The 60,948-nt window shown below is 37.1% G+C and overlaps 2 protein-coding genes across 3 annotated transcripts; one reads left to right on the plus strand and one right to left on the minus strand.

The window, feature by feature from the left end:
• Positions 1-18,795: 18,795 nt before the first annotated feature.
• On the minus strand, positions 18,796-32,092 carry MZT1 (mitotic spindle organizing protein 1). The gene is made up of 3 exons (XM_054586418.1): positions 31,961-32,092; positions 23,242-23,387; positions 18,796-19,425 (listed from the first exon to the last, which is right to left on the minus strand). Exons 1-3 carry the CDS (start codon positions 32,034-32,036, stop codon positions 19,402-19,404), a joined length of 246 nt encoding a protein of 81 aa, XP_054442393.1. The 5' UTR covers positions 32,037-32,092; the 3' UTR covers positions 18,796-19,401.
• A 340-nt stretch (positions 32,093-32,432) lies between these two features.
• BORA (BORA aurora kinase A activator) lies at positions 32,433-59,093 on the plus strand. Of its 2 annotated transcripts, XM_054586416.1 has the most exons (12): positions 32,433-32,445; positions 33,356-33,521; positions 35,143-35,249; positions 38,299-38,344; positions 41,639-41,720; positions 45,038-45,103; positions 45,649-45,705; positions 46,132-46,358; positions 46,951-47,083; positions 50,567-51,177; positions 57,626-57,757; positions 58,899-59,093. In XM_054586416.1, exons 2-12 carry the CDS (start codon positions 33,372-33,374, stop codon positions 58,992-58,994), a joined length of 1,707 nt encoding a protein of 568 aa, XP_054442391.1. In that variant the 5' UTR covers positions 32,433-32,445; positions 33,356-33,371; the 3' UTR covers positions 58,995-59,093. The 2 variants fall into 2 exon arrangements, with proteins under 2 accessions (XP_054442391.1, XP_054442392.1); XM_054586417.1 differs by lacking the exons at positions 32,433-32,445; positions 35,143-35,249 and having other exon boundaries at positions 33,408-33,521.
• The last annotated feature ends 1,855 nt before the right edge of the window (positions 59,094-60,948 follow it).

The following is a 60,948-nucleotide window of genomic DNA, read 5'->3' on the forward strand; positions in this document are numbered from 1 at the left end:
TGAGAGAGGAGCCGAGACTAGAGATGCCCTTTGAAGATGGAGGAAGAGGCCACAGCCTGGGAATACAAGAGGCCTCTAGAAACTTCGCCCTCTCTGGCATAGGGCCCCAGCTTTAATGTGTATGAGAAAAATGTTGAGAGCTTGTTAAAAAAAAAAAAATACAGAGTCCTTGGCACGTTCTCACTCCCTAGAGCACACCTACTTGAATCTTCTTCACTAGAATACTTGGCTCTCTCTCTCCTAAGCTTTTGCTTCTGTAACTTGTTTCCTGAGTCCATTTCTTCTCTAGCTCACTTCTTCTATCTCTGTGACTTTCTAGAAAAATTTTCTCATATAGTTTTAAAAAACACAGAGCGCTTAGTATTATCCCCCAATTCTGGTTATGTATGTGTGAACAGGTCTGAGAATCTGTATTTTTCAAGACGCCATTTCCTGCCATGGCCCTCAGGCCTCAACTCCGACTCAGAGAAATACTCTTCTATCTCATCTGTATCCCTGGCCTCGACTTCTATTAGGATGAATCCTAATTCCATGTTTCTTGGTTTGTATGTTCTTTAGAGGTCTAAAAGTGCATCTCCAACCAATTGCTTACTGCTCTCTCTGTAATTGCAAAGCTGATTCCTCACACTGACATAGTCTCAGGAACAAACCCAGCGGTTTCCCCTCAAACCTGTGTCTACTCCTGTCTGCCTTAACTTTACTAACTCCCAGTTTTCCAATTGCGTGGGCTCTAGGACCTCCGAAAACCTCCATCAAGCACTTACTGACCCAAGCGGACTTCCATGCCCATTGTCTCCTTTGCATTCCCAGAGGAGGCAGATGCTACCTTTCACCTAACGCTCAGCATCCTAACTTGCCCACATCAACCTTCCTGAGGAACAATTCTGTTTCTAGAAAGCTTTGATGACTCTTCCTTTTTTAATCAAATTTGACTCAAATACTTTAGTTTGCAATCAGCATGCTCCTCTGAGGCTCTGGAGTTTCTGTCCAGCCTTTTTATATGTATACACCCTCCTCTCAATTGTCCTCAGTAGAAGATATTAATTCTTTTTCAACAAAAGTTGTGCCAAGTATTTTTTCCTGTTTTTTTTTTTTTTTTGTCTATGCATTTTATGGTATTTTTTGTGTGTGTCCAAAAGTTTGAAACTGCTTATTGTCAGCCTTTACTTTTTTTTTTTTTTTTTTTTTTCGTGCTCAAGGTTTTCGTGAGTCACTCTGGGGCGCCCTCTATCTTAATTTATGTTATTCCTGTACATGTCTTCTGTTAGATCGTAAGCTATAAATCCCTTATTGGTAATAATGTTATCATCTTTATAGATGTAATAAACATATTAATGAACACTTACTATGAGCTATTATTATTTTCAACAGCTTATAAATATTAACACATTTCATTCTAATTTCAACCTTATGAGGTAGGTATTACTATTAAAGCCCTTATACAGATGTGGAAATTAAAATAACTTGTCCAAGGTAACACAATTATCACACAACTAGTAATGGGGTGGAGTCAGGATTAGAATCAAGGCAGTTTGACCCTAGAACTAGAATGTTTCAGAACAACTATCCTATGCCACCTTCTCATGTGTGGAAAAGTAACGGCAAAAGTAAGAGCAAGTACTTGTTGAGGCAATAAAACTTCATATAGAGGCAAAGCGGGTTGGTATTTCTGGGCTGTACACAGTTTCTTAGAAGTCCTCATAAGAGTTTAAAGGTCACGACAAATAGTTGAGCTGCCATAATGTGAAATGCCACAAAATCCAAAGCCAAGACTAAGTTAGGAAGCTTTTGCAGCACACATCTTCACGCACCTGGTTGGCTAAAAGGGAAAGCTTGGATGATGAATGGGAGGGAGCCCCCAAAAACGTGGAATTCAAAGCAATGGGCAGTTTTCCACATCATTATAGCAGTATTTTGTAACAATTTCTTTGGCAACTGACAGCAGGCATTTAAATCAGCTATTTCCTCCTCAGAATTCCTCTCCAAAGAATAATAATGGTCTCTGCAACTTTGAAGGAAATGTAGCCCCTACTCGGATACAATCTTATCTGGGAAATTGCCATGGTATTCGTCACAGCTGTCACTGCGCTGAGCCCATTAGAGATGTGCTGAGTGTCGATCTACAGGGTTGCACGCTCTGAGAGCTCCCACACTACACATTCTTCCTGGGCTTGAGTCGGAAAACAAAAACCGCTCCACGTTTTGGGGGGCAAAGTCTCCTCATAGCCAGGTTAGCAAAAGAGATCCATTCACACAGCCCTGAAGTTACTCCGTGGCTCACGACATAGATTTATAAAGACATTTTCAGTGGCAGCATCGGAAAGAGCAAAACACAAGAAAGAGCGTATACAGAGAGCCCAGGTTTCTAGTCCTTTCACTGGAGAGCATGAGGGCAGCTGAAGACTGAAAAAGCTGGGGGAGAAGGGTGGCGTTGGGACCTTGGGCCAGAGATCTGTCCTGTTTGTTTCCATTAACAGTAAGCTATTACCATATCTAACCCTCTCATTCAGAGAATGTTAGAGCTGGAAATCTAACTCCCAAATGATATCATTTGAGAAACCGGGGCCGGAGATTTAAAATGACTGACCAGGGCCCAGCATGTGGCTGGACCCAGGGTGCCTGGATATTAGGATCAATGGGACTTTTAAAAATTTGGTTCTGCAAGGGAATGCTCCCACAAATCTAATGTGAGGTTTCTTGATTTTTAAATGAGTGCCCCAAATCGCATTCTTTTTTAGTTTAAACTTACTTGTTTTTAACCCACAGTTGCCTTTACAAAGAAACAGACATAATACTCTTCCTCTCAATATACCAGGGGAGACATTTACTCTGATTAACATTGTCTGTCCTAGAAACAAATTTATTGCATCATGTGAGTTGCTAGTTCTCCTATCATTTATCCACTTTGATTCAAAACAAGAGCAGGTATCTTTGCCATTCACGGCACAGCACAGTGCTTTCTAAGCTAAAGACTCTGGGACTGGGTATAACTTACTTTATAACAAGTTGCCTGGGGCCATTGCAGATGTGATTCTCACCTCTGCCCCTCTCAAGCCATCAGAAGACTCCCCAGTTTCCTGAGGTCCGTGAGCATCGCCAGCATGCTCCAGAGTTTGCCTCTTTTTGTTGTTTTGCGGGGCAAGAGGCAGTTGGCAAAAGCTGTGAGGAGAGCTGAGAAAATGCAATAATGCCGTGGTGACTATTATGTAATCTCATCAAATCTTTTACTTCTTCCCATTTGCTCGCCTAACAGCTCCCTCCTCTCTCTTTTACACTCTTATTACGAGAGAAGAAACAAGTCTCCCTTCCTACCCCAGTGCCTGACCCAGAACAAGCATTCTTCAGATGTTTGTGGGCAGCAACTTTTCATCACTCCTTTTCATCGCCTCTGATTTTTCATCCTTTTTTTTTTTCTCCTCTTATGCTGATGGTCTACTCTTCAACTGTTTAAAAATCAATTTTAAGGTAAACAGTAGCAAAAGTAACGACTGACGTCGGAACAGGATACTTCATTTCTTTGAAGTTTTTATTTGAGGTTTGATGTTACCAAATTATATCTGTTTCCTAAAACATTCTCTTTTGTACAGTTCACTTTATTAACCATTTTGCTCTTTGTAGACCCATAAAATAATTTTCTGTTTGATGGTAAATGAACCAGAGCAAGGGTACAACTGCCTGTGAAACACTTCTCAATTGCCTAGTAAATTGTTCTAATTACAAATGCCTCTGAAGAATAATTGTTGATAAATGGCAACATGAAACATAAATGTATGGCAAAAAACAAAGTCACATTAGAATTATTAGCATAGGAAAAAAGGCATATACCATATTTAACTTTTACATTATATTTACTTAGCTCACATGGTTTTTATTCTTTCTTTATAAAACAAACATATTTTGAGTTTATAACCACAAAAGTACCATGAATCTTTTTACTTATATTATTATCTATAATATACATAAATATATCATAATTAAGTAGATCTCAATCATATACATATTTTAATTATGTTTAACATAAAATAATTTCAAAACCACTTTTTATTTAAAATTTTATATTAAAAGAGAGTTTGGTAGTGTTATAGGGTGAATGAAATTTCATCATATGCCTCTTAACTGAGATGTATGGACAATATATGTACATATATAAATACAAACTAATTTTAAAGTTTTTCATTTTAAGCTTAACATGATTAAATTAGTTATAAAATAATTGGATGCCTTATAATCATATTCTACTATTCAAACTAAAATGAAATATGCCTCCCTTTATTAAAAAAGTCTACAGCATTGATTAAATATATGACAATGTAATTTCCATTACAAGTGCTTTTTCTGCCATCTAGTGGAAAAATGAAATCTATGAGGATTTACAATTTACATTTTTAATTCTTTTTTCTTAGAATATTTAGCGAAGGCTTATTTGAAGTTACAAGAAAAAAATAACTTATTCTCTTCCTGCTTTTGATATGATGTGTAGGCAGACCAGATGTGGACCATGTTGCTAAAAGGACTACAAATAGAAAAATGTAGAGGGTGCTTTGGGCTCTCTAGAAAAATCCCAGAAGTCAGACTAGAAACTAGTTCCATTGTTTCACACCATTGGATTGTCATTCATTGTCAAAGTGATGAAAGATGCCTCAAGCTCCTACCTCCCTTTCTGATGCTGTCGATACTCTAATCCTCTAAACTGCAGGAGGAGGGTTTAGACAGAAATGGCTTGTTGGCCATTACCTAGATCAGTGGCTTTCAAACTTTCTAAACTACGATTCACACTAAGACATGTAGCTGACTTCGCAACCCAGTGTGTGCACGTAAAACAGAAGGCACAGTTCCACCTTTTTATGAGTGATCACTTTATTTTATATTCTGATCTGCTTTATTTTATTTTTTGACGATATTATAATGTTTTTAATTGATTTCATGATCCACTAATGGTCCTGAAGTGTGAAAAACACTGGTCAGAGTGTTTCCTGAGAACTCGCTTTAAAAACATACAATACTAAGGCTGTAGTTCTAACAAAATGAAAAGTTAAACAAAAAAGATACGAAACAGATTGGTTAATGAATACAAAGACCTTTGAGATCTTCCCAGTTCAGGATCTTTTGTCTAATGAATGTTCCCTACAATTACTGGTGTCTTGCTCGCTATCTCCCAAAATTGAAGACTTGGATTCATCTTCATTACTCTCTCTCATTGAATTGATCATCAAGTTCTGTGGCTTCTAACCTCACCACGAGTCTTGTATCTTTGTTCTATTTTCATCTTCACCTAGCTTAGACCTTCCCATTTCTCCCCTGCATGATCACAGGAGGTTCCGCAATGCCCTCTCTGACTCTCTCACCCCTCTGAACTGCCCTACTCACAGACGTAACCTCCTCCTCACAGGTCAGATGACATCATTCACTACAACCTCTGCCTAATGAATATCACCTGAGCACTTAAGGGTGCCATTCAAGACCCTCCCTGCTTAGTTCCCCCGGCAGGTGCTTACTAAATATTTGTAGAAGTCACTCAACAAAACTTCCTTTCTGACCTTCCATTCTCTACGTGCCCTACATTTCAAATGCTGTTCTAATAACCAGTTCCTGAACTCTCCTTTTATTGATGAATTAACTCTCCTTTTATCGATGAATTAAGTTATTTTGAAGATTGTGCATTTGCTTGAGCTTTTTCCTGGGCTGCCTTCAGAAATCCTTTCCACCCTTTAAAAACAGGCTCAAATGCAGGAAGCTCCCTCAGCCCTCCACAAAGTGAACTCCCACAGCTTGTTAATAGTAACCTCAGTTTCTCTTCAGTGCTTATGCTCTCCTGTCCAGCTTTAGGTTATGTTCTTCTGTGTCTGTCTCACTTGATTGTGATCATCATGAGGGCAGGGAACAGGCCTTATGTATCTTTCTAGTCCTTAGTGCTGTTCTAGGTGTTGAAAGTGTATTTGTTTACTTCAGTGCACTTTCATACATCTTTTTAAGTAGGTAGAACTGGCACCTGCTGGGTGACAGCCAAGTCTTAGGTGGACTATTTGGAGTGTGTACATAAGTTTCAGAAAAGGGATTTGACCAAATTTTCTAGTTTGAATTATCAGTCCACCCATGAGAACTTTTCTTTGTGTCTACTGAGCACTGTATGCTGCTGGAAATAGCAACAAGTGAAAAAGCCAGCTGCACCCCTCATACAACAAAGGCCTTGTTGGGTAGTCCTTCTCCATGTTCCTTTAATAATCTGGACTTTCCTCAGTCACTGAACTTCCTCTATGTACCATGTGTATCTGTTTCCATGAGCTCCTTAAAAGTAAGGAGTCTCTCTTATCATTTGTATACGGAGCAGCTAAAATATCACCTGCACATAGCAGGTGCTCAATAAATATTTCTTGAATGAGAAAATGAGAGACATGAGGAATTATAATGGATAAAAAAGAAGTATTAGGTATTATGTTCATTTCAAGGAGGTTATGTGCCAGTTACGGATATAATTACTTAAATATTTTGATCATAATTGCCTACATTTAATAGATATTCAATACATCTTAATGAATTATAATTAATAAAATGAGAGCCAATTTCTATGTGTAGAAAAATGTTAAATACTTATCAAGAAGTGTAAGTGGTTGTCTCTATCCTCTAGAAGAGCAATCAAGTGTGAGGTAATAAAAATATTCACAAATACATTACTCTGCAGGCTGGGTTTCCTGCCAAATGTGTCTTAGAGCTATCACTGTAAGCTGCAGCGCTTGGATAAGGCTTCCCAAAGGGCAAAGGTCTCTGTCAAGAACTGCAAAAAGTGAGATTTTACCCTGCTTGCAAACTGAAAAGCTAGCCCGCACATTTTCAGATGCTGGCAGAGGACACAGAGCTCCTGGGTCCGAGGCCTGGACTTGAGTTCTCACAGAGCAGCATGCAACGGAGCTTTGTGTCCACAGGGCTTCTCCTTGTCCTCTGAGACCCACAGGGATGCTAAAGACAGCCCAGAGGGTGCTGTGCAGACTGTGGGTTTACACCTCAGCTGGGGAACCCCAACCTAAGGAAACCCCAACCCTCTGACGGGACTGCCAACAAACCTGTCCAACCTTTGCCCTGGAGGGAGGCATTATCTGATTATGCTGCTCAGAAAACAAACCTCTCCTCTCCCAGAACATCCTTAAAAAGATAACCCAGAACAAAAGCTGTCAATGCCCTTCCTCAGAAGATGAACAGAAGCACAAGAGACTCATGGAGAATGTTCTTCCAACAGTCTGAATTTGGCTCTTGGAGGTTGGGTTTGATTTGGTCAAGCAATTGGAAGAGAACAGAAATTCTAGGAGAAAGAAGAATTTCATGTACACATTTCATGACAGACTTCTCTGGACCTCAGCTTCTTTACTTCTACAATCAGCATAATACCTACTTCACAAGGTTGCTGTAAAAATTATGTAAGGTAATATATGTCTGGCATCCAGCCTGGTGACTGACACATATTGCAGGTGCCAGACTATTAGTTCTTTTCCATTCTCCCCAGAATGTATAAGATGTGTCTCTGTAGACTGTTCTGGCATTAAGAAAGTGGGAGAGAAACCAGTCCATTTGTCAACTTTTTATTGAGCATCTACTATGTTCCAGGTGCCAGGCTAGACACCATGCCTGTCCTCTGTAAGCTTACAGTCTGCTTCATGGGGAAAATAGACAGAAGGGAGTAAACTATCTTGCTTCTACCAAATAAGCTCATAGAAGTTACACCTCCAAAGCTTTTTGGGCAATGCCATCTGACCAGGGAGCCAGGAAATTATTAAGACATAGGGAGACCAAAAACCTAAAATAAGAGCAGAGAAATGTCAAAATTCACATACATCAGACAACAATGTGTCTTTTCAGGATCATGTTGAAAAAACAGATACTAATATTCACAGCAGGAAGACTTCATGTGAACATTAATAATCACGCCACCTATGCATGACTGTGAACATTAACAACCATGCCACCTATGCATGATTGTTAAATCAGTTATTTGATAAATATTTATTGAGCGTTTATTACATAGTATGTATGGAGATAGGTGCTGGGATTCGAGGATCAAGGGCGGGAATTTCCTGGAGGATGAGATGGCCCCCAAGAGTCAAGGGTGTGATTTTCCCACAAGTGGGTGTCAACATTCAGCTATGAATCCGATGGAGAGAAGTGTGAGAAACTGGGAGATACTATGAACAAGGTATTCAATTTAAAGATAATTAGGTTATTGATTCATTGACTAATCCTTAATTAGAACTTGAATAGAGAGAAGGAAGTTGTTTAAAAGTCTTTCTTTTTAATCTGTGGAGAAGGTACACAATTATTTGTGATATAAACTATATGTCTGAAATATTTCATAGTAATAAAACATTTTTATTCTGAGAGAAGAGAGAGTTATAAAAACCCATCCTTATTTTAGGGGTTGGGGTTCGATAATTTAACCACTATGTTAAGCCTTTTTGATGCATTATTAGCATGGTACATGAAAAGCCACCTCCAGCTGGTTTTTCTGGAAGAATTATGGTAATAGTACTTTGTTCCAACCTCCTTTCCAGTGCAATGCAGACTGGATTCTACTTATTTTTGTAGAATCTACCTACTGGGCTTGATTATGGAAAATGGCACAGGACAGCTGACTGATGCGGGCTAACCATGAAGAGAAAGAAATGAATTGCGTTGGAAGTGGGCAGCCGAGGACATGGGTACGCAAGTTAGGCTGAGGGGAGCAGCACTCCATCTTCAGTTTTATTGCTCATGGGTCCTGAGGTGGGCTTCAGCCAATGCTGAGAGCTGGTCTTACACTGGATGGCTTAGGGAAATGTTGCGTTCAGCAGTCCATGAATAATTCGAAGGTGAGAGACCTTAAAAACACTCCAGTTGCCAAACCCCATCTAGTCGCCACCCCCACTGCCCTGTGCTGCCTAACTGGCTGCATTCCTTCAAGTTAACCATACCCCTAGCACTTAGCTTTCCCCCATGGAGGGGAGACACATTATTAGTAACAGCTTAGTATGGTTGCTTTGTTCTGACCTGAGTTTGTGAGAGAAAAAAGAAAACTCAGCAGAAAATGCTGAAGGTGGAAGAAGATAAGAGCAGAGAGATTCCAGGTGAGAAAGCACCTTCTCTCTTCCACACAGTTTCCCTTAGGGGCCCCCTTGTTAGCTGGATTTACTGCTAAATCCCAACATAGATTCTAAAACCTTCCTGAACTGATGGAAGTGACAGGGTGGGAGTCATAACAATCCATCACAACAACACTCTTCCCATCTAAGTCGTGCTAGTGGCTGCTGCCTAGAAAGGTCAGAGCGACACCAGTTTTTCCTGAGACTGCCAGGCTGAAGTCCTTGTGCAGGAGCATTGCAACGTAAGGACAACTCGGTATAGACAGTGCCGTTTTTGTGAAATCAAAACACTTTGTCTTTGCTCCTCACTAAATGCTTTTTTTCCTCTCTGAACTTGGCCCTGACTGATAAAGTCCTTTCCATTTCTTTTAGGTATAGACATGTGGAAGCCGGTACAGTGTTTACTCATGGCTGAAAAATCAAACCTCTCGCTCCTTGGCTGTCCCTCTTCCACACAATTTTCTGTCAGTAGATTTCCAGTTTTTAGCCAGCTGTTTGCTTCTGTTCCACATGATCGTTCTCAGCGTTTTCAACAGGAACAAAATCACTGATATTCCCATTAAGTTTATCAGAAGCAAATGAAAAAAAGCTCTTTTTATGTTGAAATAAAGATTTAAAAATTATTCATGATATTTACTTCTTCTTCCAACGCATTCTCATCCTCGTGAGCTCCTTTCACTAATTAGCCATGAAAGAAAGGGTTTATACTAAAATTTAACTATGTATTAATCGTTTGGTTTTATCATTCTTGATCTTTGTCTCTAAACAAATACAGGATATACTTATATTTAAATACATTTTGTCTATGTTTTCAAAATGAGAATATAAAAATAAGTTTATGAAAACATGAGGTCTAATCCCATTGGTGAGGAGAAACTGCATTTTGAATTTGTCTATTCAGAATCACTGGGCCGCTCCTGATATTAAGTTGCTAGGTAAGTCCAATTAAAACAAAATATAAAGTGAAAATTAACATTTATGAATCTCCTGTTATGTACTAGGTAGTATGCTCTGAATTTTACATATCTCCATTTAATCTTGATAACACTGTGAGCTATAAACGAGGTTTGTCCGGAAAGTATCCAGCCATCTACTGTGAAACATAGAGATATTTATTGAAGAAGGTACAAGATATAAGAAACATTGTACATAGGACCATGATTTCTCAGCTCCCGTCAAAGTAGACACCTTGGGACCTCACACAGTTCCCCCAATCACCATCAGCTGCCCTATCACATTTTCCTGAATCTCATCAATGGTCTGAAATCTCTTCCCTTTCAAAGGTGATTTTATTTTGGGGGAAAGCCATTAGTCACAGGGCACCAAATCTGGGCTGTAGCAGGGCTGAGTCACCTGGGTGATTTGATGTTTTGCCAAAAAACTGCATGAGACGTGATGCATGAGTGGGAGCATTGTTGTGATGAGGCTGCCAATCACAGCTGTAGCCATTTTCATCATATTGCATCTCTCAGCCAGCAAAGACCACTGAGGTTGTACTCCTTGCTAAATGTTTGGTCTGGAGGGGTGTACTCATGATGGGCAATACCTTCCCAATCAAAAATCTCAGTTAACGTGGTCTTGATCTTGGTGCAACTTTGCTGCACCTTTTTTGGGCATGGAGAACCAGGTGACTTCCATTGGGATGACTGAGCCTTCGTTTCCAGATCATAGCAGTAGTCCCATGATTCGCCACCAGTTATGACCTTCTTAAAAATTTCCGGTTCATTGGTAGCAGTTTGAATCAAGTCATTAGCAACTGCAACATGATGTTCCTCCTATTCTGGTAAAAGAAGCCACAGAATGAATTTTGCCATGACACGTTTCATGCCAAGATCCTGTGTCAAAATCTCAGACACAGTAGTTTCTGGAATCCCCAGATAAGCTTCTAGTTCTCACACACTCAGTCGCCAATCTTTGTTGATTGTAACCTGTACAAGTTCAACATTCTCTGGTGTTCTGCTTGTTACAGGCCTTCCAGAATGTGGATCGCTTTCAAAAGATTCTTGACCATTATTGAAGCATTTGTGCTACACTTTTATTTGCGCTGCACTTACTGCATCATCCCTGAAAGCCTTCTGAATCATCCAAATAGTTTCTGCAGAGGAATGTTCAAGCTTAACACAAAACCTGATGCAGATTCTTTGCTCTACTCAGTCATTTTGAATGTGATGGCCACATGGTACACATGTTCACTCAACAGTGCCTACTGCCCCCACTGACTAGTACAGTGAAGTCATCATTGTTCACACATGCACATTCCAGTCCACTCTCCTTGGATGCCAGGTTACAGTGATGTCACACAAACTATTCTCGTTACATTAACAATGGCTAGACTTTTTCTGGACAGACATCATATTATCCCCATGCTACAGAGAAGAAAACTGAGACTTGGAGAGGACACATGGATTAAGACTAAACCCAAAGCCTGAGCATTCTACTAAACTAGGTGTTAGAGCTAAAGGAATCTTAAGCATGATCTAGAAAAGTGGTTTTCCAAAAGGTAAGATGGGTACCAAAAGCAGTGGTACATAGGACGTTACATTCAAAAGGCAATACATGCCATAATGAAGTTTATCTCTTTTCAATAATTTTTAATCCTTCTGATAACTCAGTTATATCATATGTCTCTAACATTGTTCATCTTCTTTTCCATCAAAGAAAGAAGTCTTAGAATTACAGGTTTTAAATACAATATCTAGATAAGCTATAACTTTATTTTTCATTCTAATTATTTTTATAGCTACTTTCTAGCTATGACTAATGCTAGGTTTCCATTTTAGTAGTGCCATTTTTTATGGCATGTAAATTATTATTTTGAAAATAAGTTTACTGGGAGATTTAAAATATGAGCCTACTTAAAGAAAAGGTTTATAAATAATAGTTCAGTCATATATGTGTGGTAAAAATCATGAAGATGCCATAGGCAATACAGTCTTTGGGGCATGGATCTAGATATTCTAGGCTAAAACTCACATACTGCAATGGAAGAAACAGAGGTCTAGAGAGGTGTAGTTAAGTGCCCACGATATACAAGTTTTCTGAATTGCCAAAGGATGATCATTTATTTTTAAAACATTCAATGATCTTCCCACAAGCATGCCAATTTCCACTGTTCTTGTTTTTCCTGGTGGTGCATCGGACATTTAAAAAAAAATTTTTTTTAATTTCTTAGAGAGAGTGAGAGGGAGAGAAACATCGATGTGAGAGAGAGACATCAATCAGTTGCCTCCCATACACACTCCGACCTGGGATGGCACCTGCAACCCAGGCATGTGCCCTGACCTGGAATCGAACCAACAACCTTTTGCTTTGCAGTGTCACGCCCAACAAACTGAGCCACACTGGTCAGGGCACATCAGATATCTTTTGACTTGCAAACACAGATTAGAATTAAGGAAACTAGAATTTCTGTTTTCTTCCAAAGTAATCAAGTAGATCGTTTTCGTCTGTGCTGAATGATATGAAAGAGAAATAAGTGGTATTTTAGAGTAGTTTGACAAACTGGATATTCAGATTAAAATCAGAAGTCAATTATTTGATATTGTGTTTATAAACTCTGTATTAGTTTATTTAGACATTTCAATGTATAGCAGTCAGTAAATTCAAGTATAAAATAGTTGTTACAATAAAAAGACCATTTGTTGGTAGGAAGCAGGTGTAATCTCTGAAAAATTTAACAAATGAAACAGTTTTCCAACATTATCTCTTACAAGCATAATTATCCCAACCACCTCTTTAAACACTTTTGATATAACTCTTCTGGTATACATCTGAGGATTCATTACTTTCAAAAGCTACCAGTGGTAATGTGGGCTGCTTCCAATATAATATTTCTGCATTTCTATCCAGCTGTTGTGAACCTACAAGGTACCCCAGCATTCTGCTCTATTCTAATAGACAGAGTAGCATTTATTAAGACTTCCTGGGCCGGTCAGGTGTACCCTATTTTTGATAACACTTAAAATATTTCAGTGTGGTGTATATGAACCAACATTGAATTTCATAAAAGAATAGTATAGATCTGCAGAGGGCCCACAAAAATTCATTAGCTTTAGCAAGAGCATGCAGGTTAGGAAAAGAATGGAGCAAGTCTGGGAAAGATAAGCATCCATCATTGCATCTTGTGTTATATTCCCAGAATCTACTTCCAGAATTTCAATTACTATTTTTGGACATGATTCCCAAAATCTTGAACACTTATTATGTGCTATACACTATTCAAGATGGTTAAAACACATCAATGAATAAACCAATAGAAATCCTTGCCCTTGTAGAGCTTGTTTTCAGGTATATTGATACAGATCATAGGTAATAAATATAATAACTGAGTAAATTGTATTAGAGAATGATAAATACTGAGAAAAAAATCAAGTTGGGTAAGACGATTGGGAGGGTAGGCAAGGGTGATATTTAACATATACATTCAATATATTATTCCTAAAATAAAACTCACATTTCCAGGAAATTTAGATTCCTTTTTAATGGTAACTATTCTTCGTTTCCCAGGTTAAAAACTCAGCCACCTTAGTTTCCTCTCTATCCCCATAACCTGCCATTAAATCCTGTGTGTGTCTGCGTGTGCGTGTGCGTGTGCGTGTGTCGGACCTACCAATATGAGCATTTTAGGCCTGGGTTGCTGCCATAGCCTCCTAACTAGTCTCTGTTTCTAGTCTCTCCGCGCTCCAGTTCATGCTGCACTTCCAGGCAAAGCAATTTCCACACAGAGCTTGATCGTGAGACTTCCTTTCTCTGATACCTATGGAGGAATCAAGGTCAGACTTGTTGAGGAATGTTCATAATGTGACTTCAACCTGTCTTTCCAGTCCTCTCCGACTCTCCCCTAAATATACTTTTTATTTCAACCAGAATTATCTACTTTTGTGGATTCTCCCTCTGTGCCTGTACACACAATGCATTAGGTTCTTTCCTAACAAACATTCTATTGCTAGAAAATTAAAGCTTTTTCTGTAGAAGCTTTAGAAGTTTCAAACTGGAAATCCCATGTGGAATTATATATAATTTGACTTTCTGAAAGACTCACAGGTGAGACATCCTCACGAGGGAAATGGTGTAACCTGATCTCAGCTGATGGCAGGACTCGTCCGGTTTCCTGGAGAATCCGTTCACAACTAAAATTGTTTTGGGACCCTTACCCAGTTTACTCAAGAACAGAATTCTAGGTAATTAGTTTACCACCAGAAATGTGCAAGACCACATTTCCTAGACCACCTGTCTTTTCTCCCTTGCTTAGTTCAAGGACCTCCTATCATGAGAGCAATTTGTGTAAAAAAAAGTTTTCTGAAATAGGCACAGAAACTATTTCCTATTTATATTTAAAAATGTTGTTTTAATGACTTGAAAGTCATTAGAAAAATGTTTTCTATTTTTATTATGTAAAAAAAAAAAAAAAAAAAAACCTGTTCACTTAATGGAGTTTGTGTAAAAATATCCTTGTCCTTGGTATCAAAGCATTTTTATATTAACCCATTTTCTTCTGTGAGGTCCTAATCCACAGAGGGCTACCATCTTGATTTCTCAGTGATACAGCTCATTTCACTCTTCAAACTGCCTGCATATAAATGATTCAACCAATTTCTACTGAGCTTCTATAGAGAGACACACATTTCTGCCATATAAAAGGTAGACTTTCCCCAAGATTTCTATTAACTTAAATGGTAACCTTCAGTTGTGTCAGTCTTCATAACCACAAGGCCATATACCTCATAAATAAATAATTTCACAACACCAAACAGTACTTACTCTTTCAGATTTCAGGTTTCCCAAGTGGTTGTATGGTCCCTGGTTTGCTTTCAGTTGAGCTCCTGAGTAGAACTAGACACAGTGTGTCTTGTTCATCATTGTGGGTTAAGGCAGACCATCAAGGTTTTTTGTTTTTGAAAAAGCCTTTTTCATCTCCCCAATTTGTTCAGCTCTTGCTCACTATTCCCTGTGCACTATCAAGATTTGTCTATTATAGGCACTTTATAAATATTTGTTTCTGTATTTGTGCTAGAGTTGCCGTATTACAGACTGGGTGGCTAAACCAACAGATAACTCAGCATCGGAGTTACGGAAGTGAGAAGTCCAAGATCAAGGTGTTGGGAGGCTTTTCTTGTAAAGCCCCTTTGCTTGGCTTGTTGATTCTGGTCACCTCAGTGTGTCCTCATATACTGCATGCATCCCTGGAGTCTGTGTCAACACTTCCTCTTCTTATAATGATGGTAGTCAGTTCAGATTAGAACTCATCCTGACGGCCTCATTTTAACTCAATCTCTTTGAAGATCCTTTCTCCAAGCATAATCACATTCTGAAGTACTAGGGGTTAGGACTTCAATGCATGAATTTTGGGGAAACACCATCCAGCGCATAAGTTTCCTAACAAAGAAATCTAAACTGTCACTTACAGGTCTTAAAAGATTTTGGCTCTTTCTTTGGGCCAAAGTGTTAGTGTCAAAAGAAAATAAAACTTAAGTAGGCCACACAGGGCGGAAAAGAATCAAAGTGCAGGTTGCCTGGAGACCAGACATTTGATCACACCTACTTTGTTACACTATCCCAGTTTCATGTGTAATTCTTAAACAGCCCTCTCCTCTTGACCAAAGGAGTATTTATTTGAGGGCCAGAGATGTTAGTGTGTATGTGTAAAAATAAGCATTTAATGTATTTCAGGTATCTAGCAAAGTATTTTAACACACCATATCTGAATTCATCCTCCTAAGTCTGAGGTAGGGATGATTTTCCCCATTTTTTAGATGAGGAAACTGAATTTCAGAAGTAACTTGCGCAAGTCACTGGGCCAAAACTGAAAGGAGACTCCAAAGGCCAACAGCTCTGTGGTGTGGTTTCCTGGCTCCCCTCCTTTTTTCAGGTGAGACTGAGGGAGCTGCAAAGCTCTTGCCACGACTGGTTCTACATCAAGCTGTGGCTGCCAGCACAGCACTTCTGCTAATACCAACAGCACAGGCAACAAAATAAAAAAGCAGATGACTTTACCAAAATTTTTAAAATGTGTGCATCAAACAACACTATCAAGAAAATAAAAACATCAACTCACAAAATCAAATATTTGCAAATCAAATATCCAATAAGCAATTTATATCCCAGAATAAAGATCAACTAGAACTAAACGACAACAAAAATAATTAAAACTTGAACAGACATTTCTCCAAAGATACACAAATAGCCAATAAATACTTGAAAAGATGCTCATCACTAATCATTAGGGAAATACAAATTAAAACAAAATTAGATACCACTTCACACTTATTAGGATGGCTATTATTTAGACAAATAAAAAGTTCCTTAAAAAATTAGTTCTTTAAAAAAATTAAAGAGAATTACAATATGATTCAGTGATTCCACGTCTGGGTATATAGTAAGAACTGAAAGCAGGGGCTTAACCAGATAATTACACACCAGTGTTGACAGCAGCATTATTCACCACAGCCAAAAGACAGAAACAATTCAAATATCCGTCACCAGATAAATGGACTAACATAATGCAGTAAATATATAAAATAGGGTATTATTCAGCCTTAAAAACTCATGAAATCCTGATCGATACAATATGGATGAAACTTGAAGACATCATGCTAAGTGAAATGAGACACAAAAAGACAAAATATTCCATGATTCCACTTATATGAGGTACCTATAATAGTCAAAATCATAAAGAAAAATGTTGGGGCTGGGAGAATGGGGAGTTATTGCTTAATGGGTATCATTTCTGTTTGGATGATGAAAAAGTTCTGGGTAGTAGTGATTATATAATAATGTAAATGCTCCTAATATCATTATACTATACAACTTAAAATGTTAAATTTTATGTTGTATATTTTTTTCTCATCCGATTAGCTACAATAAGAAATGTAGCTAATGTGAAGAATTTTTAACTTCAATTAATTTAAATAACTTAAAAAACTGATCCTTGACCCTGGCCAGTATGGCTCAGTTGGTTGGGGCGTTGTCCTTTAAACTGAAAGGTCGTGGGTCTGATTCCTTGTCAGGGCATATACAAGAGGCAACAGATGATGTTTCTCCCTCACATCAATGTTTCCCTCCTTACCCCTCTCTAAAATGAATGGTCAAGACCTTGAGTGAGGAGTAAAAAAATGTAAAATTTATAATATCTATTTTGTAAAGAAGCTCTCTTTAGAAGTATAGAAAAATATAACCTCACACATTTAATATGCCAACTTTGTTTACAGGACTGGGGCAATGTTAATACAGCTATCTCTTTTCACTATCAGGGGAAAAGTCTTCCATTTTACACCTCAAGCCTAATTTCACATTGTAAATTACATAGCCTGCCTTTAAATAATCTTCAATCACACATAGCTAATAAGCATCTAAATATTTATAGAATACTTACAGAAACACAAGTTGAATTCACAGAAGCATATATTAAATCAAAAGTACATGCCAATGCCACCAAAGTGGTTTTATTTTTGTCACTGACAACATGCACAACACTGGGATTGTATCATTACTTTGGTTTCTTTAAATATTACTGATGCATTATAAATATATGTTTATATTTAAGAAATGTAACATACTAAGGAAATCCTCTGTAAACATAACTCAATAAATTTTTCGTGCTTTGTTTCATACATAACTAACTTAACCTACAGAGTCATAAATAATTAAAGTATTAACTCTAAGGGCCTAAAAATATATCCAAGTTTTGGAATTTGAGTGTTCTAGGATTTTATAAATAAAAATATGCAGCATTTGCAGTATTTATCAGCAAATAAATGACTTATCCCAGGTTCTTACTATCTTCCAATAGACCCTCCCCATAATAGATCTTCCAGGACAGTTGGTATAGGTGTCATGCATTTAAAAAGTCAAAATGATCACCCTGGCCAGGTTGCTCAGTTGCTTAGAGAATCATCACAATATGAAAGGTATCAGGGCACGTACAAGAAAGCAATGAATACAAAAAGAAACAGAACAACGAATCGTCGTCTCTCTCTCTCTCTCAAAAATAATCCATCAATATAAAGTCAAAATGGTCAAAAAAACTAGGTTTGTAACACAGTACAGAAGGTTGCCATTTAATTATTACTAAGCCTTACTAAAATCACTTCAGTTTTTCTGAAGAAAAAATAATGCTACTAAAGAGTAAATGCTTATACTATCATTTAAATGGGAGCTAACAAAGTCTAAAATAAAACCAGATTAAATTTGTATTATTAGTCTTGGGAAAAATATTACATTGAGATTCTGTTACAGAAACAATATTTTGAAGAAAATTTTAATTAGTTAAAACTTGTAGGATAAAAATAATGACACAAAAATAATTTTAGAAAGACATTATGGAACATTTGATTATTTAGGTTTTGTTTAATGACTGGAAATCTTCATTCCTTCAGAAAACAGTAACATATTTGTTGAATGACATTTCCTGTATAGTGATTAGATAACCACTAGCTATCTACTGAGTTATTAGATAACCACTCAAATTATTTTCATATGATAAAAATAAAAAGAATTTTGTATGTTGAAAATGTTTCACCAGGTGTCATTCTTTAGGTCATCATTTACAGAGTATAAAACTAAGAGAAAAAAAAATCCTCAATTAATATTCTCATTAAATGATTCAAATGACAAGTGATACTAAGCTAAGTATTATCACTACTTTTAAAATCTATGTTTTTAAAAGTTTTATTTTACATAACCCATCTGTTTCACACAATTAACTGCTGGACAAATTGTTTAAAAACGAAATATTCTTTGTAGGTTATAACAATTTTTTGTGCTCTTAAAAAAAGATTCTGATATACATAATGAATCTGAATCAAAATTCACAAATGGTGATTGAAATTCTGTCAGCTTTGAGCCCAATGCAACATAAAATCCAGTTATCTTGCATAAACAATTTAAAATTAAAGTTTATAATAGAAATGTCAGCAAGTCATAACTACTACATTACTACTAATGGGTTCCATTATACTTCAAACAGGCACAGCAGATGTGCACATCTGATAGACAGACTGCTTAGAAAATTAAAGCTATCAGATCTATAAATAAGGAATACATAAATATAAACACTGTAATAATGCCAAAGCATTAGAGCTATTTAAAAAAGTACGATGTGACATAAACACATCTGATAGTTCTCTCTGTAAGCCACTTTTCACTGATTTATAAAGCTATGGTTTTATAATTCTTTTAAAAAGGAAAAAAATGTTGCTACACTGCTGCATGCAGTAATTTCATTGCACATTCTTGACTACAATGTGATCTTTGAATCCTCTTGCAGTGCTTGACATCTTATTAGGATTTTTCCGGAAAGTCAGCTTGTCATATTTTCAGCGGCCTATAACAAGAAAGTAAAATTCATTAAAATAAAACCATGGAAAAAGATACACCATGGAAATAAATTTGTCAATACCACACTGTCACTAACAAACAAATCCTCCCTAACATGTACCAAATGAGTTTTATCAGGATAATACAGTGGTTTTCACTTTTTGCAATAAATTAGATCTGCCTTATATACTGAGTGCTAGGGTAAAAGCAGGAAATTATTTAATCTTAAACAATATAGTTAATGTAAAAATACAATGCTACTTGAAACATTAACCTCTGAAGATCTTACCCACATAGTCTTTATTAGTTTGTCTGTTTCTGCATGTTTCATTATGGTATGAAAAGGGGATTAAGATTTCTGTTAATTCTGTTATTCTATAAACTGGAGAAAAAAGAACAAAGGAGAATAATGAATGCATAGCTAATCCTGCTTTACCTACACCACCAACCATTATATGTTCCATGATTATTCTACAGAAATTTCCAGACACCATATTATTCACCAATAAATGACTTGGTATGTATTTCTGAAAATAAGAATTTAAACAATTTCTTAACGCCAAAACGGAAAATGTTGATTTTAAATAAGTTTAACTTCAGAAATACATGGTAAACTTCTAATTCATTTACATTTTCTAATTATAACTGGCCTTTTAAGTTTAGTCTAATTTCAGAAGTCTTCATGAAAATCCCTTAAGATATCAGGAAAACTAGATAACTCAATCTGAGACATTCTCAGTCAACAGAACCTACCTTGCTTATTTATATAGTTGGCTATTCTAAATTTGCCTTTTCCTTCTTTGGGTTTACTAAATTCACAAGAATTAAAACCTAAGTTTGAAAAAAACAATGTCCCTTATAACCTGAGGGAAGGATATTCTATAATTCAACAAAATTAAGTATAATACTTTGATTTTTAAAGTAGTGTGATACTACCTAGAATGGTGTTTACTAAATATTATCACTGGTTATCTCCTAGGTAATTTTGAATGACTTTTTTATCTCTGATATTCTGATTTAAATGTTTTTAAATTATGAGCATGTATTATTTTTATAAAAATTATATGGATTTCAAAAATTACTTTAAAGAAAACAAGAAAAGGTTCTAACTAGCATTTCTTTGCTGGGAACTTTCAAGCATCTTCTCCATACCCAATTTTAATGAGATACTGGCATTCTGGTTTTAGATAATGGCAGAAATGTGTTTTAAAAGGCTGTGTGTGTATGTGTGTGACTGGTCTTCCATTCCAATAAGCAACAATTTGTGATCTGTTCAACTTATTATTGATTTTGGCTTCATATCAGACTGTGGTCCACTGAATGTGAAATAAACAGTAAGCTCAGAACCAAAAAATCTGTTATTTAGGTAGTTCTGAAACCCCTAGCCTAATACGTGGGGTTTTATTTTGTCTAAGAAAATACTATCCCAAATACTTCTGTCAGTCTCTCTTGTACATTATTTTAAGCCAGATTTGTCGTCTCTGGTTCCTTTATAGTACTCAAACTGCATTATGATACGAAAATCTATGCCTGGAAGCAACCTAATAACCATTCACAGTGGCAAAGATAACTAAGTTATAGTATATTTGTAAAATGAGACATGATTATTATAATGAAAATGTATTACAGCTATACACAAAATAAACCTCCCAAACATATTAAGTGAAAGAACCCAGTAAAAAAAGGATTGTGCTGTACGATTCCATTTGAGTTGAAAAATTTTAGAGAATTAAACTGCAGTGTTTAGAGGTCCATGCTTAGTCAATAAAGCTTTAAAAGAAAAGTGTCTATTATAAAAATCAGGACGGTAGTTACTGGAGGGGGAAGCAGGAAGAAGTCAGTGATGGGGGGAATAGAAGGGGTCTTCTATGGTGCTGGCAATGAGAGTTGCATAGATTTTCTCTTCATGATAAATGCTTTGTTTACTTTTTTGTTATTTTAATAATCAAAAGGTTTTAAAAAGCACAAAACCAACAACCCAAATCACTGAAACTTACTGGAGAATAACACTGTGAGATGGGTAAGCTACATGTTTTGTATAGTTCTATTTTTTCAAAGAAAAGAAGGCTAAAGAAAAGCCACTTTGTCCTTAGGAGTTTTAAACAGGACTAAGTTGAAGTTTCAGTCTCTTGCATCATGAGTTAGTGCTATATAAACATGGAAACAAAATTGCCCGAGATTTTAAATCAGAGTGTGTGTAAGCAAGACACGGAACACTTTTCATGTCCCCAATCTCAGCAGTTAAAAGGTGCTAAATTTGAATTTGACAAAAGGTTGTCCTCTGGGCCCACGGTGGCAGTAGAACCCAACTGCCCTCAGCGGTTCCCTGGTCTCTGAGCTCCTCTAAGTCATTCTTCCTTTGCCAAAATAAACTCATGTTCACAGGCAGTTAGCTCTCTAGGCCAATTTCCTGCATGTGGAATGCCCAAAGTCTGACAGTCTTCCTTCATTTTATACGGTATAGGACCCTTTCGGTCCAACCTGGCAGTGCTTTCTGCTGGATGTCTCATTGCATCTATAAACCACACACCTAACCTCTTCAGCAATAGGTTCCCCAACCACACTCCTGTTCTCCTCTCCACAATGTGCTGTCTGGGCAGGCTTAGAGTTTGCCAAGGCTAGTGCTAGTTCCTTTTTGTTTACTCTCAATTTCTGATTCCTCTTACATTTTACTATAAGCAGCAAGATTTCAAGCTGCACATTCCACAGTTTGGAAACTTCTTCAGCTTCCAAGTTCACCACTTACAAGTTTTATTTTCCTTCCAAACAACAGAACTTAATTCAGCCAGGGCTCCTTCATTTTATAGCAAGGATAGTCTTTCCTTCAGTGCCCAATACATGTTCCTCACTTCCATATGAGACTTCACCAAGAGTACTAAAGTCCTTATTTCTTGCAAGATTCTATTTGTAATGATATATGTATTTTCTAAGATGATGGAAGCGTTCTCTACAGCTCTCTTCTCTCTGAACTGCCTTCACTAGAATTGTTACAAATGCCCATAGTTCTACAAATCATCTCTTCAAGATAATTTAGGCTTTTTCTACCAAGTGCATTAAAACCTCCCAATCTCTATTTGTTACCCAGTTCCAAAGACACTTCCACATTTGTAGGTATTTCTTAGAGCAGCACTCCCTTTCCCAGCAGTAAATCTGTATTAGATTTCTAAGGCTGTCATAAGAAAAGTACCAAAAACTGGGTAATTTTAAACAACAAAACATTTATTCTCTCACAGTTCTAGAGACATAGTCCAAAATCAAAGTGTCAGCAGAGTAACCCGCTCTCTGGAGACTCTAGCAAAGAATCCTTCCTTACTTCTTGTGGCTACCAGGAGTCCTTGGCCTTCTTTGGCTGGTAGATGTCATCACGACACTCTCCCCTCCTGTGTCTGTGCCTTCACATGGTTCTTTGTATATCTGTGTCTAAATGTCACTTGCCTTACAAGGAAGGACATCAGTCATTAATACCATTAATACCTCATCTTAATTTGATTATACCTGCAGATACACTATTTCCAAATAAGATCACATTTATAGGTACTGGATCAGAGTATGTGTTATTTCACACAGACATATTTTTACCCACAACACAAGGAAAATTCTAAACAGACCTGGAGAAAACTACTAGGAAAAAAAACAAACCATGATCCATGATAGTAGCAATTTTGTGATTGGAACATATGCTACTAAGATAACGGTCTTCAGAATTTCTTCTGATAGTGACAGAAGTTACTTTAATCATGTTTAAGATCTTTTATAAAACTTCATCATTAATTGTTTTCTAAACAAAAGCATCTTTGTTTAGAATGAACAACTGAATCTCTACCTTTAGTGCTTCGGTAGCCTTGCGAAGTTCCTTTATAACTGATGATAAAGCTTCTGGGTTAATTCCTTGTTCACAAAGTCGTACACAGATAGACAGAGTCTCCATATCTAAGCCAGTATTTAAAATTCTTGAAATCTCAAGCAGAACTGAAAAAAGATAGGAAAAGTGTTAAAACAAAATCTTACACTTTAAAATATGCAAAATACTTTTGTTTTTAATTCATACAATACTGCAAATACCAAAGACATAGCAGAGCATCCTTACACTGGGAAATAGGCATGTAATACTGTCTTCCCCTTCCTTAGCTCTAGAAGCTTCAAAATAAACTCACAACTGCCCTTCACACAACTGCTTTATGTAACTTAGTTCTTAATTCTACCATTCATTTAATTATGCATCATAATCAGGATTACTCTGAACATTTCTCCACTTTTTATATTGTTTTACAATGTAGTTTAGTCAGTCACATATTTTATGGAAACACCATACATTACTTAACCACTCTATTTTAAGAGTTAGGTAGCTTTCATATTGTCCCCCATTAAAATAATACTGCAATACATACCTGTACATACTAACTCAATTTTATTTTATTAGGATAAATTCCTAGAGGTGGAACTACTCAGTCAGTAGTATACATATTTAAGGCTTTAAAAATATTTAGAGACTTTTACAATTTGAGAGTATTCATGTTTGCTGAATCTAAGAAAATGAAAGCTTATATTAACTTCATTTTTATAGTACTTCATTTTATTATAGTTTATAAAATTATCTTTCACATGACAAACACTATCACAGAGTAAATACACTGGTCACATTACATTTTGTTTCTAGAATTTTTTAAGTCAATGGTTAATGTGTTATCTATTGTTCTCCTCTATCATTTTCCCATGGCATTATGCTTAGAAACTTATTCCCCACGCAAAGATTAAATAATTATTTACCAGTATTCTCAACTAGCACTTGAAACTATATTTCATCTCCCCCATCCATCAATACTTAATATGTAACTCTCTGGAATTTGGTTGGAAAATGGAATCTCTAACTTTTCCTTCCAGAAATGTCAGTTGCCCAATACTATGTATTGAATGGTCTATCCTTTTACCACTCAATTAAGATGCCACCTTTATCACATAGTAAACTGTCATATACCTTTGTTACCTTTTATTATCATATGCCCTTTCATTCCCTCTGTGAACTTAAAAATGTTGATCAATTCCAAAAACAAATTCCATTTGAATTGCATAAAAACTACCTATTATTTTGGGACAAATGGGTAAGTTAACAGTATTTAATCACCTATTAATTTAAATCTTCCCAAAAACCTTTATAGTACTCACAATGTTCATGAGTGGGGCCTTTCCCGATTTCTCTTATATGACATTCATCTGTAGAAGTTCAATTTCAGTGTTTTAAAAAAAAAATACGTCTTCCATGCCTCTACTTAACTTTTGAACACACTGAGTACAGTTCTAATGTCTTTGTCAGGTAATCTAAACGTATGTGGCAATTTTGCGTATGTTTCAACTGAATGAATTTTTCTCTTTGTCACAGGTTGTATTTTCCTGCTTCGCATACCTAGTAATTTTTGACTGATGCCAGACATTGTGAATTTTACCGTGTTGGTTGCTGGATATTTTTGTTTCTATACATATTCTTGAGTTTTGTAATGAGGTGCAGTTATCTGGAAACAGTTAGATCCTTTTGGGTCTTTTAAGATGTATTAGTCAGGACCAGAGCCCAATTTACAGTAAGTGTAGGGCTAATTATCCCCCATCACTGAGGTAAGACCCTCTTGAGCCCCCTACCCAAAGCCTTATGAATTATGAAGTTTCCCATTAGAGTTGGTAGATAAAGACACTATTCTCAGTCCTGTGTTAGCATGGTATATATAACGCTCCCTCTCTTACTTTTGGATGGTTCTTTTCCCAGCTTTCGGGGTACTTTCTTCACATACACGTGCTATCCAATACTCTGCTGAATATTTGAGGGAAACCTTCTGCAGACTCCAGAATTCTCTCCAGATGCAGTTTTCCTCTGATGCACTCTTTTGCAAGCTCTGCTTGCTGTGATCTCCCTGGACTCTCTAAGCTCCTTCTCAATTCAGGGTGTCCAATGGGTTCCATCTGATTCCTCCCCAATCCCCACTGCACTGTGGTCTGAAAACACTCAGAAGGCAGTAGTAAGCTGGGGCAACAATCTGGCTCACTTCATTTGTTTTTTGCCTTTCAAGGATCACTGACCTTTGCTGCCTAATGTCCAGTGAAATGAAAACCGTAATTCTACATGTTTTGCCTGGGTTTTGTTGGTTGTTTCAGGTAGAAGGTTAATTCAGTCCCTGTTATTCCATGACTGAAAGCTAACATCCCCTTCCTATCTTCATTTCTTCAGTTTTGGTATTTCAACATACTGTTATTCATGCTATCTTCTAAATTAATTTCAATAACTCTATTTTTGGATTTATAATTTCCCACCATTGTCAGTTATTCTTTTTTCATAGCTAACTGCTTATTTAAAACCCGTTACTTTCTGGCTATTGTTTCTGTTTTTATTTAAGGCTATATTCTCTCCATATGCCATTTCTGAGATTTCTGTTTCTTCAAGTATAAGTAAGTAGCAAAAAAAGTGGTTAAGATTTATGCTTTCCAGGGCCAGACTACCTGGCTAAAATTCCACATTCAGTACTTAATATGCAAGGTAACCTCACTGCTCCTTTGTTTCACCATTCTGTAAAACAGGAATAATCATAATACTTACAGAATTGTTTTAAGAATTAAAGGATGCATTAGAATGGTGTTTGACATATGGTAGTGCTCAATACTACCACTACTTTCTTTTTTTTTCATTTTTCATGTTAGTTGCTGCATTTATGTTTTTCCTCTACTTTAGGTCCTTTGTGATTTTAGGAGATTTTCTTAGTACGTGTATTTTTGTATTTCTTCCTGTAACCTTTCTTTTACAATTCACATTGATCTTTACTGTCTGTATTGATAATGTGTTCTATATTGGTAATGCATTCTTGGATGGGTAGTATCACACTGGCCACAACCTTCTTCATCAGGCTTTGTGGAAGCACCCTGGCTCCAGACACATAAGACACATGGATGGTGTTTCTCAATCCCTAGCCATGGCAGATGGCATCTTTCCGACCCCTAGCTTCACTCAGGCAGGGCAGCATGCTTTGTCAGGTTTCGTTCCCAATCCCCTGCTGTAGTTCCCATCTGCTCCTTTCTTTGGGGGTAGAGGTGGACTTCCCTCTTTCTAATCAATGAAGATTTCTCTTTCCTGGTTTTAAATATGGCTATACTGATAATTGTATTTTAACAATATTTCCTGTCATTTTCATAGGCTTAGAGCAGAAAGTTTCAAGCAGTGCTCCACTGCCATCAATTCTGATAGTGAATAATAATTTTTTTAATTTTTAGTTTTGTGTTCACAATGGATTCTATCTCACTCCTGCATATTTTAAGTACTTAGTGCTGATATTCTAGGATATCATTTATTTTTATTTTGTAGTCAGCTACCTTAACAAATTCTACTGAAGCCTCTAACAGATTTTCAGGTGATTCTCTTGTGTTTTATAGTCAGATAATCATTTCACCTATGAATAGCTGTTTTGTGTCCTTTTTGAGTGTCTCTTTTTTAATCCTGTCCTATTTGTTAAATCTTTCATATCCATGTTTTTAAGAAAGTAGAGAAGGAAGGTACTTCCAATTTTATTTAGAATGCATTTAATATTAATGTTAAGGACGATGTTGGTTTCACACAGCTATCCTATAGCATGTTATAAACATACTGTTTTCTTTTGTAAAGACTTTACAATCAGGAAAACATGTTAATATCATCTTATCAATACCTTTTCATCAATCACTCAAATGACAGGTAGCTTTTCTTCTTTGACTTAGTGACATAATACATTATATTGACAAACTATATTAACAGCTGAAGAACACTGAGCTTGGGAAATCCCTACTTTTACAGTAAGCAGTTTCAAGCCTGCTCTTCACCAGGAGGTAGATGTTACCTCACCCCTCACTGTAAACACAATCCTGAAAAACAGCGGGAGCAAAGAGCAGTCAAGGCTTTGTATTCTTGGCATACAGAGCAAGAATGTATAGGTATGATCAGGGCTCTAGAAGACTGCGCCTCCCAATAGTGACACTACATAGCTTTTGAGGCTAAGTTTAAAGATGCAATATACCTTCCTCATTGCTCTGGGTTGAGACATTCTCCCTTGGAACCCAGCCTCTGAGTGTGAGAAAACCCACCTGTTCCAGACAACAGCCCCTGCTGAGAGCCCAGCTTACAGTCTGCGCCACGGAGTAGTAACATGAGTGAGGAAGCTTTGAGATGACCCCAGGCTCAGCACTGTCTAACCGCAATACATGAGACACCCTCAGTACAACCACCTAGATGAACCTGGTCAACAGCCAAAACTGTGAGAGGTAAGTAATTTTTGTTGTTTTATGCCATAAGTTTGGGACGGTTTTTTATGCTGCAACAGGTAACAGTATATATTCTGATCATATTCCAACTCTGACATCATCATCACCATCATCGTGACAAATTAACTTCCTGACGAATTCTCCTGTCCAGTTCTTCTTCATGGTAGACCCTTATATCTTCTTATTTCTGACTTCATGCCTTTGATTATGCTTTTCTCTTTGCTCCATATAATTTCACCTTAGTACGTGTATTTTTGTATTTCTTCCTGTAACCTTTCTTTTACAATTCACATTGATCTTTACTTCCTAACTTTACAAACTGTCTGTGATCAGGATTTCCGTGTAATTCAGTGTCCACAGTGAAACTGGTACCAATATGTATTTTGTGCCTACCATGCTACTGCTGAAAATGTAGTTTTGAACAAGACAGATATGGTCCCAGTTCTCATGGACATTACAGTCTAAGAGGAGAGAGAGACATTAAAATAACTGATTTCAGTTATGATAAGTAAAATAAAGGAAAATAACATACTTCCAAAAGAAATTATAAGAACATCTTACCTAGTTGTGAAGGACACGTTTAAGAAAGACTTTGTCTGAGGAAGTGACAAGCTTAAACTTCAAGGGTGAATAGAAATCAATTTGACTTATGCAGAGGCAGGAAGAAGGGCAAAGACTGGGGGCCAGAAAAACAGCTTACGCTGGGGAGAATTTGGTAAATTAAAATGATGTGAAAGGCTCATGTGAATACAAAGTAATTAAAGGAGATGAACAGCTGTAAAATATGAGCTGTAAAATATGAGATGACATGAAAATCTACGAAGGCCCAGTTGAAGAGTTTAGAACTTGAGGAAGCTATTAGAAGGTACAAAACAGGAGTGTGACAAGATCAGATTTTCATTTTTAAAAGACTTTTGCTGCATATTACTGAGTGAACCTTGAAAAACGATAGAATGAATGTGGAGAAAGTCCAATTAAGTCACTGCAATTTTGGTGAAAGACTGGTGGATGGCATGAACAGGAGAGATCAAGACAAGTGGTCAAATCTGAGATGAGTGAAGAACAGAAAGGGCTCAGTGAAGAATAGGAGGTAGGGGAGATGAGAGAAAGCAAAACTGACTCTCAGCTTCCATTCTCAGAAGAGCATCTAGATGGATGGTGGTAGCATGCATGGACTTATACATTTGTTTCAATGACAATTCCTTAATACACTGTGAACTCTCTTAACACCTTTTTTCTAACTACCTGGTATATAAAGTAGCATTATACAGAAGCCTCTAATAAGGAAGAGGTACATTTGTACAATTGTTAAAAACATAATTACTAGTAGTAAGAAATTAGAGCATTAGGAAATTTCTAGAATATAAGAAAAAAGAAAGTATGAAACTATCAATATAGAGTATCTAAAATTTCAAAACACTGAAGAGCAAAAGAGACAACAGAGTACATAGGAGGAGAGAATAGCTGAAAGAAGCTGACATTTTCAAGAGGTAATGTAGGAAGACAATGTTGAGGATCTAAAAGTAAGCACAGATGATCTTATGCAATAGACCTTATACTAAGTCAGGGCTAGAATCAATCAGGTTCTTTTCAGACATCTGTGCAGATTAATAACAAAGTCCACTACTTCCTCCTGTTCTTAGTGTCTTTATCAAAATCCTCTCCATTTGCCCTGACCGCTGTGGCTTAGCTGGTTGGGTGGCATACCACAAAACGAAAGCTTGCCGGTTCAACTCCTGGTCAGGGCACACGCCTAGGTTGTGGGTTCAGTCCCTGGTCAGTGGCACATGTCACCCCTAGTGGCAATGAATTGATGTTTCTCTCCCCTTTCCCTTCTCTCTAAAATAAATAAAATCTTTAAAAAATCTTTTCATTTCACAATAAAATTACACATATTTATAGCTGAGTTCTACAATCCTTGCAAATCACTAACATCCATTAAAAAATTGGATCACTGTTAGCTGACTAATATTTATGGGAGGGAAGTAGTAATAGAACAAGGAGAAATACATCTTGAAGGAGGGTAGTCAGACTCAAAAAGTTTCAGACACTTCAGTTTGGCTCTTATGTATAGATTTAAATACAAGTGAAATCCCACATTGTAGAACTTCAAATAATAATGTTTGAGTAAGTCAGTCCAATGTCTTGGGCAAACTAAAGTTTTATTTCTAAGAACGAGGGTGGAAGAAGGTGAGATTATAAAATGACTGCAGTCAGGACTTTCCCAGTTCACTGCCCCTTATTTACAGTACAAACGTCGCTATGCTTTCCTTTGTTCCTCAATCATTACAGACAGCATGGAAAATACTTCAATGTATTTCAGTGACTTTGCAATAATTCAATTTCACATTTTTTGGAACTGTCTTGGACCTAATTATGGTACAACAGCAAGGATTTTATGTAAGTGTAGAGTTCTAACAGGCAAGACAGCATCGGTCACATTTTAACAAATGTTGATCCACTGCCAATGAGGAGACTCTTTTTACCTTCTGGTTTTGTGCACAATCTGTATGAAGAGCAGCAACATTCTCCTATCCACCCCTTCTCTCCTCCAATTTTTTAAAATAGTTTATTTTTTCATTATTTTTTTTCATCACCATTTATCCCCCTTATACCATCCTTCCACCTCCATCCCAACCCCTCAATTTTTTTTTTTAAATCTGGTCTTGCCCCAGCTAGATAACTCAGTTTGTTACAGCATTGTCTTGATATGCCAAAAGTGTGGGTTTGATCCCTGGTCAGGGCACATACAAGAATCAACCAATGAATGTGTAAATAAGTGGAAACACAAAATTGCTATTTCTCTCTCAAGATGGGACAGTAGGTTACATATGGTATTAAGAAAAAAATTCTTTTCAGAAAAAGAGAGACAGATACTTGGTAAGTAAAATATTAGATACAAAGGCTCTAATAATACTCTAAGTAATTATTTGAAAAGGAAAGCAGCAGCTGGTGCAGAAAAAGCCTTAAGTCTTATAAGTTCCATAAGGAGATGTCTTATGAAGTAGTGAGTAGGGTGGAGACAGAGAGGGGGCATGAAGGCTCACAATGCTTAGTAAGAATTCCATGGGTTATATTTTTCAGAGACAGAGGCCGATTTGTGTATCCCCTGGAAAATGCAAAAAGCAATGTTTAACATCCATCAAACACTCATATAGGTGGAAGCGAATAAAATGGAGTCAAAGACATCTCCAAGTGGAATGATATCTTCTATTACACAAAAATAAAAGAATGTGGAAATTTATCACAGTAAGTCAACATAGCAACAAATAAAGAGAACATGATTATGGTAATAGATGCCAAAAATCATTTGATAAAATTCAGCAAATATTATTAATATTTAAAAAAAATAAAAGAAAACTGAAAATCAAAAAGTATCTTTTAATGATCATCTTCGATATGCCTTTACCTGGTTATCTTACATATTCACGTTATACTCCAGGAGGTAAAATCATTTTACGGGGGGAGGGGCGAGGGGGGGAGAAAGCGGCCCAAAGACGTTTAAGTAGCTTGTCCAACGTCACCGCCAGAGATCTAAAGCGGCAGAGTCGGCATTACAGGGTAGGGAGAGGGTAACTGCAACACGCGTTGCTCGTCGTCCGCTACCCGTATAGGCTCTAACCCGCGTCCCTCCGGGCGCGAAGACAGGTAATACAGCCACAGCCCCTGGACACCGGCGTCACCCGCTCCATGACGATATTGGGGCAATTCTGATGAAGGGGCGGCCCGTTCATTCACCGGATATTTTAGAAGCGCCTACCCAAATGCCAAGGACACAATGTAGCAGTGACCAAACACGGCCACTGTCCGCACTGGGCTTGCAGTCCAGGAGGCCTGTACAGTCTTGCTTCCAGCCCGGGACTTAGAGGATTGGGCGCCCCGCACTGCACGACCACTCCAGTGGGACGCGAAGGGGCCTGGAGGAATGGGCGGGACGCGCGAGGGAAGCACGCGAGTAAAGGACTAGAAGACCGGCGCGAGAAAGGGGAGTGGCGCGCGGGGAGGAAGCGCGGGCTGTGCGTCGGCAGGCGGGTGCCGCACCGGGTCCGGCGCGGTAGGGCCGGAACGCCTAGCCCGCGACAAACTACTCAGGAGCGAAGAGACAATCCTCCAAAGATGGGGCCATCAGCCCTGCGGCCCGGGCAGGTCCCTCGAGAGGATCTTCAAAGATGCCGTACGAGGCAGGACGTGCATTTAAAGTCCTCCTGGGCTCACCCCCGCCTCAGGTCCGTGGCTTTGGGACGCGGAAGCAGCGGGCCGAAACGGACACTCACCGTCCATGGTCTCCCTCACCGCATTCAGGTTCGCCGTCGCTGCCGCCGCCGAAGCCCCGGCGCCGCTACTCGCCATGGCTGAGGCCGATGGAGGCGGGGGAAGGGTCTGACCCGGAACTGGAGCGCCTTCCTTTCTCCTAGGCAATCACACCGCGCGTCCCTGCTCACGCCGGTGAGGCTCCGCCCCTCGCGCTTGTCGCCGGCCTGAGGCTGGGTTGATTTGAATTTGGAGCGTCGTTACTCAGCGCGGAATGTGAAGCGTGGAGTTGCCATTCGAATTTACTACGCCGCCTCGATGCGATTGGCTGGTTCGCGGACAGCGGTACTACGCGATTGGCCAATCGTTCACAAGCCCGAGCCCTTGTTGGCCTAAGACAGCGCGGAAGCGGAGAGTTAAAGAGTCTGTGCCTGTTGTGGGGGCAGGCTTGGCCCCTTCGGAACGCTGGAGTCGCCTTTGGGGACTTCTTTTTTATACACACCACTAGGTACGTTCTTTATAGTTCCTGACTCTTTTCTTGTCTAGAATTGGAAAGTTCTCTGTTCCCGGCTTCGGACCTGCTGCCCCAGGATGAATGGGAGCAGCGAGGGAGTGGGTAGCAGTAGATATGGAAGGGACGGACACCTAGAAAGAGTAATAGCGTGGAGTGGAGGTGACACCGGCGTGAGTGTCCTCCTGTGCTCTTCACCCAAGGAATCCAGCAGCACTCGACTTTCCAAGAAGCAGAGACTTTTTCTCTAATTGTAGCCCTTTTCGACTGGAGGTAATGCAATGTTGCCTTGTACTGTGGGGTTTTCAGCGAAAGGAGGATGTTTGAGAAGAGGCGACCAAAGGCGGTTAATTTCCTATCCCTAATCAGTCATACTTCCGTCACGGGAACTAATTTGCCAGAAAGGCACGCGTGCACAAAGTTTATCGTGTCTTGCTTGCTGTAAATAATTGCTGTTTAGTAACTGCAGCTTGATAAGGGAATTGCTGAGATGGCCGAAGGATGTCAAAATGTTGAGAGACTTGATATAGTGAACTAAAAGCTATAGGGATAAGTCCTCTAGTTGGAGGAATTTTGTGCCTATTGTAACATTTAGTTACCACGAAAGGAGACGTGAATTCATTCACATTCGTTAACTGGTACTTATAAGACATTTACGTTCACTGAGCTTGTTAATTTTACAAAATGATGTCACTAATACCCTACTTCTCTAGTTTTCAAGGTTATTTGGAGGATCACTTGAGAAAAATGTATGTGCTTTTTTTTTTTGTAAACTATATAGAAAAGCTCCAACAGCTTTAGGCTTTGAGTTAATTTTTGTGAAATGATTGTTGAATACACTTTAATTGTCAAAATGAATGTCTGTGGAACTTAGTAGTTTCATTATATACCTGTGATTTCGTTCTAGTTTTTTTCTCTGTGCTATGGGAGATGTCAAAGAACCAAAAATGCAAATAACACCGGAAACTCCAGGAAGGATCCCTGTTTTAAATCCTTTTGAAAGTCCTGGTGATTATTCTAATCTCCATGAACAAACTGTCTCCAGTCCTGTTTTTAAATCAACAAAATTACCAGTAAGTTACTCTTAGCTAGTGTTTACAAATAATTTTAAATATAAGTATCTACAAGGTAAGACGTTACTATGGAGCTTATATGACTTGCAATGTGCTTGTTTTTAATTGTAGTGTTCATTATAATCTAGTGATTGGGCTAAAAATAAGTGAGCTAGAAGATTTTTTAGTTAGCATTTCTCTTTTTTAAAATTTAATAAATTACATGTTAGCTTCCTGCAGTTGTGGTGTCTATAGTTGATGATATGTCTACCAATACCATATTAGAGAAGTTTTGTCACCTAACTATTTATTCTCATTTATTCAGCAAACATTATTTGAATGCTATGTGGCAAGTACAATGCTAGGCATAGAGGCATTGTGAACAAGTCAGGTCATTAGACACAAACTCTAAAGAAATTTATACTCTAATGCAGGGGTCAGCAAACTTTTTTCTGCCTAGAGCCAGTTAGTAAATATTTAAGGCTTTGCTGTTACAACTACTCCCCTGTGCCTGTATCACAAAAGTGGCCATAGTCAATATGTAAACATATAAACATGGCTGTGTTTCAATAAAGCTTTATTTATGGGCACTGAAACATGAATTTCATGTAAATTTCATGAAATACTAATATTCTATGGGGTTTTAATCTACCTTTCATAACTGGCAGATTGTAAAATGGGATAGACAGGACTAAATTAGCAACTTCCAGAGAATATGTGCTGTGGCTGGTGGTTAAGCACAAGGGTGATATGAAATGGAAAGTGCTCTTCTGGAGATTAGGGAAGGCTTATTTTTACTCTTACTGGCTACACTGGAGAATTTCTTTTGAAGCCTGATCTTTAAATCTAGTAGATTATCTAGAACTGCAAATTTGGTGGTTTTTTATGCTACATGTTCATATCAGCCTGAAACATGTATGCATTAGAGGAAAGTTTTAGTTATACAATTTATATTAAATCATTAATCTAACTTCACTGTTAATTGAATCATATCAAATCTATTAGTCTTAACCAAAAAAAAAAAAAAAAAAAAATTGAAATGACTACCACTTTGTCGTCAAAGCCAGAAGATATGGCATCTTTGGTTTTTAAGCCTGAATTTGTCAAAAATATATTCTGAATTACAGTTTAGGATTTGAATAAGAGTTTGCTTTAGTTAGATAGTTGAATACAGAAGGGGAACACTGGTTATCATGTATAATTATTTTAAGGATTAACTATTTTATGAGCTTTTGCAGGCACTTCTGTACTTAGATTTTAATTTTAGTTCATTCTTATAGAAAGTAAAGACCTTTGGTAACTAATAAATTTTTACTCTTACTTGGGCATCAGTGATACGTGTTAATTGCAGAATTTCTGTACCATTAATCTCTACTGTGATTTTCCTATTATATAATTTTAAAAGTCACCCAGAGGGAAGATCAGATATTGTAAAGGAGATACATACAGTCAAGTCAATTAATTTAGTGTGACTTGACTACTACTTGCCATTTAATTTTGTGGTAAAATCAAATTTAAAAATAAGAGGTATAAAGTTTTTATATTATAAACATTCACATTATTTTTGAAGTTGACACTGGTTAGCATTTTGATGAACTACTTTAGTTTGCTTTTACTCATAAGCTCACTTTCTTTTATGAAGACTCCAGGAAAATTTAGGTGGTCTATTGATCAACTAGCTGTAATAAACCCTGTAGAAATAGACCCAGAAGACATTCATCGTCAAGCCTTATACTTAAGTCATTCTCGGTAAGTTTTCCCTTCTCACACCACAGTGGAATAACATACTCTCACATGATGAGAGAAGGAAATTCCAGGGTTGAACATTTTTATATGTAAAAATATAAGGGAGGAAAAATTGTAATACAGATTTATCTTATCTAAATGAAAAGTAAGTTCAAAGAACTACGTCCAGAAAGATCCCCCTGCTAACAGTTCCAAATCTGGGTAGGAGTCATTTGCTTTTAGAGATAGCCTCTCCCTCTCCTACTTAAGGGACAACTCTGCCGATTCAGCACTTGGTAAAGGGAAGAGCATTTTGAAATTTGTACCTTTCTACATGACTGTGGCTTCTGCCATTGAATCGTTTTGTTTTTTTGGTGGTGTAGGATAAAACAGAAAGCTGTTTCATTGCCACGTACTTTTAGGGAAGCCTAAAAATCCCCTTTCCCGGTTAAGACACATCTAATGGAAGCATCTCTATTAGCAACAGAGAGGGCTTTTATAGACATCACCCAACTTTGACATAGGACACTTGGGATCTGAATTATATATTGTCTTGAATTCAACCTAGTAATCATATTAGCCTTAACTTCTTTGTTGATGTATTGTGTAGGTTTCCAAGCACTAGTGCACTCTTATTTGTTCAGCTTAATGATGCCTCATGTAATGAGAGCATGTACTTCTTTCGTGGAACAGACCTAGTTTTTGATTACAAATTGCAATAACTTCTCAAAAATTTTCTTTATTTTTAGAGAGAAGGGAAGGGAGAAAGAGAGAGAGGGAGAGAAACATTGATCAGTTACCTCTCACACACCTCCATCTGGGGGCCTGGCCCACAACCCAGGCATGTGTCCTGACTGAGAATCAAACTGGGGACCTATCGGTTTGCAGGGATGATGTCCAAACCCACTGAGCCACACCAGCCAGGGCTGCAGTGATCTGTAATTTCAACAGTTTTATTACTTGCCAGAGGGACTTTTTTGTTGTCAGTTTCATAGTCTAATTTTTGACATGAAAAAGTTGAATACTGGTATGACCAGCTTTTAATTTTTGGTCCTAAGATACATGTGTTGTTTGTCCAAAATAATAGGTAATCCTTTTATCTTTAGAATTCAGTCACAGACAAATATACACATGTTGACATGCTTTTGAAAATATTTGTCTGGCTTTTCTGTACCTTCCACTCTTGGCTTGGTAACTTGATGACCATTCTTAATTAATTAATTATCAATGGAATTATTAATTAATTAATTAATGTCCATCCAAAGGGAATAGAATGGAGAGTGAGCATAAAAAGATTTTCTCTTAAATCTAAATACTTTTGAGAGAGAAGGTAAAAAGAATATCTAAAGCCAAATGAGTCATAAATGAGACTAAATTTTTATTTCACACAAACTATATGCTTTATTTCACCTCCATATATTCAACCATGGGAAACTTATCTGTCAAGTCAAGAGATTTGTTGAACACTGAGGCACTGGCACTGTGAGGAACACTGAAGAAGTATGTGTAAGATACTAGTCCTCCCCTCTAGAGTTGATAATACCATTAACCAAAGTTGTGACACAGCATTCCTATATTTAGTAATAAATGATGTATTGTCTGGGTACATTTATGAATCTTGGTCTATATCAGTAGATATAGGGTAGGGGTAAGGAGTGGTTAAAGACCCTAATTTTAATTTAATTTACTAATGTAATTCAATGAATGGTTATGGCTTCTACCAAGGTTAGCAAGTATAGTTTTAAAACAGGTTGATTCATTCCTAGCAGTGAATTTGGTTCTCTCTTCCTATCTAATCCAAGTTCCCTGTATCAGTGCTTCCCACCCTTTTCATGCCACGCTACACATAAAAAAATAACTACAAGGCATACTGGTGTAAACAAACGAGTCTGTCCGTACAGGAGGTAAGCAGTCCTGAACCCCTTCTCCTCTAAGAATCCATTCAGGGCATACCTGTTATCTATATGCATCAGGCCAGTGTTCTGTAACATACACATAATATCAAGATACTGTACCATATATAACTCCTTAGAACCTTCCATGATCTTCAGCCAAACTGATTTTCCCTGCTTCCAGCAGTTACCTGAGTATTTCAGGTCATTAGAGTCTCTCTAATGAAGCAGGAAAAGGTTTCAGAATGTGGTAATGCTAGATCAGATTTTACAACACTATATGCTATTATTATTTTATACTGTCATTTTGACCTGGTTATCCTCAGAATGGCTGCTGTTCAAGCTGAGATATGAGGATTATATTGAAGTCTCTTACATAATTCCCTGTTTGAAAAATTCTTGATCTTAATTTCTGAAATGCGTGCACTGTTACATAAGCTTTATGAAGCCACAAATATAGACACATGAAAAAAATTTGAGAGGAGAAAAGGTGTCTTACTAATTTATTGATGGAAAGCAAATACTTTTTCCTGGAACAGATTAAAGAAATGGTCCTACAAGGCTAACTGCTGAGTCCTTTGGCAAGTGTATGCCTTGTGCCAGAGACCAGACATTTTATGTTAAGTCACACAGCTGATAAATTTTGTAATTATAATTGCATATTATATCAAAGTGAAAAGATTCATTTGAACAAAGTTTTTTTATTGTTGACATTTCATAATGAATAATTTTGCCTATTCATCTGTCTAAGGGTGATAGTTTCTATTTCAAAGAATGAGTTGATTCTAAAATTATGACTGATATACTTGGTTATAATTGAAGAAAATGAATTTTTAGATTTCTGCAGAATGAAATATTAATTTGTTGTGATTAAAGGATAGAATTTATTGAACTTCCATTATGCTGTTAATAGCAGCTTTTAAATTATTATCAGTATAAATCTTGTAAAAGAAAATATTCCCTTCAAACTGTGAATGGAATAGAGAGAGTTAAGTCTAACAGCACAATGCTGAATATCTAAATAATATCATTAACTAAATGTGGTAAGATTCCAATTTTTCTTTTAAAATGAGCTTAACATTTTCAAGAGAAAGAAATTATTTTTTTGAAAGGTTATTATTTTAAATGTTCAATCAGCTGAAGTAATGGCCTGGTTATTTTTCTTCTTTATCTTTGTATAGAATAGATAAAGATGTGGAAGACAAAAGACAAAAAGCCATTGAAGAGGTAACTTAAAACTGTTACTGATCATTAAAACAGTTAAGCACCAATTTCACGTGCATGCCACTTCTTTTAGGAAGACTCCCTTCAAATCCTTTCCTGTCCTATCTCCACACCAGCCTGCCTGTCCCCTGCTGTATGAGTGTCCCTCAGTGCTCCCATGGACCAGAGTTTTTCAGCTATTTCAGTGCCGCTCATACGTATCTACTACTGTGATCAATTCAGTGATTTCTCTCCCCTAGACTGAATTCTTTTTTGGCCAATATTGTGCTTCATTCATCTTTTCATTCTCAGGGTCTAAGTACAGTTTGTGCTTTCCTTGTGCCTTCAGAATATTGATTAGCACAAACTTCTGTTTCAGACTGGAGTTTATATAGAGGAAGTTGAATGGTTTTAGTCCTTGAAAATCCAGATTGCCATTGGGAATGGTTTTATCTTTTGTTGTTAATACTTTGGATTTTTACGACAGTATATTTTATGAAATAAAAATATCTCACTGATACGTAGAAAAGGTGTTTTACGGAATTTATTAAAATACAAATTATGAGCTAAGTTTTTCACTTTTGTTTCGTCTAAACAAAATTGAACTCTTCTTAGAGTGCAAATAAGAGTTATCTAGTTATTTTCTCAAAGTCTATACATCATGGCAACATTTCTTATTTTCTTTTTTCCCTTGCTAGCCCTCTCTGCCCACCTCGATTCCTTAGCTCTTTGTGGCTCTTCTCTGCCCCGAAAGACTTAACTTTCGGCCTGTTTAGAGATCAGGCCCCTCCTGTACTTACTTTTTTCAGTGTTGGTGATATCACCTTGTATTTAAGATACAGCCTATTTCTTCAAAAATAATTACATATGCTTTACTCCAAACCTTATCTACTTAATCTATCTCATAATTCAACATTTTCATTCTGATCCAATTACTTGATTCCTTCTCAGTTGATTATTCTGAGACTCCCATTTTCCAACATTTTGGAAAATATGCTTTCTTTTTAGAATCCTCAACTTTAAAAGGAAATTCAGCAGGAGACTTAAGATAAAGAAGTCATAGTGAAGATTAGGGTCAATGTATTAAACAAATTTTTCCATATACATATAAATATTCGAAATAGAATAAATACACAGTAAAAACAAAATTCAAACTGAAAATTAAAAATATCAGATGAAAACGAGGAACCTCTTCTTCTCCCATCCCATTTCCTATAAGTAACTACTGTAACATACTGTCATTAATTTTATGCATGTGAGAGCATGTGACCTTTAAATACAGGGTCTGGCAGAAGTAAGGCCTGCTTGAGTGTGGTTGGTAGGGTAATAATATAGCTGTAATAATTTATAGTTTTAATTTGAACATTCCACCTAAAATGTCATGGTGTGCTTGAGTGTGATATTGTTATGTTACAGAATCACATGCTTATGACTTTGTAATAAAAGATTTTGCAGTAAAAAAGGGGCGTTATTTGTGCCTGGCCCTGTCTTTCACACATGTAGGATCATCATTCTCATACTCTTTTGCATATTAATTTTTTAATTAGCAATTTTTCTTAGTTTTTTTTATTATAAGCACATACCAACTTTTAGTAATACCGTAGTATTCCATTGTATGAATGTATCATAACCTAACTCAGCCCCTATTGATATTTGTTTAGGTTGTGTTCGGTGTTTTTCTATCACAAATAATGCTTCAGTGAACACCCTTGTACGTATATCTTTGTGTAATTGAAATGGACTTGCTAAGTCAGAGGCTTGTGTTTTCAGTTTTAGTAAATCTTGCCATCTTGCCCTCCCAAAGGGTTGTACCAATTTTTATCCCAACTATATTATGATACTTCCTGTTTTTTCATATCCGCAATACTGGTTGTTATCAACCGTTGATTTTATGCTACTCTTATTACTTTAAGATTTTATCTCATTATTTGGATTTGTATATCTTTCATTTTGAGTGAACTTGTGTATGGCTTCACAATTGTAGGGGTTCCTTCTATTTCTTTTTTTCTTGGATTATCTATATCATAGTCTTTGCCCCTCCCCGTTTTTGCATCTTTTCCTCATTCATCCATAGGTTTAGTCAAGGAAACTTGTTCTTTGTTATTGGTATAGCAAAATATAAAGAGAATATTTTGAGTTGCCCCCAAAACAGAGAGGGAAGGGAAGATACAGATTTAGGCTTAATTTTTTATCTAGCATGAAAGAGGAAAGAAATGTATCCAAATGCTCTATCTCCATTTGAATATACTGGCCAGTGTTGTGCTGGTGGAATAGCTGGCTGGCTATTTGTGGGAAGGGTGTGAGTTTTAGTGATTGCTGCTCTTTATGATGGAAAAATTCCAACTGTGGCCAATTTTAAGTTACTAATGTTATACCACTGAATGGGAAAAGAAGCACAGTGTACAATTATATGTAGGAGTTCCACCATACAGATCAAAAGACATAACCTCAAGCATTGATATTGAGAAAATAGTAAAGTAATTAACAAACTTATTTACTTAAATTTAAGTGAAGTAATTAAATTATGTATTACCTGTATTTTTTAATATGATTTATTATAAGTTTATATAATTTTATTTTTTTAATTTGAGAATATTAATATACAATTTGATTTTCTTTTAGGGAGAAACTTTAATAAACCACTAAAATTACATTGCAAATAACCAAAAAGTATTTCTTTAGATTACATTATCATCTAGCATTAGCCAACAGTGAGGATACTAACTTTGGTCCCAATTTCTTTTGCAATATTTTACCCTGTTTGTTTTAAATTAAATTTATTGGGGTGACATTGGTTGATAAGATCATATGTTTCAAGTGTACATTACTATGATTCAGATTTTCTTGCGGCTTATTTTATTTTTAACATTAGCTTTGTACACAATTCCTGAAAATTTAATAAAAGATCTTGAAAGCCAATACAAGTCAGCTCCAGCATACCACTCATACTAGCTTACTTGTATATGTCTGTCTCCATTTATTCCAACCTCTTCTTCATCCTCCCTTTTGTCATTGCCACCCTCAAAAAAAAAAGTTGGGAAAGAGATTATAAATATATTCTCCTGTGTTTAACGCCCTTAGCTTAGTATGCAAATTTCAAATTTCAGTGGTTTATTTAGAGTATTAAGATTTTTCTTTATATATACTTTAAATTTCTTCCTTTTCACCTTAGGCCATTTGTGCTTTTAAGTATTAAAATTTTTTATTATAACTTTTAAGTCAGTATATAATATTTCTGATGGTTATTTGAAATTAACACAGGTACCTTTTATATTTGAGGGGAATTTATGTCTAACTGTATGACTTTAATCTTATTAGTTTTTCACTAAGGATGTCATCGTACCCTCTCCTTGGACTGATCATGAAGGGAAACAGCTTTCAGAGTATCATTCCAGTCAATGTGAGTGCACTAAAAATCATATGAATAAAAAATCATAAAATTATAAAAATCAGTGAACGTGGAGCAACATATAGTGAAGTGTTAGTTTATCAGCTTTGGTAAGGATCTTGCTATAACTTAAATTCCTGGATACCGTAGCATTTAACTATTTAAGAGCTAGAATTCAAAATTTGACTAAAATGTACTAAATTTGGGATTTTGGGCCATTCTATTCTGAATTTAACTTTTTCTTCATGACCACTGTGAATATCACTAATGACTGATAGAGGATCCGTAGATGCAGAAATAGTTGGTACTGCGTATAGAGCTGAGTTATTACTGACTTTTGCAGTGATTCTGAAGGTAAATTTTTAAAATGAAATCCTTGAATTGCTTTGCTTTTTTGCTAATTTGCTGATTTCTTATAACGGTAGAGGAAGGATGGACACTTGATCTCTGAGACAGTGTAATGAAGCTGACTATCTGCAAAATTAAGCGTATTGAAGGGCATGCCAGTCATCTTTAAAATATTTTTCCTTATGTCTAGGAAATGGTTAGCTTATATTTGCTCTCACTGTCCTTTGGGTTGTGATCCGTGTTCAAACATTACTTTGTGTATATGCATCCCTCATCTCAGTGGGATCACCCACTCTTCTATGTAACATGCATTAATTATGATCTAAGGAGAAGAGAATATATGTTCCATTCTGTATCAAAACCACAACAATAATGGGATAAATGGATTGAGCACTTCCCATGTGCTAGGACAGTGCTAAATGCTTTCAGTAATTCCTTACAGCAGCTTATATGAAGTTAAGTGCTATTATTATTCACATTTTATAGGTGAGAAAAACTGGTTTTAGAAGGGTCAGAACACGTTTCAGGATTACAGATATGACCTGGATTCGAAACCAGGCATCATCAGTTCAGAGTCTGTATCCTCAGCCATTACCAACTGTGATAGTGGATGTAGACCTCCTGCTACTTACTATAAAATGGAAAGGGTGACTTGATCAAATATTTCAGTTTCTTTAGACTTCAGTTTATTTTTAAAATAAAGGGGTTGGACTACATGGTTGTGTATTAACATCCCTCCCAGCTCTAAAATTCTGTATCTAAGTTGACATTTTCGAAGACACTATTTTTTCCCCAAAATTCTTTCATTTTTGATTTTTGAAGAGGTGAGTCCACCTTCTTATGTGATCTATTTAATACAATAATATCATATATCCAATATCCTGTTTTAGTGACAGTGATACAGGATCCAGAAGATGTGAAAAGCGCAAAAGCCCCTGTGGCGTGCTAGTCTAATCCCGCCCGCGACGACAGAGTGCAGCAGCGAGCAGGGCGGGCTCCAGGGCCGCACTGTCCCGTGTGGTGCTGCGAGGCCATTCTCTGTGTCGCACATTTCTGCACACCAAGTGACGTGTGTTACTGGTAGGGTTTTTCCCAAAGTATCTTTTCAAGGACGTTTGTAGTATGAGTATCCTTGGAAGAGAGAGAGTGAATCCCTCCACAGCAGAGAGTAGGTTTTGTGTCTTCCTCTGGAGCAGGTTTGCTCACAGCGTAGAAGGGAATGGGATTTTCCACAAATTGGCAGTTACAGAGTATTCATGAGGATGTAAAGTACAACATAGGAAATAGAGTCATTAATATTGTAATAACTGTGTGTTGTATTTGGGGAGTAATAGTCTTATTGGAGGATCACTTCACAAATGTCTAACCAGCTACGCAGTAGACTTGAAACCAATATATATAGCATGTCAATTGTAATTGAAAAATTAAAAAAAAAAAAAGGATTTCCCAAGTTTAGGGTTCCTCGGCTGTGATGAAAACCCACTGTGTGTGCCACATGCACCTGGGCTTCACGTCACCTCCTTAGGACTTATGGCCAAAGGGAACTGACATGAACGTGAAGCTTCTGCTGCCCGCCGTACCGGGAGCAGTGAAGTTCTCTGTCTTGACCCAGACGTCTCTTGTCTTCAGCCTCCTTGGAATGTTGACACATTATCTTGTCGTCGCGCAAGGAGGGTGAAATCTCAGACCATTCACAGTTCTTCACATATGGTAGCCGCTAACCAAATGTGGCTTTCTAAAATGAAACACATTTAAATTATGAATTCAGGTTCCTTGTTACATTATTCACATTTCATGTTTAAGATGTTTGGATTCTAGTCTAAAAACAAAGGACATTACAGGGTTTTTAGCCATGGAGTAGTGCCTTGTCTACATTTGCCTTACAGAAGAAGGTCATGCTGCCTACAGCAAAGAAGGCACTTGAATCTAGAATTTTATTTTTTACCCATTCTGGTAGTATTTAATAGACTTTAACTTATTTACCCATCCTACCCACTTATTTGCTCACCTATTTACGTATTTGGGTTTTTTAGGTTTCTGGGCTTTATTCTATAACTGTCTTTTAAGCTTTTGGGGGGACATTTCTGGACTCCTTGCTTTTCCTTTTATTTTGTTTATATTAGTCATTTTTGCATTGTAGTTTTTTTTTTAACCTGGTCATTTTCCAGTTATGAAGCTTAATATTTAGTTATTAACTTTCAATTTTTAAAAAAATTATTGCAGCTGTATTTTGACTCCTGTTGTGAAAAAAACACGGTTTTATTTTTCAAATTTTAGTTTTTGTCAAAATGATCTGGCATTTTAATTTAGACAATTTATCTGAACCCATTTTTCAAAAACATTGAGCAAGAGGGGATTTGTTTGGGGATGACTAATACTCATCTCAACCTTTTGAGGTTGATATCATGGAGAGCAGCTGTGCTTTCCGTAAAGTAGTACCGTATTTTGCTGTGTATAATGCTCACCCACATTTTTGTCCCAAACTTTCAGGAAAAAACATCTTTTAATTTTTCAGTTCAATGATTTATTGATCTACTTTTAGATACGTTTTTTTGTATTATAAAGGAATTTTAGCATTTATTACCTTTGAACATATTATGATACAAGAAATTTTATCTAACAAATAATTACAAAGCACAAGAACAGATACAAGGTATTTCAGGTACTACCCACATATAAGGTGCATCCTTATTTTTCCCTCAAAAATTGGGGCAAAAAAGTGCACATTATACATGGTAAAATATGGTAGTTGGTGCCTCCTTATTTGCTATACAGTAATAATCTTCAAATTTTATCTTTCTGTTCCTTCAAAATTAAAAAAGATAAACATAACAGAAATATGCCCAATTATATACTTATATATGCAGACATTTTTTAAAATGTAAAATAAAAGTTTCCTCTGGAAGTTTACTCTGGAAGAAGTAACCCTAAAGTAAATGAAGAATATAAAATGTAAGATTTTTACTTTAAATGTTTTACAGATATTAATGTAAATAATGAATCTCCAATTGGAAGAAAGCTGACCATCCATTCTGAGAAAAGCAATGGTGAGTATGAATATATTCTGAAAAGATGTATGTTCCACATTAAGCTACATTTAATTATAAGTTCAGTTTATGTAGTAACACTTTACCCTGGAATTGAAATTGCTTACTTTTTATTAATGAGCTATATGAGAACTGACTTTTAAAAATAATTAGAATTGATACATCCAGCCATGTTTTAAAAATAGCAATAGTGTGTTGTTTTTTCTGTTCAAAACATAGAAATTGCTTTTTAGTTTTGAAAATCTTTTTTGATTTCTTAATATTGGGAAATTTATCCTCAAATACAGGTTGGCTTTTTTACTCAAATGCCAGCACAACAACCAAGAGTTAATATGAGCCATTTACAGGTTTATATCAGTTCAGGAAAGTATGGGAAACCACTTATAGGAATGTGACATGTCATGTAAAACAATCCATAAATGAAATAATTCAATTTGTCTTGAACATCATGGGAGATGTTTGACTGGGAAGCACATTGTAGATTGCATGTACTATGCTTGCATTGGTTTATCCATGTTTGTATTTTTTTATCTGCTTGTTTCCAGCTGCTTGTCAGACATTGCTATCTCTTCCTGTGGATTTTAATATAGAAAATGTATTAGGTAAGTTCTGCATTTACTTAAACCTTTAATAACTTAAACAAAAGGTTTTGTTTTCATGGCTTTTTGTAAATAGAAATATGTGACAGTGGTTCTTTCTAAAGAAGTAGGGAAACCATCCTGAAATTCTTCTCTCTCTCTTTTTTTTTAACCTGGCCTGAATTAGCCTGTTTATCATAGTGATATTTACTATAGACATAAACTATTTAGGGAAATATTTTATTGGTGTTACTTATACTAATAATGAAGCACTCAAAAAAGAAAGAATAATTTCGGATTTTAAATATCACGTTATTAAACTTTGTTCTATTTATTGAAAATAATTCAAACATACAGTGCATGGTGGTTTTTAAAAAATCATATAACTGAGGTCTAATTGCTCTTCAAAATGACTAGCTTTGTCTTTTATTCTATTAACATTAAATGTAGGGGACTATTTTAGAGCCGATGAGTTTGCAGATCAGTCTCCTGGAAACCTCAGTTCTTCATCCCTCAGAAGAAAGCTATTTTTAGATGGCAATGGAAGTATCTCTGACTCCTTACCTCCAGCTTCTCCCAGAAGTCTTCACGGTAGTGCTCCAACATCACTTGAGGTCTTTTATTCTATAGATTTATCTCCTGTACGGTGTAGGAGTCCTCTGCAGACACCAAGTTCGGTAAGAAGTGTTTTAAAAAGTGCCTGGTTAGTTTGTTGTAGATATAATTGGACCTTGGTGCCCATATTGCACTTGAGAAGTAGTTGCCTTTTGGGTTTTATATTTCATAAGGATTATATTACTTCACATTTTGTCATTAGTTGGGAAGGTTTTTGGTTAGACTTTACAATTTTGTATTTAGAGATACAGGGGCAGGATAACCATATTTATCATGTGTCTCAAGGAACTTCAGTATAAGTTATTTACTGAATTATGTAAGACTTTCAGTGTGACACAACTGGACTGGTGTTAACAAAGTAATTTAATTAAAATTTTTCGTGAACAGCTGCTTAGTGTGAAATACAGTGGTTTGTTTAAACACAGTGCATTTATATTTTATTTTTATTAACATTCTGTTTCAAAATTTTTGTAACAATTTTCTTAACTGTTCTTGTTACAAGATGCGTTGATCTAGCATCTTTACTTTGGGGAGTGACCAAAATTTATATAATCTACTTTATAAATGTGTTTTGAAGATGAAAATAAATAGCATATAGTATAATACAGTTGAGGAAAAGAACTGTATAATTTTACTTATTTATTTTTATCATAGGGGCAGTTTTCTTCTAGCCCTATTCAGGGTAGTGCAAAAAAATACAGTTTGGGAAGTATAACCAGTCCTTCAACTATTTCTTCACCCACTTTCTCACCAATTGCATTTCAAATAGGAAAAGCACCTCTCTCAGGTACGTCTCATAGTGTAAAACCTAATTTAAAATTTTTATCAATTTTTGTTATGATAGAGGCTCTTTTTAGCTTGTTGTAACCTTTTAAAATTTAGAAACTTTTTTTTTTAAAGAAAAATTTACTTGTAAAAACAGATTCTTGGCAAAGTTGTACTCTAGTGTTACATACAGATGGTTTGATTAGCAGTATTTATATCAATCATTCTTAGAAAAGGAATCAAAGAAAGACGGCAATTTTAGAGACAAGTCGGTTTGGGGAATGCTTTGGTTTTGCTTCTGATCTGTAGGTTCACACTTTGGTAATTGTATTTCATATTTTGTAAATATACATTTGTTTGAGTAGGGTTTTTAAAGCAAATGCAGCATGTGGAAATAACTTATTTCTCTTTGCAGTATGTCAATTTCTCAAAACCTATATATAGTAAAGAAAATCGGAAAACTGAAAATGGCATTTTTTGTTAGTCTTTCCTGTGTGTGTGTGTGTCTCCACACATAAGGAGGGTTACATACACACATATACACTACGCAGTCCTCTATCCTGCTTTCTTACGGAGCATTTTATTGTGGGAATTTTTCATAGTGTTGACGGGAGAGAACCGGTTCTTCTTACTGATGCATATGAAGAATTACAGATCGGCAAATCTATTAGCATGCAATCAGAGTTTATTAGTGATCAGTTCCCATGGAAGAGAACAGGCCTAGCTAAGGTTGGGGAAGGGGGAGTTCAGGGCAAAGCAGGGAGGCAAAAGCAAGGGCAGCTGAAGGCCAGGGTGGCAAGCCCCCAAGTGGCCTAAGGCCAGGTGGCCAGAGAGCTAAAAGAGCAAGTCCTTTGTTCTGAGGACTTGTATAGTTGGTGGGATAGGAGTAAAAAAAGTTACACATTGATTGGTGGGTAAATGTGGTGCCAGCTTTCCTGGGGGGGGATGTGAGTACCCAAACTTAGGTATGTGTGGGGGTCTGCTAGCCCACATCCTATCTTGCTCCAGACTCCATTTGTTCATCTTGTAAAACAGATACAGATATGTGACAGGAGGCAGTTAAAGTGGGGGCAGTTACCCACAGTTATTTATGGGTTGCTTCTTTGGGCATGGGGGACCCTCTCCCGCATTCCAGGCCTTGGGGTGAAAGCACAGCTTCAAGGCTTTCTTTCACAGGTAGCGGAAACGCTGCATAGAATTTCAAGGACTTCCCTCCTTCCTTGCTAACACAGTGTTTTTTGTGATCTTGGGACACCTGGCAATATTATCGGACCAGGCTCAGGATTGCTGAGTTAGTGGGTGAGACATGTCTCCTTCCTCCTCCCTGCCTTGGTTTGCTATTCATTCTGCCTAAGAGATACATGGTGTTCCTGGCAGCCAGGACGCTAGATGCTGACCAGTAACAGCAGCGCAGTCTTGGAGTTCTTCCTATGCTGTCTCCTGCCTCAGTTGGTCATTCAAGTTATTTATTATTGTCAGAAACCGTAAATTTGAATCACTATGTAATACTCCATTTTATGGATGTACTATTTGTTTTCAGCTGTTGGTAAACATTCAAATTATTTCTGATTTTTTAGAATCACATAACTAGGGATTATCCTTGCATATACATTGTGTTATACATATTTATGCCCTTGGTTACATTTTCAGACGTGGAATCATTTGGTCAAAAGGGGTGAACATTTTTAAGCCTTGATGAATTTTGTCAAATTTACTTCATGAAAGGCTGCACCAATTGGAATTTTCATCAACACTGTGTAAGAAAGTCAGTTTTTCCCCATCCAGAAACACTGGTATTATCATTCTTTTTGAAGTTTGTTAATTTGGTACATTACAAAAAGGTCTCTTAATGTTTTAATTTTTGTATCTTTAATTATTATGACATATAATTCTTTCTGAATGTTTATTGGCCATTTATTTTGGGATGGGGGATTAATACTCAAGTATAATCTCCCAGTTAATGTTTTTGAGCTTCACTTGACCACAGATGACAGAAAACGCAGAAAGCAAAACTGTGGCTAAAAAGGGCAACTGTATTTCCTGTATCTATAGCTATTAATTTGTAGCTGTCCCCTGATTTGTCCAGTATCTTCTTTATTTCTATTGTTCATAGCAATATGAACAATATTTTTATGATAGCATATGCTTGTGAGGAAATAATTCTCAGAGTATTTTGTTAATTTGAAAAGATAAAGTGCCACAGGAGTTATTTTTGGAGAACCTCATCTTATTGAGATACATTCATTGTGCTATTGGGCTTTTTTTCCAATACAGTTTACATTCAGTATTATTATGTATTAGTGTCAGGTATACAGTATAGTGACTAGACAGTCATATACTTGACAAAGTGTTCCCCCTGATATTTCCCGTACCCACCCAGCACCATAAATAGTAATTACAGTATTATTGACTATATTCCCTATGCTGTAGTTTACATCCCTGAGACTCGTTTGTTGCTACCAGTTTGTACTTCTCAACCCTTCACCGTTTTCACCTAGTCCCCCAACCCCTCTCCACTCTGGCAAACGTCACCCTTCTCTCTATCTGTGAGATTGTTTCTGTTCTGTTTTTTCATTCATACTGTTCTTTACATTCCACATATAGATGAAATCATATGGTATTTGTTGTCTTTCTCTGACTTATTTCACTTAGCGTAGTACCCTCTAGGTCCATCCATGCTGTCGCAAATGGTAAGATTTCATTCTTTTTATGACCAAATAATATTTCACTGTATATATGTACCATGGCTTTTCTATTCACTCATCTATAGGTAGGTACTTGGGTTGCTTCCATATTTTGCCTTTTGTATATAATGAAATAAAAAGACAAACTGCTGAGTGGGAGAAGATATTGGCCAATGATATATCCAATAAGGGGTTAGTATCCAAAATTTATAAAGAACTCATGCAACACCAAAAAGATGATGTTTTTATCCAATTAAAAGATACGTAGAGGACCTGAATAGACAGTTCTCCAAAGAGGACATATAGATATGAAAAGATGCTCAGTGTCACTAAACATCATAGAAATACAAATTAAAGCCACAATAAGATATCACCTCACACCTGTCAGAATGGCTATCATCAGTAAATCAACAGACAGCAAGTGATAAGGATGTGGAGAAAAGGGAACCCTTCTGCACTGTTGGTGGGAATGTAGATTGGTGTAGCTGCTGAGGAAAACAGTATCAAGTTTCCTCAAAAAATGGAAAATGGAACTGCCTATGACCCAGCAATTCCACTTCTGGGAATATATCCAAAGAAACCCAAAGCACTAATTTGAAAGAATATATGCACACCTATGTTCATTGCAGGCATTATTATAATAGCCAAGATATGGAAGCAACCCATTTGCTGTTGTTTTTTAACCACAACATTTTACTTCAGTAAAGAGTACAACTGTTAATAGTAATCTATTTTTTCATCCATGAAACATGATTACCTTTTAGGAATGCTTTTCCATTTTTATGATTTTATAATTTAATTTTTCCCTCCCAATCTTTTAGAACAAAGGAAGATTACTTTTCATTCTCCTGATGCTTCATCTGGAATAAATGCTAACAGAATTAGTAATCCATGTATCAAAAGTCCTTATATAGATGGCTGCTCACCTATTAAAAATTGGTCTCCTATGAGACTTGAGATGTATAGAGGTGGTACTCAGTATCAGACCTCACTTATTCGAATACCTTTCACCCTTGAGACTCACAGTGAAGATGAAGAAGACAAAGTGAACATCCCTTCCACAGACACCTCATCACCTGCCATGGACATCGCTGGAGCCCACCTGCGGCAGGTGGATAGTGCCGCTTCTCCACACGGCACACGTTTAGTAGTGACCTCCATGTCTGTTACACAGAATCAGTCCAGTGCTTCTGCAGAAGTCCTAGCTCTGCTGCAGGACGTCGAAAGTGAGAAGGAGAACAGCACTGTGGATATGGTTGATCCTGTAGAGACAGCGGATGAGAACACGTGGATTAAGGAGCCAGTGGATAATGGGAGTTTACCCATGGCTGATTGTGTGAGTGGGATCGCCTTCAGTATTGAAAACTCTCATATGTGTATGTCACCTCTTGCAGAAAGCAGTGTCATTCCTTGTGAAAGCAGTAACATTCAGGTAACGTATGTTAATATTCTATAGTCCTTTACTTGCTTTCTTGGTATTCTCTAGCCTTCTAAGATTATGGTAAGAAAGAAAATGCATTAAATATGAGGACGATAGTATTATATACATTTTTAAAAAATAACACTAGGTGATATCAGGAGGGTTAGTTTTTTGTGATTGGGACTCATGATGCATATTTAATATTCACATTAACTGATATTTATTTGGAGTAGGAGAATATGAGAGCAGGGGGAAAAAATCAAGCAGCTGTTTTTACAGACTGCCAGAGTCAGGCACCTTCTCGGGGTTCATCTTTCTTCCATGTGGAGCTAGTGCCAAAGGGATTCCGTTTCCTATATAGCATTTGTATTCTGAAAATACAGTAGATTTGGTTTTTCCTTTTTATTATTTAGGGAGAAAAAAATAGCTTAGAATATTTCTGTGTATTTGTTTTGTACTTTCCTGTTTGAAAATGTGTTTTCATAACCAACATTTCCAGTTTTGCAATATCTATCAACAGGAAAGCATGATTTATTTGACAGATGGACTTCATAGCCAGCACTTACTTTCAGAAAGATGTTTGTTCCATTAATTGCCATTTTCTTTGAGCTGAGAATTTTGAAAGAACTTTAAAACAGTCAAACGGCAGTTCCTACCTGCCATGTCATAATAACGACAATATTGAGGTAGTTCTTACTATATGCCTGCTGTGCCTCTGAGCACTTTGCGTGTGTCAGTTTGTTTAATCTTCAGAGCAGTCCTGTAAATGGGTGTACCATTATTATCCCTATTTTACAGATGAGGAAACTGGAGGGATCAGAGAGCTTAAGTAAATTGCCTCTGTAGCTCATGAGTAGCAGAGCCAAGATTTGCATTCTGGCAGTCTAGCTTTACGGTCCATGCTCTTTAATCCAAGTCTGTACTGACCCATGAAATACCTACTACTTACCCTGTGTTCCAGTGTGCCAGGCACCCTTCATTTAATTCTCACCACAACCCTGTAATGCTTTAGTGCTGTCAGTTTTGGAATGCTAATGTGGAAAACTCACGGAGGGATTCTGAGGGACTCCTAATTCAGTATAGTCTTTTGCTCATATTTTTATGCCCATGTTGTATATCCTGTCTCCCAGAATCAAAAAAAAACAAAAACAAAACAATGCACCAGACTCACTTTTACCAATTTAGCTTCTAAATTTGGTTTCTAAATGTAAAAGCACATACAGTCAAACTTGGCTTTAAAAGTATTGTGAACTCCTTTTTCTCAGTGCATTTATAGCTTTTCACAGCATTTACAGAAGAATTATAAAGTACTTTTATTGAAATACGCCTTAATCATCCTCCCCATTGGAAGCCTATATCACTACTGAGTTGTCTTTACTCTGTCTGGACTTCAGTACTTGCGGGGACATTTCAGTCCATTTTAGGATTTCTCATACCACTTGTTATAAGCCTCTTCCTTACAGTGAGCTAAAATACGGTTCTGCGGTAGCTACCAGACAGTTTCCGTTTTACCCTTTGGGTCATGTTATAATAATGCCTACCTACTGATCATTTTGTAATAGTTTAAAAACATTTTCATACATTCTTATTTTTCTCCTGTAGAGATAGCTTGCGAATTCAAAGACAGCCATGTTTTCCCAGGACCTTTTGACTTGCTTTATTATGGGCAGGCGGACATCCGTGTATTGTGCACTGTCATCCAGGAATATCCCTTCACTGTACTGGGAATTCCTTGTACCTCTCCTGTGGTATTTTCTATATCTCACTCTTCTTTTTCCTGGTTTATTTCTCACTATACTGGAACACAGTTTTTGGTAGCTTTCCAAAGAGTACATTTTTCAAGATACTGCGTGTATCATCATGTATTCTTTATTCTTTCACATTTGAAAGTTTGGAAATAATTGTCCTTTGGACTTTGAAGGCACGGCTTCATTGATTCCATTCAGTATTGCTGGTGAGAGATCTGAAACCATTGTAATACTTAACTTTTTGTGTAGGATCTCTTCTCATCGCCCTTTCCAGAATGTAGGATCTTTTCTTTGTCCATAGTGTTCTGAAATTTCAGTGATTCTTTGGTGTGGATATCTTACCCTTTGTCCCGGGTACTCAGAGGGCCCTTTTGATCAGTAGACGCATGCCTTTCACTTCTTGGCTCTTTTCTTGAATATCAGATTTCTCCTCTGTTACTTTCACTGTTTTCTCTGGAATGCCTGTTGATTCTCCCATTTTTGAAAAAAATTTTAGTACATTTTTTATCTCCTTTCCTCAATTTTATATAATAACCCTTCTGAATTTTGTTTGTTTGTTTTGGCAGTTATTTAAAAATGTGTAGCATGGCTGTCAAAGGTTGTATGGTCTGGCCTTTTGCTTGCTTCGCAGCCTCATTTTGTTTCCTCCATTCTCTGTGTCAGTCTCAGTGGCTTTCCAGAGTTTTGAAGGACCACATTCCCGCTTGTCAAAGAACCTTTGCACACAGTGTGGAATTCTTTCTCACTTTACCTGCTTAACCCTATTTATTTTTTAGTTCACAACTTAACGGTCATGTCATCAAAGTAGCTGTCCCAGATCACATTGGCCAAGCCACGCACAGAGTGTGCGTCCTGATTCCATGGACATTTTGCATTCTTGCCAGTCAGACCATTAATCTAATAATCATGTGTTTTTGTTTATCCCAGAAGTTATTTAAAAAAAGAAAAAGAAAAAGTTTGGCAAGTCATAGTTACTCATTAAATCTTCATGGAACGGTAGCCGAATGAATGCATAGACAAGTTTAACCAGAAGGACATACAAAGTGGGAACTGTGGGCCAAGGTTGGGAATCCTGAGAAGCAGCTGAGGGAGTGGACAAAGGAAGCAGAGTCTCCCGGAGGGGAGAGCGGCCTCTGGGAGAGCGGAGTGTCATGGGATCTTTTAAGAAGGAAAGAATACTTAGCAGACACATACCTCGCTTTATGGTGCTTCATGGACATTGCATTTTTCACAAATTGAAGGCAAGACCCTCAATCAGCAAAAAGAGGGCAACTCGCTTTATTGTGACACTCCCTTTTTTCGGTAGTCTGGAACCAAACCTGCAATATCTTTTAGATGTACCCGTACCTTCAAAATAAAAGCAAGGGCTACAGGGTTTAAGAAGTGGTTGTTGGGTTAATAACAGGAGTACTTAGGTGAGTGAGCATCCTCAAGGTGGGGAGGTAAAAGGTAAATGGAAAGAAGGTAATGTAAAAAATACAGGGTCCAGCAAAAGTATAGCCTGCTTGAGTGTGGTTGGTAGGGTTATAATATGGGATAGTTTTAATTTGAACATTTTACCTAAAATATCATATATTATGCTTGAGTGTGATTTTGTTATGTTAAAGACTTATATGCTTATGATTTTGTAATAAAAAAAGGGATGTTATTTGTGCTGGACCCTGTATATGTAGATAATTCTTTGAAGACCTTAGATTTTATGAGACTTAGGGGAGAACACTAAAGTCCAAGATCTTTTGTAGTTTCTTGTTTGTTTGTTTGTTTGTTTTACTTTAAATGGGAGAAACTAGCATATTTAAATGAATAAGAAAAGGATGAGAGTAAAAAGAAAAAAGAAAACTAGGAATTGGCAGGGTAATTATTCATAATAGGTATCAGTTATGTGTCCTTTTCAAGTACCAGACACCAGACCAAGTATTTTAGGGTCAGAATCTAATCCTCGCAATAACTCACAGCAGATGCAGTAGATGTCATCTGTAAAACAGTGGTTCATTTTATACGTGAGGGAGCTAACGTGTGCAAGACAGAACAGAAGCTAGGGCTCTGCTAGGAGGATTAGCAGGGGTAACCCATCCGCTTTTGTAGGATGACAGAGGGCAGGGGGCAAGGATGGGCGTGAGTGCCAGGATCTGTAGCTGGGACGGCGCGGGGGCTGGCGTGGCTTTAAAAAACCTGAGGAATGTGGGCGTGGAGGGACACAAACTGCAGATTTCAGTTTCTTTCCTAGCTGTTCATTTTATAAACTTAAGAAACTAACTTCTTTGAGCTTATTTCCTCTTATTTATAAAGTGGAGATGATAATAGGATTATGGGCTAATACCATGATCATTGCGATTAGAGTTACTGTGAGCCAACTAACTGTTGGGTTTTCAGTAACTAGTGGGAGACCGAGTTCTGTCTGAAAAGTGGCGAGCGAGGGAGGCAGGCATGAGGGCTAGAGCACTGAAGCCAGGTTTCAAGGACACATCGTAAACCCCAACTATTGTCAGCTGTGAACCTGGAAGGTTTTTTAAAAAAATACGTCTGATTTTTGTGGGAGAAAAATAAATTCAATAACATTGTATAGGACGGCTGGCAGTAGAGACACCATGGAAAGGCAGCATAGTCCAACTGGAAAAATAGAGGCCTCAGAATCAGAACTAATTTGAATTAAAGTTATCTGTGGGCTGTGGGGTCTTAAGGCACGTTCCTCTTGACAGCGATCAGAGCATGACTTTGCACTCTTTTTGAGCACCTCATCCTCCTCAGCTTTAACGTGCTACCGATGCCTGCCTTTTTGTCTGCGGGGAGTAAGGAGAGGATTCGTGTTGTCTGGTTGGTACGTAGTAGGCGTCGACAGCAGCAGGAGTCTAGAAGAGAGCGGTCAGCCGCCATCGTACGGGCTGCCCATGGACCCTCTCCTTCCTCCAGAGTGGGACAGACTCTTACATGCCTGACTTACTCTCGACTGTAAACTTTTCCCTCGATGTATTCAGTTGTGTATTTAGTTTTGAGTTATGTAAGCTGGTTGTTTGGCACTGGTGAATTATAAAAGGGAGAATAATTGGCAGAGTCTCTGGAGGCAATCTGATAATTACGTTTTTGACCAAGTAGCTGCTACAAGATCGTAGAACAGGGAGTTTCCCCTGGGATGTAATAAAAGACTCTTTTTACATGTCACAAGGGTTTTGTTCAAATGGAACATGACTCCATAGTGAACACATACACATCCATCCTTAAGAACCGAAACATTTTTCTTAAGATGATAGAATGCACTCCCTAAGCTAGTCTGATGTTTGTGATGGCGGCGCATGTACACACCTTTTCCTTCCCTCTGCCCCTGATTTGCGAAAAAGGGCTTCAGGAATCCATGTCAGGTTTTGTGTTGCTTGGTGCTTAGCACTATGCAGGTAAATGCAGCGTGTGGACAGGACTTGGGAGCCTCAATGTTACCTCATTCTGCCTGACATTGTGAAAGTTAACCTTTCTGAACCTTAGCATCCTCATCTGTGAAGTCAATAGGGATGTAGTAAGAAGAAAATACAAACGTTATGATGTTGAGTGCCATATAGAGGGCCTGGTACTTTTTTAGGCTCTCAATAAATATATGAGGGCAGGCATCCCCCAAAACAAAATTTATAAAAAATTGTGTATTCTTACATATTTAAACATTAGTCACCTTCAAAGTACTCTCCATTTGACAAAAACCTATTGAGACATTTTTTTCCACTGCTCAGAATAGTTGAACTTGTCAATTTTGATACCTTTTAGTGCTTGTTGTTTTTTGTTTCACCTCTTCCACATTGGCAAAAAGGTACCCTTTGAGGACTATTTTGATCTGGGGAAACAAAAAAAAATTTGCTGAGGGCGAGATTGGGTGAACAGGGAGTGTGGGCCATTGTGGTCATGTCATTTTTGGTCAAAAACTGCTGAACACCCAGAGTGGTGTGGGCAGGTGCTCTCATAAGTCACCCATCATGAAATGGGCAAATGCATTGTATTAAAAAAAATTCACTGAAGGCGAATGCAGCCTCTCATGATAATGCCAGCTGGTGTACTGATGCAGATGGGTTCCTAGAACACACACCTAGCCAGGGAAAGCCTGTAAGAGACCCACCCTCCAGAAGATAATTTCAGGTTTTTTGGGTCCCCCCTTGTATGTACAAAAACCAAAGTTTGCTTTTTTTCTTTTGCTCTACTGGGCTGTAATGATATATACTAGAATGCTACAATTTCAATTAAAAGTTGAACAGAGAGAGAGAAAGGGAGGAAGGGAAGGAGAAGGAAAGGGAGAGAAAGAAACAATTTGTTGTTCCACTTATGTTTGCATTCGTTGGTTGATTCTTGTATGTGCTATGTGCCTTAACTGGGTATTGAACCTGCAACCTTGGGATATTGGGATGATTCTAACCAACTGAGTACCTGGCCAGAGCTGAAGAGCCAGTTCTATGTAGAATTACCTTATATGTTTATATATTACTTTTAAATTTCATTCAGTATGATCAGTATTAAATATTATAATTGTTTTTCAGTTGTGAATAGTAATTCACTTAAATATTTTTTAATATATTTATATAATTCATATATTTTATGTATATGAAAAATACATTTTATAAATACTGTTAAGTTTACATATTTAAACATAAAAGGTCCTCAAAATAAATGTTGTGGATAGGTGAATTAGTTTGCAATATTATCCTTAGTGTGTTTTTCCCCCTTCTCATTCCTGTCAGATGGATAGTGGCTATAATACACAGAATTGTGGAAGCAATATTATGGATACAGTTGGAGCAGAAAGTTACTGCAAAGAAAGTGATGCACAAGCCTTGGAAGTTGAGACCAAACCTCAAGTTTTTAATACAAAGGTATGGAAAAAAACAGAAAGCTTGATGTGGTTGTAGGTTTTAAGTGTTCACTAAATGTGACTTTTTGGTTTATTTTTTTCCCTTCATTTTGCTTATAATTTTTAATTATCGTATTTATACCTCATCCCTCAGGTCATGTAAGAACAAAAGGTGATTTTTAAATGGAAACACTTCATTTTCCCAACTCTTTTGCTATGAGAATAAAGGAGGAGGTCGGAGAGGGAGAGATAGTCCTGATTTGGAATTGGTACTTGAAAACTAAAAGGGAACAGGAATAGGGGGTGCCAGAGAGGAGGGTTAGATGTTTTTGCCCCTAATATTGTCTCAAAGCTAAACATAAAGAATTTTGATTATTAAAGAATGTAGTAGTGCAATTGAGAGGCAACACATCAAGTTAAGAACACTCGGGTAAGGGCTCTTAAAATTCAAACGCCTTAATAAATTTTTGAATTCTGAATGAGAACACATATATAATATTTATAATTTATACAAAATATAGTTAATAATGACATTTACTGAACCTTCTAGATAGGAGGGTTATAGCTGTATGTTCACCTTTGAAGAAACCCTTTAGGCACTATCAGGAGAACCTTTACTTTTTTTAATAATTTTTTTTTTTTAAGATTTTATTTATTTTTAGGGAGAGGGGTAGGGAAGCAGAAAGGGAGAGAAACGATGATTGGTTGCCTCCCAAACACCCCCAACCAGAGACCTGGCCTGGAGCCCAAGCATGTGCTCTGACCAGGAACTGAACTGGCGGCCTTTTGCTTTGTGGGGTGATGCTCAACCAACTGAGCTATGCCAGCCATGGCAAGAGAATCTTCAATTTTTTGAATGCCAATTTATTAATGAACACAGCAAATATCAGCAGGTGTGCTACTGAACATAACTCTCCAAATGAGAGTAAGATTTAATACAGAGCCAACCTTCTTTCCCTTTCCCCCATTTTGTCACAAGATGGGGCTGTAGCTGTCCATATAATAGATACAAGAAATAGTTTTTGATACTAAATATTGATTTGTAAAAATCTGTATCTTCACTGTCCCTTTAGACTATGCATTTGGGTTTTAAAAAGTTCTCATAATAGTTGCTTCCTTCAAATAGTCCCATTTAAACTGAAAATAAGGTATTCTTTTCACAGCAAAACCACACAACACAGAGGTGTTGGATGAAAACAGCAAGTCCTCAGTGCAGCAGTCCACAGAACTCCTCTCTCGGAACCAAAGCCTATTGTTGAGTAGCTCCTTACATATTTTTTACGCACAGGATCAAATAACGTGACCATGATTGGGGAAAAATTGCTTCAACTAACATGCCTAGCTTTTTCTTTCCCTCCTTAATGTGAAAAATCAAGGGCTTAATTTAGTGACACAGGGACAACAGAAAAGCATCTGGAACTTTCAACAATTTGCTGATTTATAAGTTTATTTTTTGTCAATAAATATTTTTGTACTCATCTTGAGTGATGCTTTTACAGTAAAAACTAGAGCAGTGTCTTGGCGCCTGTCCTTACAGGGTCAGTGAGCTACTTCCTGGCCTTACAGAGGGCGCTGGATGTGGGAGTTCTGAGAACATGCGGAACTGTGAAAGTTCTGTTTTATGTAGAAATATGTGAATATACAGATGAATTGAAATGTATAACCTATGTGGAAGAAATCTGATTTAGGTATAAAACAAATTTAATCAAAGAGGTAGGAAGGAGGTTAAGGTTTCCAAAATTTTTCATTCTTGGACTCTATTTCTGTATAGAAATCTTAGTTTCAGTGGTAACTGGCCTAGTGACTACTTTAAAAAGGGTAAATACTAGAAAGGTAGTAGTAACATCTTTATATTATGTATTGTTTTTATTAGTGGGATAAACATGGGATGCCCAATATACATCTCTATCCCTAGGACAAATGTATTCTTTCTCACTAAAATGGGGCGGAGAGGAGTAAGAGCGCGGCAGAACCAGGCTCAACAGTGGGAACTGAGTGACGGTGGAGTTCCTGTAGGGCTCTGGACCTGTAAGTTACAGATGGGCAGATGTAACTCAAGTTCTTAAAACCTTATATTCATGTTGGGAGCAGACTGGGTATAGAAGCTTGGGGGGAATATTCTTTACCTTCGGAAAATGTGGTCATATTTACAAATCACATTTTAAAAATTGATTCATATAGGAGTGATAATTCATACGCAGCCCTAGGAAACATATTGTGTAATTTTTTTTTTTTTTTGCACCTTATAAGCTTATAACTAACCTCCAAAAAATGTTTCTTACTGTGTGTTGGCTCCTCCTCTCCCCCAGCACAGTAACTGTTAAAACCATTAGTCACTAGGTCCATTGCTAAAGATTTTGCATTAGGAAATTGAGTCCTTAGCTTTTACAATCAATATACAGGCTATTGCTATACGTAAGTTCTACATTCCAGGAATGGAAGCTTCCCTGGCTGTGTGTGTTTCTCAGAGCACAAGTCCAGAAACAGAGTAGTGACTATAATTTGGATTTTAACCCCACCTCTGTCACTTAACTACTTGATCTAGGCCATAGAAACCTCAATCTTCTCATCAAATGGGGAGAACAGTCCTACCCAACAGAGCTTTTTAAGTGAAATATTCCACGTAAGCTGCTTAGCATAAGAGCTGGCATTAGAAGTGTTTTAGATTACCAAGGAAGAGACTTTAAAAGTGTGAAAATAAGGTGTCTAGCTAGACTTCTTAAACTACTCAGTAAGAACTAATGCCTGAATTAGACCTTCCTCATAAATGAGGCACAAGGGGGGAAAAAAACAAAAACGCAGAAATAAAAAGGTCAGCCATAGCCTCCTTGTTTTGCCAAGAAGCCTCCCCTTTTACTCTCCTGCAGGTAAACTGTGGTCCATGGGCCAAGAATTTTTAAATTCTTTGGGGAGGGGAAAACAAAGTAGGTAGTATTTTGTGATACATGAAAATTGTAAAATTTAAATTTGTATCTATAAGGTTTTGTGGAAGCACAGCCTTGCTCATCTGCTTACGTACAGTCTGCACTCACACTGTCGGAGCAGAAGAGCTGAGGGCTAGGCTGTGCCTGACTGCCCGACTGGCAGAACCTTCAGTGCCTGGCCCTTTGCAGAATGGCTTGTGGACTCCTGCTCTGGTCTCAGCCCGTTATGTGGACCCAAGACAACTCAAAGCTATCTTTTGCCAACTGAAACAGCTTCTGTCTCAATGTA

This window comes from Pteronotus mesoamericanus, unplaced genomic scaffold (genome assembly GCF_021234165.1).
Source record: "Pteronotus mesoamericanus isolate MK-2021 breed Mesoamerican mustached bat unplaced genomic scaffold, CSHL_Meso_final contig_94, whole genome shotgun sequence".
Classification (NCBI taxonomy): Eukaryota; Metazoa; Chordata; class Mammalia; order Chiroptera; family Mormoopidae; genus Pteronotus; species Pteronotus mesoamericanus.

Coding starts and splice junctions, on each gene's coding strand:
- BORA (XM_054586416.1), top strand. CDS start 33,372: ATGGGAGATGTCAAAGAACCAAAAATGCAAATAACACCGGAAACTCCA. Junction 35,250..38,298: donor TTATACTTAAGTCATTCTCG/GTAAGTTTTCCC, acceptor ATCTTTGTATAG/AATAGATAAAGATGTGGAAG. Junction 47,084..50,566: donor AGGAAAAGCACCTCTCTCAG/GTACGTCTCATA, acceptor CCAATCTTTTAG/AACAAAGGAAGATTACTTTT.
- MZT1 (XM_054586418.1), bottom strand. CDS start 32,036: ATGGCGAGTAGCGGCGCCGGGGCTTCGGCGGCGGCAGCGACGGCGAAC. Junction 23,388..31,960: donor GGTGAGGGAGACCATGGACG/GTGAGTGTCCGT, acceptor ATCTTTTTTCAG/TTCTGCTTGAGATTTCAAGA. Junction 19,426..23,241: donor AGGCTACCGAAGCACTAAAG/GTAGAGATTCAG, acceptor TTCTTGTTATAG/GCCGCTGAAAATATGACAAG.